Genomic DNA, 71,646 nt, shown 5'->3' with positions numbered 1-71,646 from the left:
CTTGTGTAGGTGACACTGCCAACCCATGGAAGCAAGGAGCATGCCTTCTTCATAACGCAAAGACCTTTACAAGTAAGTTAGAGACGTCTCCAAAAGCATCCCTGTATCCCCACTCAGGGGTAGTCTAACACACTCCCTCTATCTCAGTCCCACTAATGAATTTTTTGTGTCTGCACTAGTTTGTCCTGCACTACTTTCTCCATACCAGGGAAAAAAACAAAATCTTTGATGCTCCCAGAAACCCTACTTCAGTGCTCTTCTCTGCATAAACCAGGGTTGGAAGCTTGATGTATAATCCACACACCCACCCAGTCTAAGCTGGTTCTGAAGATGGCTTGACACCTGCACTTGCTCCCAGCTGCCTCCATACTCTTCAGCCCCACTCACCTCATCTTCTTTCCCTTGTTTCCAATCCAATTCCCTGTTCTTACTAACTACGCAGTCAGTCCTGCTCATCTCTTCCTACCCGCAGGCTTGGGAAGCTGAAACACCTCCATCAGGTAACACACTTAGTTAACTGTGTAATGCTGTACCTATGGGGCAATTCCATCCCAGCACCTGCAGGGATCCTGATTACACCCTAAAATATGATATTTCAATTTCATTATCTGATCGGGCATTAGCAACGAGCACCACTAATGAGTATATTAGTCAGTTCCTTTATTAAACTAGCGGCAGCATTTGATGCAATGACCTCCTGATGTAGCTCTTTGATGCCATGTGATTTGATTTTTTTTTTTTTTTTTTTTTTTTTTTTTTTTTTTTTTTTTTTTTTTTTTTAACTGAGAAGGATACAACAAGGCAGATGGAAAATGGTAAGGAGCAGAATTAACACATCGGCGGTGCAGGCAAATACATGTTCAGCAGGGAGAGTGAGTTTTATGGGAGCTGCAGAAAAGGCAAGTGGTGAGCTCTAGCTAGCTAGCTAACATTTGAATATACCCATTCATTATTCCTGCTATTATTATTATGAATTTGTTGTTGTTGCTATTCTATTACACAGCCAGTCCTGCGGACTGGTTTTGCCATCTATAACCTGGCGATCTTTCACCCTTCCCAATTGTTGTTTGGCCATATTACCACAGGACTCGTTGTGCAAGAGGCTGTGCAAGCACAAAACAAAAAGGGGATGCCAGCCCCAGGGCATTGGGGTAAGTGTAAGTGTCAATTGAGTGACAGCAGATGCAGATGGACAGGGGAGCATGAGAAAATGGAGACATGTGTGCTAATTCAAGACTGAAGATTTAGAGCACAGTTTCAGGCTTTGCCATCTACCCTTTCCCACCAGGACTGAATTTTCACAGACTCCATGTCAGGTCCAGTCCCAACTTGATAGTTAATCATGATGGTGTTCAGGACTCCGTCAGGTAATTAGTGGAGATACTGAGTTAACCGAAACTGAAATATTAGGTGCTTTGCATGCTTGCAAATGCCTTTCGTAAGTTTACCAAGGAAGCAGTGCACAGGCCATAGATTATTTGTGGTGCTGCTCTGACATGCTGACATGGAACATGCTCGTATGAGCCACTTGGCTTTGGGACTTTGAGACCTGCCCTCTCAGGCTGCTGGAAGTCAGATGCTAAATATATAGGAGATCTTAACAGATTTTTTTTTCTGCAGTTATTTTTCTCCAGGAGGCCATGAAGCACCAAACAAGATAGCTGTATTCGTGTAGTAGACATTGGAAGACCAAACCTGCCAGCTTGCTACACAACCTTGTACCCACAGTTTCAAATACTGCTGCCGTTGTGCTAAGAAGAAAATCTAAACTTGATAGTTATATGCCACTGAACTGTCTTCCTCTCCTCCACGACAATTAAAGCCCTCTGCTCCCTTCTGCCATAGGTATGTTTCCCACACTGGCCCAATTGAGTCACCTCAGCTGGGTGTGTGCTGAGTACAAAGGGTTGCTTCAGATTTCTTTTTGGGGAAAATAAGGCCCCATAATAAAGTCTAGGGTTGAAATCTTTCCAGGAACATCATCTCAGATAACTGCCATAGGATCCTGCAACTTCCTTTGACAACCAAGGCTGGAAACTGGAGGCTTTACCACTGCCTTCAGGTGTGATTTCTTTTAAGGGACATCTACAGAAGGTCAAATGGGAGCTGTGGCTCCCACCTCTCCATATGCTGGTGTCAGGCCCTGACCATTGTAGCATAGCTAAATTGACCCTTTTATGCTTTTTTTTTAACTGAAAATCACCCACTCGAGCTACCAATCTCCACATCCTCAGCAGCCCCCCAGAAGCCAAGCTGAACCCACGCATTTGGTCTCTAATGGACCTGCTTCTATCTGACTGCCCAGTTAACATCCTCCTGCTGCCTCCTTAATTATAATCCTTTTATTTTATCTAACCTCAATTGTAACTGTTGGTGAGTCACTGGGCTCCATAACAAGATGATCAGGACACATTTCATATTACGCTGCAGTTTTCATTCCAGGGCGTGGGCTGAAGGCGTTGTTTATTTATTTTAATTTGGTTCAGTTTGGGGTTTTCTCACATGTGATGGAGTACAGAGATTTAAGTAAGGGGTAGAAGGGTGGAAGGGGTAAAAAACAAAAACAACTTGAATCCATTTGGATCAATTAAATCTTGTTGAAAAGTCTTCAACCCCAGGGTTGTCTGAGGTAGGTCTAATAGTCACACTCTGGCATTTAATGAAAATGCTAATGATTTCTCCTTTGGAATATATTTCCACTTCTAGTTTGAACAAGATACATCTCTCCAATCAATTCCACAAGCTCTTTTTTTTCCTTCTCCCCATTTTAAGCGTGCTCCTCCAGGGCAAATTAAGAAATGATTGCCTCTATCCAAAAAGTAGCTGAAATGCACAGCCTTGTGCCTCACGTCACAGAGGCAGGGAGGAAAAATCTTTTCATGGGAGCAACAATCCCATTTGTTTCTGACTTGCGTAGGAAAAAATGGTGTCAAACTGTTCTTATCCTGGTTCACTAGGGAAAGCTGCAGGTACATGTCTCTGCTGATGAAAATCACCATCGAGCCAACACAGCTGAAGCTGAAGACCTCACCTGTGATATCCAGTCTTCTATTTCATAGCTCACTGTAGCAAGAATAAGAGTGAGAGAGATAAAGAGGGAAGAATAAATATAGGATAAAACTCAGTTCCCCCATCTTCTAAGGGATAGCGCTATTATTCATCCATACACAGTGAAAAGATAGATTCTCCCCATCCCAAATTAGGCACTGAACCCTCTGATGATTAAAGTACGATGGCTGAAATAAACGTAGCAAGTAGAATTGCCATGAGTGAAACCAAATTAGAATTTGCAAAGGAAATTCAAACAAATCACAAAAGTTTCTAGTAAAGGATGTTAATACTGAGCACAGGCTTAGAGGCACAAAGGCTAATGGGAAAGAGGAGATGGAAGTAACAAGTCTCCTTGAAATTGCTGTCTGCTCAAAGGAAAGCTACACAATCTCCCAACAGAGGTCTGAGAGAGAACAGACACACAGGATCATTAGTTTTGTGTATTGTGGTATATTAAAAAAGGGCTGGGACATATGAATGCCCCACTCTTAGCTTTGTCCCTAGCAAGTTTTCTCCTGTGGCACCTGGCAGTCTCACTGGCAAGCTGAGGCACGGTTCAGAAGACACAATGTGCCAGGCATCATTCCCAGAGCTACATGGGTACACTCTTTTCTGGTGAGGAGGTGGATTTGGGAGTTTCAGTGTACATTCTCAAGCCATGCTCTACCATTTGTCTTTAGAATCAGAGAGCGAGTCCTGGACCTTATTATTTATTTGTCTAAACTTAAGCACAAAGTCTAATTGAGAATACTGTTAAGAGGTCTATCAAGTCACAAGCTGAAGTAGTTGATCCAGAAAATGCGGGCTGGCATCAACAATAAGCTAGACTTTGGAACACCTTCAGCAGTAAAGAATAATTAAAGACATGGATGTAAATTAAAATTGCAGTAAAACACAGCATGTTTTCTGACAAAGATAGATCATTCTGAACTGACCTGATAGTTTGCTTTGATAAGATCACTGATTTTCTAATGAAAGGAAATGCAGTAGATCTAATCTCTCTGGACTTCTGAAAAGCATTTGTTATGGTACCTCATGGGAAATTATTAATGGCAAAGTATGGAGATTAGAAGCAGAATTTTATGATAGAAAAGGGAGTGACTACAAAGGAAATGACAACAGATGGGTGTTCAGAGAGAAAGTACTGAGATAGAAGGAAGTTATGCAGTTCTTCAGGAATCAGTTTAAGGACTGATTTTATTAAATATTATGTTAAATGTCACAAGAGCGGAAGAATGTTATCAAATTTTTCTGCTAACAGAAATTCAAAAGATACCTCTGTTAGTACATAGAACACCAAGTTATCACTGAAGTTGAAGACCATGTCTTTGAACACTGAAGTTCCAATACTGAAATGGCAACTTCCTTCCCTGTGAACCTTTTCCAGTTCATAGAAGAGATTAATAAAGAGAAAAGACCTGGAGGCTCAAGAGGTGCCCTCCGGTTTTATGAGTCAGTATGGGAGAAAGAACAAGTAAACTTTAAGAGGGAAAAGCCTGTTTGGTGTGCTGTACCAAGAACTGCATGGTTGTCCTTTAGCACCTGGTACTTCCTTTTTCTCACCAGACTGTTGGTGTTTTGCTTGTAACAATACTCCAATTGAACAGCATGTTGACAGATTTGCATGCCACAGTCCTCCTGCTTCTGATTTCTTTGTTGTGTTTGTGTAAAAATAAGGCCAGGAAAAAAAAAAAAAAAAAAAGAGAAAAAAGAAAAAAAGAAGAAGGAAAAGACAACAACAACTATCAAGTGAAACAAAACAAACACACACCACGCTTCCAAACTGGTCTTAAGAGCAAACAATAGTAGGAAGGAGTAACTACTACTCTTAGGGCTCAGATGATTAGATCAGTGAAGCAGAGGCAAGAAAGGGGATTTCAAGAAACAAGCGATAGTTGTGCCTCACATGGAAGCGTTGTGGTGAAAAGAAACAGATGCCATTCGCCTAGAATGGATGTCTTGTGTTGCTCGAAAGTGGCTGGTTCATCCTCAGTGTAAAAAAAAACCAAAACATCATTGTCTTAAGAATTCTGTATCAGTTTCCATCCCAAGGCCTAAGTTGTCAGGTTATATCATTTCTGATAGCAGTATCAGAAAATACTGCTATCAGGGTAACTGAAGTCCTTGATGCTACTGTGCAGACATCCATCGTGCCTGCACATCGCAGGAGAGTTGAAACTAGATGATCATTGCGGTCCCTTTCAACCCAGGCCATTCTATGATTCTATGATTCTGTGATTCTATGATTCTGTGATTCTATGATACTATGATTTCTGGGGGCTTGCACACCCTGGCAGGTCTGGATATGGCTGTCAAGATCTCAGAGAAGAGATGACAGTGGATTGACAAATAAAAGTCCCAAGTTTTCATGGGGTACCACATTAGCTCAAGGCTCTTGCTAGGATCCCTGATGTCCTGCTCCCTTTTCTCTATGAGTTGATCTTGGTCAAAGGGGAATAATGAAGTCACAGCATCCTTTTTATTTTCTTCACAGTCATCAGCAAGCCCCTGGGAATGTATAGAGCTGAACAAGATTTGGAAGATTGCTGATTATCAAAACACAGGTAAATATTTGCACTCTGAGTATTTTTATTATTTTTTTTTTAATGGGGGTCCATCATCATTCTCTCTCATCTCATGTGGTCTTGTTTATGCTTAAGCCAGCATTCTGAAACAGGCACTGCCAGGTTCTACATCATGACAGCTAGAGTTGACTCTTTCATTATGCACCCATTCCTAACTGAAAAAAAAAAAAAAAAAAAAAGGCATTTGCCCCAGGGAAGAAGGAGGTGAGCTACTGTCTGAGCTCTTCACTGTACCACCCTATACCTCACATGGCTTCAGAGCCAACATATACAAAATTTCCTTTGCCTTCCACCTACTTACCTGAAAACAGTCCCACTCCCAACTATTCCCTCTCTGCAGTTGTTTGCCTGCTTCTCAGAATTACATTTCAGCTGCATATGGCTTGGATCCAGTGGAGAAGAAAAATCTCCAGCACCATTGCAGTTACTTGTCATAGACCTGGATTTTCCCAGTACAGAAGCATTCACTTCCTAGATAGTCTGAGACTCACAGCTCAAAGTTATGAGATTTCCCTGGAATTAGAGCTGAGAATTATCCCAAAACCCTGCATTCAGACAGGATAACGTCAGGAGGATCTGGACCTAGAGCTGAGAATTATCCCAAAACCCTGCATTCAAACAGGATAACGTCAGGAGGATCTGGACCTCCTTTTGATCCTTATAGCATCAACCCCTCTCCAAACTCAAAGCAAGGCAGATCATAACTTGCTATCTTGGCCCACATGAACATCAAGATAGATGCTGTAGTCTTCTTTGTTCCTTGAATGTCAATTTTAAGTGTGAGTCATTGTAGCTTCAGTAAGCAGGGAACCTCTTAGACAAGGTCTTACTGAGAGAGATGGGAACTGATAGCTTATGCAGAAGATCCAGTTTTAAAGATACGGAGCTGGATTCTCAAGGACACTTGTCTTCCATTGATTCCTAAGTGCTTTATAAGATCCAGTCATAATGACTGAACCCGTAAATAATTAATTTCAATATTTGTTTTCTAATTTTGAGTGCTTTGTTCCACCTCATTACAGTGCTTAATAAAACAAAGTATCAATATATTTCCTAATTGATAGCTTGAAGGTCTGTTGCACTCATTATCTCCTGACAAGTGGTCGCTTTGCTTCACAACCAAGTCCACTAACTTGGGTTGCATGGTGTCATTCTCAGTTTCCCAGTACAGCTCTGTGCCTTTTTCTCATTAAGAGAATTGAATGGGATTTCTTACATGAGGGTGGAGTAACTTAACAATGAACAACTTGGCAAAATTGGGCTTTATGTAATTACTTGAGGATTTGGCCCAACATACTGGTACAACATGAGATGTATCTCATGATCTTTCACTTGCGTAACCTTCTTCCTCTTGTTGTTTATTGTCATCCCTTGCTGGGTTAGTTCCTTGGGGCAGAGACCTTTTATTTAATTAGTCTGGAAAAGGCCTGGCACACCTACAGAGCCATATTAATGAGAAAACGTACTAACCTACCCACGAGGAGATGTGAGCTTCCTTACAAGATATGCGACAGAGTACAACCACAGTGATCACTCAAGCACTGAACCAACAGGGCTCACCTGGGATTGTCTTTGGTGGGAAACGTATCCTCATATGTCCCTAGGCCTTTTTCCTCTTATGTTCAGAGTAATGTCATTATGACATTCTGATTAGATTTATCTCAAATAATAAGATAATAAGTGTTTCTTCCAATCTCTAGAACTCCAGGACATTGGAAGAGGGAAAAAAAAGCAAGAAAAGCAAGTGGACAGCAGGGCTCATGGAGCTTGTCTCCAAAATATTTTTGTTTCATGGTTGTTTGACTACTAATGAAAAAACACTAAGATCACAGAATTTCCACCAATATCAGTCATAAGTAAAAATAAACAAAATAAAGAAAAATAAGGAAAGAGAGAAGGTAAGAAGGTGAGGAAGAAAGCACACAAGAAAAGAAGCAAACAAGAAGGAAAGAGAGAGAGAGAGAAAGAGAAGAAAGAAAGAGAAGAAGAAAGAAAGAAAGATTGACTTAAGCATGTGTTTGTGGCTTTTAGAATGCCACAAAGAAAATTGAACCAGGCAGAGAATTCTGTGGTGTCTGATAGGGCATGAGCTGATTAAAGGTTTTCCTGCAGGTAGAGTATTCATAACATCATTGCTGTGTGGATTCTTTAATGTCTAATGAGGGCAGACCTCACACTGCAGTCTTTCTTTCAACAAAACCTCCAGATCCAGTCAGTTGCAGGCTTTCCTACAATTTAGAGGAGCTGCATATCTTTAAATCTTTAGCCCTGCTGTCAAATGTGATTGAATTTGGCTAATGGCTTTCAAAGCTACCACGTGGACAGACATACAGACGTGCACACCCATCTCAGCATAAAACATAATCCCATAAGCCAAATTTCCATCAAAAGGAAGCTTAACAAGAGCGACATGGCCAGCTCCATTTTACTCGCACCCAAGGTGTGAAGCACTGATCTGTACCCAGGTTGTACTTCACTCTTTGTGAAGAGCTCAGAAACCCTCATTTAGCTCATGTGTCATGCCTTGCCAAAAGCAGCATACTTTCCTTTGTCGCTGTTTAAGGAAGAGTCTAGCTTGAATGAAGAGTTGTCATTGACTTTCCCTTTTTGACCCATTTAGTAAAACCAGGATGGTAAAACAGAACTGGAAGAGCACACTACATGTGTGGCTTTCTGCTCCATATACTGCACAGTCTGAATTTCTGAGGCTACGTTTCAAAGGCTTTGTCTACTCTAAGTTAGGAGAAATATAGGCACCTCCAAAAGGCATTTCAGACATTACACGGGCTGAACACAGGCTTCTCCATCAGGGGCCCAGAGGGAGGATTGAATTTGGTTTAAGATGGACATAACATTTTTTTCTTTTATTTTTAAGAAAAAAAGGGCCCTAAAGTCATCAAACTTTACCATTTTCCTCAATTTGCCAGATTCTTTTGAGAGCTTTCAGGCAGTGGATGTCAGTTTTTATCAGAGACAAAAGACAATCTGAATGGCAACAAAACTACACTGGGAACAAAACCAAGCTCTATTAAAAAAAATACAGAAAGAGAAAAAAAAAAAAAAAAAACACAGCTCAACACACGCTAAAATATTCCATATGCTCTTCTGGTGGGTTGCCCTGGGCACATAGAGAAAGATTGTAACTAGGCACAATCTGATAAGGCAGAATGTGAATTGCTAGCTACTAGGCAACCAACAAAAGAGAAAAAAAAGGACAGAATCAGCATCCATACACACGAAAGAAAAAGGTAGAAGAAGGAGGTGAAGCTGAGTTTCTGCGCATAAAATATCGCTATTCACAGAGTAGCAGATGTTAATAAAACTTTGCAAGAGTTTCCAAGTGAGCCTGTAAATGACGCTGCAGTTTGGAGGCCTCACAAGGATGCCTGTTGTAGTCTAGCTGGTTTTCTTTCCCTTTTTGTTGTACGTAGTGAAGAAACACATGCTAACCACATAATCACAAGGCACCCTTGGCACCTCCTTCTCCCTGTCTTTGTAGGTCTTGTCCCATTGTCAAGCCTTGTCATTAATAGCAACCTTGATCCTGCAATGTGAAGCACACATGGAATGGATGGTTCTCACGCAGAGAGCACCTCTTCACATGGAAAGCAATTTTGCACCAGGATGCAAGAAAGGATGCAAAAATTTGTGCCAAGGCCTGCAGAGGTAGTTTTGTTCCCAACTTATGGCTTCCCAGTAAAACATGTAGATGTTAGCATTTAATTAGAAGTTAAACTTTGGTAGATTCAGGCCTGAGATCACCAAGAACAATTACTTTTTCCTGGCACAAGAACTCTGATTGCTGATTAGAAATCCGACGCAGTACTGCAATGAATATTAATGCTAATAATAATGTAGTAGACCTAAGCTTGCAGCTCTAGTTCAAGCAGATTTCCTATTGAAATTAGCCAGGCCTCCACACATCCTGAGAAAGTGCATCTTCTTACAAAATGGAAATGCGATCCTGCACTCCTAACCCACGGTAGCAGTCAAGTCGAGGAACGGTGCCAAACAGCTCAGCAAGATGAGCCTGTACCATTTTACATACAGCAGGAGAAATCATGGAAACACAGCTCTCTGAAGGGAGACCAAGCCCCTGAGTCAGAGAGCAGGACCCCCCTGTTGTAGTTTCTGTAGAAATGCAGAGTAACATGGGAACGTGGCCTCGTGTGAAGCGACAAAGGGCAAAATCCCTTATTCTGGGTTTTTCAGGCAAGCTCTTTCACACCAATCTGCTGTTTGGCTTTGAGCAAATCACTTTGCTTGTTTAAGTTTTGTTGTTTGTTTTGTTTTGTTGGGTTTTTTTTAATTAATACTGAAAATGGGTTTCAACACAATTTTCCTCATGGGGGTGTTAGGAGGTTGAGTTAATAACCCCTTGCCAAGCATTAGGAGATTCTCAGATGAATCTCACTTCCCCTGGATGTGTACCATGCTCATTGCAGCTGTGTCTGAATGCTTACACATGTATAATTAAGAAGGACCATGATAACCGAAAGTGCAAAGCGCTGCTCCTTTCTCACTGTGTAATCATGTCTTGGAGGTGGGTGGCCCAAGAGGAAAGCATTGCATCAGGTGCTACATGGCTTGCTGCTGGGGTATGTTGAGAACAGTCGTTTTTTGTCTTTCACTGAAGTAAGTCTAGGTATAACCTTTAGATTTTTCACAATATGCTAATTAAACCTTCCCTGGGCATTCAGCTATTCCCTCCAGCCCCTGCTTGCATTCTGTGCACAAACCCTCTACAAGCCTACACAAGCACCCACTGATTTTCATTATAATTTACCTTCAAAATCCACATGCTCCTGCTTTCATGTCAAAAAAAAAAAAAAAGAAAAAGAAAAAAAAAAAAAAGAAAAGAAGAAAAAAAGAAAAGAAAAAAAAGAAAAAAAAAGAAAAAGGGGGGAAAAAAAAGAAAAGAAAAAACCCTAAGATATAAAAAGTGTCATGAAAGCCAGAAAGCCAGTGGAATAATCTGTTGCCTACAAATCAGACCTGGGATGGTAGGAATTAGACCTCCCACATCACATTTGCTTGGAGGGCTCTTCCTTCCCCTTAGCCTGCAGTGGAATTCCCATTTCTACCACTGCGATGGAAGCCAGGCCTGGCCCAGTGTCTGCATACCATCCCTCTGTGCTGCAGAGTGTTTACTTCAGAATTTAAAAAATAGGGGGGGGAGGAGGGAAAGATCCTGCACTAACAGCCATCTCTTTGTTGTGTGTGGTATAGGCAGGGAAGGTGGAAGAATCCAGCCTTCATAGTATCATAGTCTCGTGTGGGTTGGAAGGGACCTTAGAGATCATCGAGTTGGAAGCCAGGCTGAATTGCCTCCCCAGCCTACTGTCACTGACATCTGGGTGATCTCAGGTAAGACACGATAGAAAGGAGGGAAAGACAGGTTGAGTTGAGCAGGTTAATGAGGTGGGATTTATCTATTCCCTAGTGTCTTGTCCAGTCTTAAATGATAAATATGATAAGAGTTCCAGCTTTTCTGTGACAAATAGTTCCCTACCCATAAGGTCTCACAGCATGGAAGGACCCTTCTGATATGCAGGTTCAACTTAAGCTCAACTTTTCTCCATCACTAGTTGTTGTGTTACGTAGTCATTACATTGTATTATCTCGTTGGTTGATTATGCTGTTGGTCCCATACTTTGCATCGCCAAAAATAACCCTACACCAGTGTAGCCTGCTCTAGATGGTTATCGTATCACTCTTACGAAGTGGAGATAGCTCCTAACCAAGTCATATGAATTAAGCCCACGGTCTCCTCTCAGAAATGTGGGCCTCGCTTGGCCCAACATCCATCCTAATTCTGTGAGGAACACTAGGTTGTTCTTGCCATGGAATAACAGAATCACAGAATTGCTTGGATTGGAAGAAACCTTAATGGTCATGCAGTTCCAACTCCCTACCATGGTCAGGGTTGCCACCCACAAGACTAGGTTGCCGATGGTTCCATGCAAGCAACACCCTTTCACAGAAGTCCCCCTTGCCCTGCTCATGTATTTTTCTGCAAGCCAGAACAAAAGCTCGATGGCTTCCATCAGTGTTCCATGTGCTCTTGTATCATCCTCCTTGATGAAGAGAGGAAGGAGGAGTAGGTGGACTATGAGCAGGTTCCAGGTTCCACCGTCTGCAAAACTGAGAGCTTGAAAGTACTGACTCAAGTCATTGGGTGCCAATTCACTGAAGCCTGTACCACACCCTCTCTTTCTGGCATACCTGCAGCAATCACCAGGGAACCTTCAAAATGAGGACTGTACAATCAGTATGATCTGCAAAATGGCTTGCAGGACTCTGCCAAACTAGGTGCCTCAGCTTGAGGAAAGCTGGAATCGGCAAGAGGTTTTCAGAAAAGGGCTGCACTGGGATGTAAGGGAATTGTTTCAATGAATCAGAATGACAAAAATGATGTCAGTGTCACATATTAAAGTCAATTAATGTGCCTTTTCCCATTGCCTCCAGCACACGTTCACATCATGATGAGGACAATATAACACCACTCTATCTGGAATTCAAACAAGTAAGTTCTCAGGCCACTCTGTATAAACAGGCCACTTCTTCAGAGCTCCTGAGCAGGTAGATGTAAAGAACCTGAATGAGCAGAAAGACACTTGTAGAAAAGAGAGACACTCATGCACTCTTTGTGGATGGGTTTATGACACAGAAGATGCCTGTTATCTTGTTTTGCATAGCTAATTAATTAGATAAATATGATAAAGTAGGGTCTAATGCAAGAGACATAGTACTGTTGCCAAGACAAAGTATTACACCTCTTCGTATAGAAGACCCAGGTCTTCACCCACATTCGAAGCCCATATCATATTGGCCTTCACCATAAATCCCACATGGCAGATGGCCAGAGGGCCGCCACTGCCTCCTGCAAAAGCAGCAAACCCAGCAACATAACTAGGGTCATGCACCCCTTGATTGCTGCATATTTTAACCTTGTGGTCTGCAGGATGAAGAGATAACTTCACAGCCATTCCCAGCTACAAAATGGTTGGCACTTCTCTGACAAGTTAAGAACCTCACTCGTGTTTCTCTCCTTTTGGTTATCCAAAAGTCAGATCACTATTTTCCATAATGGGTTACATCTATTTGCCTAAAGGGCAACTTGAGATCTCCTGGGCTTGCCGTATAACCTATAAGTAATTGGTGGTTTAGGGATACTATAATGTCTTATGTTTTTCCTAGGAAGACATAAGACAAGAGGAATTATTTTGAATGGTGAGTGTATTAATAACAGGAACAGAAGGTTTTAAGAACTACTGACAAGTATCAGCCCATAAGGAATATAGCTGAACCTGTCTTCAGATACCTCATGATAAGAGTAAGGGACTGACTTCCCTCACATTGAAATTCCTTCCCATATTATTTATTGTATTTTCTAATTTCATAGAAGAAGATTATATTTAACTCCATTCTGCTCTCCATCATCCTCTGCACCTCCTTCTGCAGACATTTGGATGCCTTTAAGTAGTGCTTGAAGGACCATGACCAATATCATGGTCACTTTGTTCATAGCTGTGTCAGCCAGAAGAAAGCAAGCTGAAGGCAGGTAGCAGTGGTGATAACCTTCAAGGAAGTCCATTTCCCCAGTTCAGCAGCGTGGGGACTCACATAACCTCCAGCTGAAAAAGATGCAGCATTTCTGAGCCACCCAGGACCTCCTCTATAGGGGTCAGTTTGCTGCAGTCTCTTGCCACCTAGCTGTACTGTTTAAAGACATAATCAAACAGATTCCTGAAAACAAGCCCTGACTGTAAAGTTTCACTGTAACTCCTCACACACCTGCTATGGCAGCAATTGCCTGGCTGTGTGCTATCAAAGGTGTAATAACACCACCGTATCCTGCTAAAGCTCCAGGGAAAGCTTGAACAGAAAAGCCTTCATAGTCTCAAGGCAAGGAAAATATTATTGCACTTCGACAAAGCAGCTTCCCTTCCTCCAGAACAACCACCTCAGGTCTTTCATCTCTGTGAGCTCTTGGCATTTATTATTTTAGAGCTTTTTCACATTGAGAAACGATTATTTTTGTTCTTGCTCTGAGATCACTTCTTATTGTTAATCAAATAAATCAAACTGGTGGAGAAAATAGCAAATGCTTAGCAAAAGTATATTCATCAAACTGTCTGATCCTGGGGATCCCAAGTCTTTATTCTACAAGGAAAACTACTCTGCTGGATTTATATATATATATCTATGTACATACACATGCATATAAATGTCATGGGTACGTGTACAAGCATATGCAATGGCTAATATCAAGTCTCTCTCTCTTTGCTGCTGGAGGTGATCATGTTTCTTCTTTCCAGACCTAAAGACTGTCTCTTTCATAGGTAACAAAGGCAAAAAGTCCCAGAGACCCACTGATTTCATCCCCCTTGGGAAAAAAGTTTTGTCTGCAAGTGGGGCAAACACTTCACTAGCAAGGGAGAGGAAATAAGATCATGTTCCCATCTGTTTCACTTGGTGCCTCAGTAGCAAAGCTTCTCTGCAATTTCTGAGAAGGCTGACACAGCTGGTAAACACTAAAAAAAAAGAACAATAATCCTAGATTTCCAGGCAACCTGGGGAATCCTGCAAACAACCCTGTATGTACCAGAGAATCAGAGAGTCATTACGGTTGGAAAGGACCACTAAGATTGTCCAATCCAACCACCAACTCATCTCCACCATCCCTACTAAGCCATGTCCCTCAGTGCCACATCTGTCCTTTTCCTGAACCCCTCTAGGGACAGTGACACCATCACATCCCTGGGCAGCCTGTGCCAGTGCATTAACACACTTTCTCAATTTAAATTATTCCTAACTTCCAGCCTTAACCTCCCCTAGCAGAAGTTCAAACCATTACCATCTTCTGATATATTTTCTGGAGCAAGCACTAGTGCCAGGTGGATCCCTGCTGCCTTTCAAATGTAAGGGCTGTGGTTTCATGGAGCAGATGAAAATTTGCTTTTTATTCACCCTTTGATCAAGACCAACTTCCAGCAGCAGCCAGTGGGTTCTGCCGGCTTCCGTTTTGGATCTGCCCCATTCTGGGTACTGGTTTCTGGAGTAACCATCCATGCATGCTTTAAGGCATGTTTTTGTTTCTCATCTATCTATTCACTTAACAAATTAGTTCAGTCTAGTCTCATGCAAATTGGAGGTTCGATTTCCTTGTATACTTTGAAATTCTTCCTCTGCTTTTACCAGCCAATGTGCAGCTCCTGTTATTTTCCTGCTAGGATGGGTTTTCATTGCTCGCTGCAGGCTGTAGAAGTTAATACATGTGAATACAATCCAAGTAAGCTGAGCATATGTTTTACTATATACAGAGAGTAAAACATGGGGACACCAGTACAGAGAGAGGAAGGAGGGAGAGGGGAAAGAGTCAGATTTGTTTCCTTTTGGATAACATGAAGCAAAAATAGAAAGAAAAAAAATATTCTGATCTACTCAGAGGAAGGAGTGCAACTAGTTACTGCACTGAGCCTGAATGCAAAATGGCAGCTTCCTCCTAGATGCTGAGGGAGAAAGGTGTAAGGTTTCTTCTCACCTGTGAGGACAGAGTACCTAGAGTTGCCACAAGGCCTATGGGTCAGTTAACAGGTAGAAGGAAAAAAAAAAAAAAAAAAGGAGAAAAAGAAAAAGCAGAACTTTGTTTATGATACCCACAGCAGGCTTGGATAGGGTAGAAGTGAAAACAAGCAGGAAAATTTTACGAGGGCAGAAGAGATTAGAAGGAGATGATCCTGCAGCAGACCGTAGCCTGGACCCTACAGCCACCGCTCCATGCTCCAACTATTGGAAAATAAAACCTGCCACTCAGCTGCTGTTTTATTTGACTTCAGTTGTATTAAGCTGGGGCCTGATTTGCACGCAACTGTTATTTTGTCAAGGGAATTGTAATGCATCCTTTGCCAGCACAGTCAAGACACTGTGATAGATGTTATTTTGATGACAGCCATCAAAATAAGCAGATAGATGAGCAGATAGATAGACAGAAAGAGTTTGAAATAAGGAAGATACATAGAGAGAGAAAGAGAGATGGATAGATAGATGAGCAGGAAGAGCTGGGAATATAAGAGATTATATAGATAGATAGACAGATCTTGGAATAAAGCACTCATATCAAGGTGCAGTTGGCAGCCCCGATTTAATGCATCATCCGTTCAAAGCTCTCATCTCCCTCCCTGTAAGTAAAACGAAGCTGTTTATGTGCTACAGAACAAATCTGTGTGTGGGCTCCCTTGGGGTCATAGGATTGCGTGAGGTGAAAGGCCTGATTCTGCCCAATCCCCAGCACTCATCCCTCACTGAAAGGCAGGGAGAAGGAAGGGTGCCCAGCATCAGCACCCAGAATGCCGAGCACCTTGGCAGCTGGAAGGACACAGGAGGAAGGAAGGAGGGTGGGTTATGACTTACCCTTATCATCTCATAACCTGCCTCAAGATGTATTTAAATTATAAATAAGTAGTAAGATTCTTTCTGTCAACACATTTCAATTTAGGACTTCTGGTTTGGCAAACAGTTTCACAAGAAAGCTCCTTACAATACCCAAGACGGTGTGAACACAGAAGACTCACGGCCACTCTTCTGCATCACAGAGCATTCTTTCCAATTTCTCCTGAGAAATACTTTGTATGATTTGTTTAAACTTTGAGTCTCCCAGAAAACTGCCTGTCTTTGATTTTCATTTAAAGCAACTATACCTTGTTTCAGCACTATGTTAAATATCAGTAGAAATACCTTTTTGTCAATCTAAAACCAAAGCCCAACATGACTTTTTAACACAGACAGCTTAATACAAAATTTGACACTTGGGAAAAGAAACAATGCAAACAAAAAACTGTAATTCTCCTATTAAGTAATCTTGATTTATTTTCTCTGACTCCTCCACTGCCAGTCCCTTTCAGCCATCCCATCTATGCTTTGTTTTAGGGTACTATGGTTAGACTGTGGTTGGACTTAATGATCTTCAAGGTCTTTTCCAACTTGGGTAATTCTATGATTCTATGATTCCAGGTAGGGGCAAAACTCACCCAAAGTTTTTCAGATCGTTTCAGCCTCATCTGTAAAATTAGTTTAGGAGTCAAGATTTTATTTTGTCCCATCTATATTAATAAGGATCATGTCACCCACTATGGAGATTCAAGTTTTAAATTTATGGCTACAAAGCTGAGTGAAGACTTCAACTCATGGAGAAGTTCCTCCTCCATTTCATCTCAAACAAGAGCTGCTCCACACTCTGCAGAAATGTGCTGGAACCTTAAACAGACCAGATGGCCCTTTGTGGTATCTCTGCCTCTCGTCCTACCTCAGAGGAGTGAAAAAAGTGAATATACTTTCCAAAACCTCAACATAGTTTTGGTGCAAGGGTGGGGAAGGCAAAGCTGTGGTTTTGTTTGCATTACGCATCCACAGAAATTTCAGTCTTCAGTGCTTGATTGCCCTTTGTGAAACATCCCAGGCAAAACACCACTGCAACATACCATTTATCCATGGAGAAAAAACAATCAGTTCTTAGCCCAGTTTGTGTAGTTGTTGCAGTGTCTGTGCTCTTGACCACTTCACCTGGACAGATAACTCCCATTGTCTACAGTATTTTGAGGAGGAAACCCTCCAAGAATCCCAGATTTTCTCTTTGCCTGGAAAACTTGTGGTCCCAACACCACAGGCCAGGTCACACTGTGTCTTGCACTCATTTTGCAGTAATAGCTCTTTCCCTCAGTACTGTGTGGCAATGCTTAATTAACAAATAGTCAGACCTGAGGAAAGACATGAAAGATTGGAGATGTTTGAGGTGTATCTCCAAAAGTATTTTCAAAGAGGTCACAAGTAGTGACTCACCTGAGTCACAGAGTGAATTACTGTATTTTCCAGTGGCGTGGCCAAGCATAATAAGCATGGAGAAAAAAAAAAGAAAAAAGAAAAAAAAAAGGAAAAAAAAAGGAAAAAATAATAGAGTCAAAATGAAGCAAAAAACAGTTTGAAGGTTTTCATTTGGATTTAGTGAAAAAAAAAAGGCAAAAAAATAAAATTTAGTCAACCCAAAACATTTCTTTTCAGCTGAAAATGTGATGCTGCATCAGTTAGAAGTCATTTTAAACTTCTCTCTCTTCTTATCTCCCTTTCTTTTCTTTCTAGTTAGTGCAACCCTTCAAAGAAAATACCACTAAAAATAAAAGGACTTGGTTTAAATTCTAATTCTCGTAAAGGAAAGATTTTACCCTGAAAATGTTTTCATTCCATAACTTTTAAACACTTTCCTAATTTATTTTACTCTCAAACTTATACAAAAAAAAGATTCAACCTAAGTTTTCATCCCTGATAAAAATGCATCAAGCCAGACCACAGCTAGAGAGGGTTTTTGTAGCCATTATCCCACAGAAAGGGCTCATAGAAGCGTAATGCCCACAGGCAGAAACCCAGAATCACCACTGAGCTTGCATGGGGCTACAGAACTCTTAGCACACTGAAAAGCTGGTCAAGTGTCAAGCAAAATCTGCAGTGTGTAACCCTCACATTTTTCCCTTGTGGTCTTCATGGCAGAAACTTCAGAAATGGAGCAGAAAAATCATGTTTCCCGCCAGACATTTCTCTTAAGATTAGCTGGCATTGAGATAGTGGGTGAAGGGAATTTTGTTATGGGTTTTTTTTCTCACTTTTTTCTTGAAATCTTGGGATCTCATTATATTTGTTCCACTTACAAATATCTACCTGGGAAAAAACAAAACAAAACAAAACAAAACAAAAAAAAGATTTTCTTAGTTGAAACATGCTGCACAAATGAAGATTTATTCTTACTATCAGCTTTGGAGTGCTTTTAGCTGAATGGCCCCACGTGTGTGTCATGTTGGATGCTGGATATTTTGCCCCAAGGGTAAGGGGCACAGCCCATGTGTTTATGCCTGTGCTGAAGCACAGTTACCCTGACCACCCTATCAGCCTATCTAGCTATCAGCCCCTCCATCTGCCTGTATATTTCATATCATCATTCCCTATTTATTTATATTGCCATGATATCTGAGATCTGCCTACACTCAGCTGCCAACATCTCCTGCTCTCGTGCAGCACGGGAGGGGAATGCAGGAGGAGCGGCTGCACAGCTCAGCCTGGCTGGACATGGTTGTATAATGAAGACAGGTTTGAAGCACCGTCTTGCCTCCACAAAGTGCAAAATAAAATGGTTTTGGCTGGGGATTGTTTTTCTGCAAGGTGAATATGCGGGGAGTTACAAAATGGTACTGAGCCTGCTCCCAGACAAGCTTGAATTCATTCAGCTACTGTTGTCAGCAATTCTTTATATATACACATATTTTTAAATTGATGTTTCTGGGGTTTTTTTTTCCTTTTGTTTTTTTCCACCTCTGACATTTGTTTTTCAAACATTCATTCCCCAGCCATGTGCTTTGCTGGTCTCCGGGTGTTATATACAGGTAGGTAACATCTAATTGTGGTTTTCCTGAGGGTGCTGAAACATTTAAAATGCATGCAGGCTCGAGGTCAGTGTCCTGGAAGTGTCAGCTTTCCCCCTTGGAGGAAGCCTGTGCAAGTGGTACCTCGTGAATCACTCTCCCAAGGCTGTATACCTGAGATTCTCAAATTCTGCCTGAAGGAGGGAAGAAACACAGCTCAAACACTATTTATCACCCCTGTCTTTCAACAGCGCTAGCGGAGTCATCCAATATCTGCAGCACCGCCGAGAGACTCCCGTCCACATCTCCAAGGAAGGTCATGCAGAGGTAACTGAGTGCTGCCTCAGTTAACCATTTCTCTTGGCCTGATGGGTTTTTTCACTTTAAATCAAGCTCTGGGCACAGGTTGGTCATTTTCCCAGGGGATCTTGGTGTTCCATTGAGTGATCAGTGGTGAGATGAGAAAATGATTTTATCAGGCCTTCTTCTGGGGTTCTCATGATGGGAACTCCCATTCCAGGTTGGTGAGGCCCCAGTTTGCACAAATCAAAATGAAATAGCAATGTCAGCACTGTTTTTATTATGACATATTTGATTCATGCTGTATCTCACTCATAAGACATAGATGGCCTTGCAAATATCAGTGAGCTTTGCTCTGTGTCAAGTAGGTGGAGTTATTATTAGCAGCAGATCAAACATAACTAATATATTCGGTTGGGATTTACACCAAGACATCCCTGCATTCCCAGATTACAGAAGAGCAGCTGGAGAGCTTGTGAAAATGCATAACTTCCACTTGTCTAAATTCACTTTTTTTTCACAGCCAGTACCCTGTGCTTTGGAAGTCAGTGTATCATGATGCCTTTGCAGCCTTCCAGAAATCAGTCCGAGGAGAGGAGAGGAGAGGAGAGGAGAGGAGAGGAGAGGAGAGGAGAGGAGGATAACCACTATTATTAATGTTCATCATTCTGCCTAGATAGAAATGTGCAATCGCAATTTATTGGTACTGGTCAATTTGTCACTCATAGTTTAAATGAAGCTTTCCTTACACTAAACATCTCTATAGGTTGTCTAGAGAGAACAGTAAAATGTCACAATGTCTCTGTTAATGATGGCATTTCTAAGGTCAGGACATGTTGGCCAGGCTTGATTATTGATCACAAACCAGACAAATCAAACTCAAGTATGATCTGGAAAAATTTTTGCCCTTTTCTATAAGCAATGAAGGGGTTCTGTTCAGAGACTAAATAAAAAATTAAGGAAACAAAAACACAGTTACAATAAAACTGAAACAGGATTTTTTAGTTTTGTGGTTAATTATTAATTGTTGGTCTAGGCAAAATATTTTGTTCAACTTGAACCTTTATTTTATTTGTTTAACATTAAATCATCTTTTTCTCTTTTTTATGCAAGTCAGGTTTTCATGAATGAAGTCATTTGAAAATCAGCAACTTCCTAATTTACATTTCCAGAAGAGAACAATGTTGAGAATGTTGATTTCGAGATCCGTTTTGTCACATATTCTACCACTTAGCTTCAAGCCCAGTTTTGGGCATGCTATTTTTATTATGTCTAACTTTATATATGTATATGTATATATACCCTGCTCCAGAGAGACTGTATTTGTTTGCTAAACCAGGAACACTGATATAATGTAATACCATCTTTTGTAGAATTACATCTCACATTATTTATCTTTAGAATTCTCAGATTGGCAACTGAAATAACCCACTGTTGTTGTTTGGGTATTTTTTTTGTACAGCCATGCTTTGTGGGTTGCCATGCTTTCAGACTAAGAAGAGCCTTCAAGACCTGACCTTCAGAAGACAGTATTTCTGAAACTGAGCATCACCTACTTCCTGCCATGGAAAAGAACTGTAATATTAAGTAAAAGTATGGCAAAAGGTGTTCTGGAAGTGTTAAGGTCTAATTGCGTCTGGTCTGGGTCTGTGCTGTCAGGCAGCCACCATATTCTGTGATTCTAACCTGGAAGCTGCTAACATCACACTCAGAAATGTATTGTTGTTCTTGCATAATGAAGGAGATACAATAGTTTGCATCTCAAGTGGTTTCACAATCTCTGATGACAGTAATTGACCTCATTTTTTCATATATACAAAAATATTAGGAACCTCACAATTTACAAAACTGGGCATGCACTGGATCCTAAACTTTTCTTCCACCATCCCAGATAGTCTTGAAATCTAATGGGAGCAAGAAAAAAAAAAAAAAAGAAGCAATATTTTTTAAAATGAATTTTATGACAGGGAAAATGCACAGGTTAAAATAGCACTCAGAAGTCTTGGCTGGAGTTCTGTCTTTCAGCCGTGCTGCAACAGTGAAGTAACACTCCCTCAAGATGGTTGGAATACTAAATTCTGTGTATCTGAGGATCTTGTTTATTTACTTATACAATGGTATTTCAAGCTCCTTTAACATCATTGTTGTACCTGGATGCCCTCCAATTATGAGCTCAGATGTTAGATAAGATAAATATTAAAATAATGTCTGTAATTATTTCTGATGATGCCAGAAGGCCTTCTGATACCATGACTACCACCGTGGTCTTTCAAAAAAGAAGTCAATTAGTTGATCATAACAGGACTGAGAGATAATCAAGTACAACCTCAACAGTGTTGTCAAAAATGAAGATGCTCGGATCTGAAAAGGTTTTGCTGGGATGCTATTTGAAGAGAGGAGTAATGTAAGATATTGCCCTACTATTGAGTAGTGTCAGATCTTCTTAATCAGGATATCTTATGCACAAAGGCTAAAGGCCATCAAAGTCATCCTTGCCTTGCACAGAGACAATTCCTGTAGATTTTAGGTTGTTTCCTGAGGTGGGACTTACCTCTCTCCCCACTCCAGTTACTGACAAAGCAGGTGTCTTCAGCAGAGTTACTCAGTGGAAAGAAGCGGGCACTTACAGGATGTGGTTTACTTCATCCTAAAATGACTGTATAAAGTGTCAAAAAAGACCAAAACATTAGAATGGCCTTTTTCTCTCCATTTACTGTTGAGGGAGTCCAGACATCTACCTATAAGAAAACCTCACCCTGTGGGGATTTAAAGTTGGTTGGGAAGAACCTCAAGCAGAGGTTCTCTACAGAGGATCTCTACAGAGATCTGAAAATTCTAAATATAAATAGAAACAGAAGAATTTTTTTTTCCTGAAAATTAACTACAAAGAATACTTAAAATCAAATACTGTTTCCTGTTTGACATGGCTTGAATGATGGGTATAACTGAGAACAGACCTTTGGTTTTATTCGAGACTTAGTTCTACAGCTCTACCACCACCACAATCAGTTACACTGATGCAATTGAGGGCAGAGATGACCATCTAAAAATGAAAAGCACCTAATCCAAATGCTCATCCCACCCCAGTATAAATAAGGTGTAGCTCCATACACCTTAGCTGTAAAGGAAGTATGGATATACCAGATACAGATACCAGATACTTCTCTGTTCCAGATAAGGGTTGGGCCAACTTCTTTCCACCTCTTTTTTCAATTCTTGAGGATCCGAGCACTGGGAACATTTTGAAGGAAGATCACGACCATCACAACCCATCCCCCCCACCCCTCACCCCCACTGAACATCCACTGAGTGTGGTCAAGATTACATCCTGGGCTTGAATCTCCTCTTGGTTGTTTCTTTTCTGAAAAGCCTCATGCTCCAGGGCAGGTAATGATATTTATTGATCACTTCTGACAGGTTGTCTGTTCCTTTCAGGGCAGAGAATAGCTGACAGTCCAGAAAATCCACCATCCAACTCTTTCTGAAGGTTGATCTAAAGCTGACAAACAAGGTGGGAGGCGTAATGTGACTAGTGTTTCTCTGGAGATGGACCCCTACAATAGAGAGGGGCTTTCAGGAACATCTTCCAGTAGATCTGAGTTGATTCAAATTTCTGTACCAATTGGATCAATCCTTCTGCACTTACTGGTACAAGCTGAACACAAAAAGCAGAGTCAGAAAGGCATTGCTTGGGCTAGCAGTCTTGGATTGGGTACATAAGACAAGGGAATGGACTCAAGAGTGAGAAGAAGGAATGAGAAGATAGTTGACTGTGAGTGCACTGGAAATGAGATTATGTATCTTTATACACATGAGAATTCTGGCTTTGATTTAATAGAGACAGTACTGCATATACTGTTTTACATGTCAGTCTGATTAGATGTGGGTGCTGTTTCTCCTGCAATATGCTTTGACATACCAAGATGTGCTAGGGCTCGTGTAGGGCTGCAGTTCTATCAGAGGTATCACTGTTCCTCATCCAGTACTACAGGTAGAATGGATGAAAATATATCTGCACATGAGCAGTGTACAGGGTAAATCTGTGTATTTTCCGGTTGCTCAGGCTTTGCATGGTAAAGCTTCAAGTCACTTTACCAGTGAGACAAGAAGGAGAAGTGTCTTTATCAGAATTTGCACCTGGATTTCACATCCTCAGATGCAAAAGGACAGCTTTGCAGAGTAGAAGAACAGCCATTCCTGTGTGACGTCTATGCAACAGGGCTAGACATACATCATCAGATCTCATAAGCTTTCACCTTTTCTCCCATGACCCTTCTGGAAAAGTCCAAGTAAATACAAACAGTGACGGTCCATATGCACATGTAATCGTTTTTATATGCATAGGATTTTATAGAAAAATCATCCTATGGAAATTTAATAAACAATATCCCCATGATGTATATACGTAGAGTACACACTGTATGAAAATTCTTATAAAAAGGTTATCAGTTTCTGACAAATTTAATCGGGCTTTCATAAATGAAAACATCCTGCCTGCTATTAATGGAAAGGCCCTGGGTGACTTCAGAAATCCATCATAGATTCAGTCTCTCCTTCCTCATTTTCGGCTTTCCCATGGGTCCCGTTCAACTCCTACTTGAGGATCCTCCTCTCCCCAAGCTCAGCATAATTCTACATCCCCCTCCACTTCCTGCCCCAAACTGGTACCTTAAAAAAAAAACGCCATCTATTATGAGGCAGCTGCAATCCAAGATCACAGTTCAGGACCTGTACCTATTCATTACTATTTCCTCAGAAACCCTAAATATAGTTTATAATTTATCACAGAATCTATAAATCTGCTCCAGCATGACTCTGCAGGAAGTAAATTCATCAGCAACCATTTTTGCATCCATGCAGAGAATGGGAGACCTTCTGCAACTGGCTTGTGGTTTTGCAAGACAACTTAAACTCTTGCATAGAGAGCTGCTTTGGCCTCCCTAGCCATGGGCAGTCAGTTTCAGAAGTAGTTAAGCAAACAGTTGCACTATAATATCGCAATACAGTATTAGCTGGGAACTACAACAGCTCGTGGTCTAAGTCTAAGTACACATCCAGAAGTTTGGCTAATTATCTGTTAATATGAATGCCAGCCTGAGAGACTCACAAACAAGCTTTCCCTCAGCATTTCAGTCACTTCTGCCTTACCAGAGGACAACTTTTCATGAATTATATCAGTGCCTCTGGAGCTGACAGTAACCCAGAGTGGAAATGTAAATGGACAGGTTGAATAACCAGGTGTTTATACCTTGAGAGAAAAAAGAAAAAAGAAAAAATGAGTTGAGCTGCAGGTCAAAGCCTTAATTTAAACTTATAGCAAGGGAAATACACTTCTAAGATAGAGTGATCCAACAGCCACCCGGGAGTCTGAATGGCCTCAGGGAGTGTGTGAAACAGGTATAAATTTGCTATACATTTGTGTTATGCCTTGGTTTCTGCAGAAGGGTAGCTTAGCCACACAGGTACAGGCAGAATGTTGAACAACCACTAAAGACTGATAGGTGTCAACAGGCCCTCAGTTCTCTGGGTCTAGATATACTTATGCATAGGCATAGCGCATAACACATTTCCTTTTCTGACTACATATGGAATCCATACAAACAATTAGCACCCACTATACTTACATACGGGGGGGGGCAGGGGGGGTTGTTTGTTTTTTGTTGATGTTTTTTTTAAGGATGAAGCAGCAACAACACAAAATAAGCATTCATAAAACAGTATGAAGATTAAAAAAATCAAACCCTGAAAATGATAGGAAACATAAGATTAAATTATCCACCCTCTCTCCATCTCCATTTTTCTTTTTGCTTATGGCACTGACACCCAAGACTTTTTTCCTTGACCTCATTCAAGTCACAGGGAAGAAAAACAGACAAGCAAAACAGACAATGGGTTTTTTACGGTGTTCACCAACTTGCTTCTAAACAATTCACAAGTGGTGGATTTCTCTTCACAACACATCTTTGTGGAGAGAATGAGTCTCATCTGTTCTCCTGATTTGGGGATGGAAGAACTGAAAGCCTGGATTTGCATTTCAGGTTGAGAAAAGAACTCCATTTTTAAAGAATTTGATATTATGCAGCATTCATCTAGGCACAAGATCCCCTGGCTCCAGGAACCACTGAGAGCACTGAACATTTCTGCAGAGCAGACCTCAAGGTGTGAAACTGGGCATCCCCCAAAGGGGGGGATCACCACACTATTGGCAGTTGTTCCCATGTGGGCAACTGAATTCAGTTTCCCAGTGCCACAGAGGACCTCTATAAAAGAGGTGTGAAAAAGTAGTCTTTTCAGGCATTTTTACATCTCTTTTTGATGGAAAAGTCTTCAGTTTTCTCATCTGAAACAATTCCCAGATGCTGCAAAACAAGACACCTTTGCCTTGGTCCATTCACCACCCACCCTAATTCTCTTTCAGACTACAACCAGTCCCAAGTGAATCAGAGATCTCAGTGACCAAAAGGGAGTATGTGAACATCCAGCTTAGGGCAATGTGTGCAGTGAAATAGGAATTAACTGGAGAGTGGAAACAATCCATGCTAAGGACACAAAACCTGTGATTTTTAGGGGTAGCTTCATGCTAGCTTGGTCTTGTGGCCTCTGCTTCCATTAGCATGTTAGGAAGGGATCATCTAAAAAGAAACAATATTGAGGGATCACGAATACAGGCCCACTGCCCTAGCCTGGGACTACTATGAAATAAAAGACCCACCTGATCTGAATGTCAATGCTGGTGTAGATGCACACTTTAACAAATCATATTTCAAATGCATAGCAGAAAAATAAAGGTTTTACAGATGGTATTGACAGCATTTTTTGCTTCTTCAACATCGAGGCAACCTTTGTAACCTTAAAAACATCCCCTAAGTATGTTGAGTGTTTGTGTGTGCACATGTGTACTGACATAGTACTGCTTCAGAGAAGTCGAGGCAATAAAACTGGGATTAATGTTTAGGCAGCCTGTTTGAACTCATTAAGGATCTTGAGTGAAATGTGGTTGCCACAGTCATGTCAGTACAGCAACCATTATACATGCATCCCAAAAGGTATTTTGCCTGCATAAAGACCAAAAGATTTGAGACACCCCCACACTAAGGACTTCCATGGTGTTTTCTACACAATATAGATTATCAAAGAATTGCTGTGACTCAGAGGGCTTTCCTGCTCCAAACTGTCCATCATCAGCTCTTCCTTGCAGTTTCAGAAATGAAGACAGAGTTTCACAAGATATTTGCCCAGGAGAAATAATTCTTGGCATATTCCATAAACTATTTCTGTGAGAAAGAAGGAAGGGAGCGAGCAAGGAATGGAAGGTACGGAGAAGAAGGAATGTAAGGAAGGGAAGGGAAGGGAAGGGAAGGGAAGGGAAGGGAAGGGAAGGGAAGGGAAGGGAAGGGAAGGGAAGGGAAGGGACTAAGAAACTGTTAGGCTACTTGTTTAATTTAGCATCTCAGGCAGTAACCATAATGGCTGCTTTGTGAGTTGTCCCATTCAATCCAGAACCCAGTATTAGAAATAACATCTGAAATAAGCAATTACTGGAAAAAAAAGAAATAAATATATATATATAATATACATATATATATATATTTCCTAAAGTGTATATAGAAAGAGTGTCTGCATTTATGTCTCAAAACACAAATAAGCATCTTTCAAGATGCTTACTCTCTGAGCTAGCCCCAGTCCTGCTTCCTCTCACTCAATAGCCTTAAAAACTATTAAGCAACAGCAGAGGGGAACTGCAAGAAGAAAGTGTTTCCAGGCTTTAAGAAAAAAAAGGTTAGAGTGAGCAACTCAGGAACCAGTTCCCTCAAAAGCAAATGGAAAGACATAGTAATACACAATTGCAAGATTCTGCTTGATTTACACCACTGGCGAGAATTGGGATCAGTATCTCAGTTCAACAGCAATCTGTTAATGAGCCAAAGGAGGGAAAGGTTGTAGCATCACAAATTAAAAAATAATAATCTCTCAAGCTTAATATCAGCAAAGATGATTATTTTCTTTGATTTGTCAGACTAATTGAAAATAGCTTTATAGTTCACGGATGATTAATTAGGAGCCAACAAGATCTCCATTTGCATCTCAGTAATTCTTCACTGTGCTTTATTTCAACATTTAGTCTTTATGTTTAAAATATTCCTTGAAAAAGCAGAAAGGTGATTAACACAAGATTTGAAATGTGTGCCATTTGTTCTGACTGTTTTTTACACATTTTTGTCAACAGAGTCAAAAGGAAAGAATATACAACATTACAAAACAATTACTGCCTGTTCCGCTTACATCTGCTAAATCCTCCTTTGTGGTAGAGGTATTTTAACTAGGTTCATTTTGAAACAGTGGAGAAAAAAAGACTAAATAAGGGTAAATTCCCTCCCATTCCTACAGCTCTCCCAAATCAAATGAATATTGGACCCCGTGTATAATCACCTTGAAAAGTTTCAAAGCTCCCCTTTCTCATGTGAAACAGCCTTACTCCTGCAAAGACGATCCCATGACACCAGTACCCTTAACAGACTCTGCCCCAAGAACAAAGGAGTTCCAAATAGCATCTGAAAGATATGACGTTATTTGCAAGTCACATATGTTGAGGTTTTTAATTTGGAGGAGTTGTTATTTTGTTGGGGCTTTCTTTTTGGTTTTGGCTTGTTGGTTGGTTTGTCCTGTTTTATCATTTTCTCACACTCTTGGCATCCTCTTATCACACCATCCTGAAATCTCCAGCAAAGGGATTGAGATGATAAGAAAGTTAACCCTTAATTTGTAAAGTAGATGGCTAGCTCTTATGATGTTTTCAAGAAGCTGGGTGAGTGAATACCAAAGATTAAAAGAAGAACTGACTCCTGAGGATTAAACCATCAGAAATCAAATTGAGACAAGCATTTCTATTAACAATAATAGTAATATGACCTGTATTATTATAAAGAAATCTTTCGCAGAAAGACTAGCTGGTGGCTTTTGAATTTTGGGAATTGTCCTCTGTCTACCATCAAATCCATCCTTTCATAACAAGTTCTTCTCATTCCGGCCAGTACAGGATTTGGTCTATCAAGATGTCATATCAAGAACTTGACTTCAGAACTATCATATTTTACCAGTGAGTACCCGGTGTCACCCTTCCAAAGTCTTGAGGCCTTTCCTAACACTACTCCAAAGGTAGCCAGCATCACAACTACCCCACCATTTCTTCATACTTTCTCCCAGTCCCAAACCAATCCTTGACACAGGGGTGTCACCATGGTGGCCGCAGTGAATTGAGACCAAAAGGGGCCCATTCCATAAGGGAAGCTGAAGACCAACGAGAGACGGTAGGATTAAACTGAAAGTCCATGTATCTGGAGGTGCTGATTTTTCCTTTGTCTTGATAGATTTTTAATATATTTTTTATTTGAGTTTCTGTTTCAGGGTGGTTATTTTTGTTGGCTTTTTTTGTTTGCTTACTTTTGTCAAGACACCATAAGCACTGAGTTAAAAGACAACCCCATACCCATGGAAACGATGCAAGACGTGCGATCCAAACAAATTCATAACATAAAATTAACAGAGAAAGAGAAACCTTCCCTTTCCCCCCCCCCCAAGCACAAAACACTTTTAAGTCAACAGAATTGAATCTAGTTTATTCTCAAAAAAAAAAAAAAAAAAAAAAAAAAAAGGAGGAAAAAATATGAAAACAAAAACAAAACAAAACAAAAAAAGCAGGTCTTATCACTAGCAGTAAATAAATTTGTACAACCATTCAGTCTGTATAATAGGATGAAATAAATCTACATCTTTTCTTATTTTGGTGCATTGAATTATACATACAAACAACAATTACAGGAACTTGTTCACAATGCATATAGACCTGGAGAATGGCTATCCAAAAACCCCTTGTTGGCAATGTCCGCATGTTAACACTGATTGCCTGACACCATTGGTACTTCCTATGTAAAGGGCCTGTGGCCCAAAATGAATGATCTCCCTACAGGTTTTATTTATTTAGTTATTTAGTTAGTTAGTTAGTTAATGCATCAAAACCGTTCTAGCCAGCCCCCTCCCCTCTCCCAGAAATGAAAAAAAGAAACGAAACAAAACAAAAGAAAATCAAAATAAAATAAAAGGAGAAGACATGACTGGCAGTTGGTCCATTTGTTCATTAAGACCGCGTTTCCTCTTGGTCTGCATTGTTTGTTTTTCAGGTTTTTAAATTGTCCTCCCGTCGTATCTTTATTTTTTTTCTTTTCCTTTTAAAAAAAAAAAAAATCTCTCAGAGTCCTTCATGCCTTTTTTCTTCGCAGCTCTCCAGATGCAATAAAGTCTTCCTCAAATGTACAGTATTTCTTACAATATAAGTTATATGCAATGTTCAGCAATTTTTATTTTTACTTTATTTTTTTTTTCACAGCACTAGAGATCCTGTCCAATAGGGAATGCAAGTTCTGAATGGCTTATTCACAAATGGTATCCAGATTCAGTGGGTAAGAATACATAGATGCCATAGTGAGTTCCTTTAAAAAGTGGCAAACATCACTTTTTTAAAACTTTTTTTTCTTTTTTCCTTTTTTTTCCTTTTTTTTTCCTTTTTTGTGCTTTTTGTAGTTTTTTTTTTCTTTTTTATATTATTTTTTTCGCTCTTACGCCTTCAAATAACATCTTTATTTTTATTCTTTTTGTTTCTTTTATTTTTTTTTTATTTTTCCCCCCCTCCCATTTGATTTGGGACATCAGACCCATAACCGCACGCCTGCAAAAATGCAAGTATATAAAGTAAATCTCATTTTGAGACCGTAAGCATTCAGCAGGGTAGTCTCTCACTAACCCATGGCAGTGACCATGCTGGAGGGATGGTGAGGTCCAAAGGAGAGGCTGGATGGAGGATGCATCGGTGTCGGTGTAGTCAGCATGTGGCTGGAGTGACTGAAGGGTGAAATGTGGCTGATAGAGGACATGTGTCTGGAGAGGGCGGCGGGGTTAAAGGAGCTGCTCTTGGGAAAGTCTTCAAGGTTGTCATGGACCTTTTTGCACTTTTTGGATTTGCTAGACATTTTTCGGTTTCTGGTCTGAATTCCTTCTTTCTTCATAGTCAGGGGTCTGTTAATCTAAACAAAAATCAATTATTTTTTTTTGAGCTTCCATCGCTTCTCCCCAGATCGCTGTGGGATTCATGCACCCTATATGCCCAAGTCCAGCTGAACATCCAACAGCCCCCTCCTCTCCCTGCATACTTCACACACCCCCAAAATTCAAATCAGGGCCAAACCCACCCCTGGGAACTGCAGAATATTCCAGGTTGGATTGAAATTTGTAAAGATGAGAAGACAGAAAACCACGGAGCCTCACAGGAGCAAAGCATACCCGAATAACTTGTAGCTGCTGAAAAATTTCAGCTATCTGCGCATAAGGTAATTGCAGCGTGTTTAGGAATGAGACCAATCATTATCACCTTGAAATATTCCCTGCAGACACCATCTCACCCCCAGGCTCCCTGACTGATCTAAAACCATTAGTGGCAGCAGCTGCTGGGATTTCAGTGCTACTGGGGGTCTCAAACTCTCCCAGGGGCATTAGGGTGCTGCTCAAACTCTTTGGAAGACTGACAGGTATTTGTATTACTCCTACTTTTTAAGAAAAGTTTTTGCAGCAGTTGGGAAGCATGCATAAAGACCCTTAAAAATCTGTGCTTGGGCAGTGACATGTGTCTCATAGTGGCTCTTCTGTAGAATCCCACCCAAGGCAGAAGGCACTGAGCACTGCTTCTTGCAATAAGTGTGGGTGCACAGCTGTGCTGATGGAGAAAAGGGATTAAAAATGGATTTGCTATCCACTGAGAACTAGAAGGGCAATGGAAGAAGGTTCCTGCAAGGATCCTGAGCAGATTTCCATTCGTAAGATCTTCAACCAGGGAACAAAACACTTCCTTCTTTGAGATCACAGAAGAGTTTAGCTTCTTTCTTATCGGTGCCTTTCCCCACAGTATGAGAACCATTCTGTGAGTTCTCTCCCCAGGGAGGCAGGGATACAATAGCTCCCTGTTATATTCAGGGACAGAGGCATGGGGAGAGGAAAGAGCATCCCAAAGTTCGTCATCTCTCTCTGAATTAGTGACCCCAGGCTCCCCACACCAGCAATGATGAGAAACTTCACCTCACTCTAAAAAATGGGCAATTGAAAGGCTGATTACCTCTGGATAAAGGCAGCCAGTGGGAGCAGCCCAGCTTGCTAGCAGCTGAAGGTAGGCAAGCCCATGTGCAGATCCCCAGCAGCCTTGGGGCAGCAGCAAGCCAAAACCTCAAATGTCATAGGCTTTAAATACAATATCACCCTTCTCCTTGACTTCCTGTCCTCATGGGACATGCACACAAGGGAGGCCCTTTGCTTCAGCCTGTGATGGGAAAACATTGCCTGCCTGTTTTCAGTCACCCAGCAGGGATTTCTTGCCCATGTTCAAAAGGTGAACCGCACTGGGGAGCAATGTGACAACAGATCTGGAGGCCCTGATCTCCAATAAGCCCAGCTCAGATGTGGGGAGACATACACAGATCACTGCCTCCCCAGCTCATAATGATGATCTGCATCACGATATGAAGTCTCAAAGGGCAACCAGACTGGATTTCCAGATGAAGCAGCAAACACAAGCTGAGGACCTGGTGGTGGCAAAACTGCACCAGCCTCATGCTGTGTTGGCTCTTGGAGTATCCTTCAGGACACTGATCACCTCCTTAAAGCAGCATCTTTCATGCTTTGTTCAAATGTGAAGAACAGACCAACACAGACTATGATGTGAGCCTTAAGGATGGAAATATGAGTTTTGCTCAGGATGCACTGAAACAGTTTGCCCAGAGAGGTGGAGGATTCTCCATCCTTGGTGACATTCAAGGTCAAGCTGTGTGAGGCTTTGAGCAAACAGATCTAGCAGATGTAGCTGTAGGTGCCCTTGCTCATTGCAGAGGAGTTGGAACAGATGACCTTTAAAGGTTCCTTCCAATTCAAACGATTCCATGATTCCATGATAAGCTGTAGCCAGCCCTGCAGCTGGGGTCAAGGTGCCATCCCAACTGATAGCATCGCCCGGTTGTACTTGGCCTCACCCTCTTGCCAGGTATTTGACCCAAACAGATAAGCACTCAGACAAATATAAAGAGGAGGGAGACTAGAACAGCCACAACAGCAAGCCAGAAACATTTCCCACTGACTTCTAAGATTAGACACAGCAAACTTAAAGGGGTCCCTGAAACATCAAAGGCATAAACCCATCTCTATCTCTGGAGGAGAGAAGTGAGAGACCTTGAGGGAAGACCTTCCGCATGAAAATTCATTGTGATAAAAATGACAAACACATGCTAAATTAAAATTAAACCAGCCCAAAGCATGTATATGAAATTCATTAATTTCAGATGGAGCCAATTAATTATGGGCAGGAATTATGTTCTTTGTTGTATCATATGCAAAATATTGACTGCTTTGCTCCTGGTACACTTCATTCTATCTTTGGATATTGTGTCACAAAGGTCTTTTTTGAGGGTTTTTGCCAAAATCAATGATTTCTTACTCATTTATGTGGGTGAAAACCAGTGTGCTGCATACCTCCAGCAAGGTACAAGCACTCCCACCTATCTCTGAAGTGAGCAAAGGTTGATCTCACTTTTAAGAAGGAGTGAAAGAGCAAGGACAAGAACCTCACATTCAACAGATCAAATCCAAGGGATAGTCATAGACATGATAGGTCTGATCTTGCTCTGGCTGAAGACAAAGGGATTTTGCCAATGACCTCAATAAGGTCCTGTCACTGAAGCGGATTTATCCTTTAGACATAGTCATTACAGTGTTGGGTTAATCTTCCAGACTGGCCATGTTTTAAAGAACACTCTGGGATGCCACAGGATGAAAGGCATCACATCAGTGTGAAATATTAGTCATTGTTAATACTGGTGTTAATGGAGCCTGCTCTTGTTGAAGTCAATTGGAGAAATGTCGGCAGCTCCACTAAATGTACCCCAAGACTATTATAATCACTGCTTATATCCTACTGACAGATTGTTCACTTCAGCTGTGGGAATCAACAGTAAAACAAACTGATGTAGCTCATTAAAAATAATAATAGTAAAAAGTGTGTTGGTATTATTTACTGCAGTCCTTCCTGATGTAGGCTTGAAATGCAGATGTTTTATCTTCAAATCAATCCATTAAAATACCCTAATGATCTGAAAGTCCTCAGAAAACTCAAATCCAAAGAAAAGACAAAAGGAGGAAAGGTAGGGGGAACAGCAGAGACTTTCCTACTGTGTAGCCTAAATCAGAATGAAAGCACCTTCTGAGCAGCCAAAAGACATCTGCAGTCATTGACACATCTGTGCAGACACTGCTACTCAAAAGGGAAATGCAAAGGTGAGCCTGTATACATTTCCAACACATTCCTGATGGAGAACCACCACAGTGACAAATACAAAAAAGGAGCAGTACCACCACCTACACAAATAGGTCTTGCACCTTAAAATACCAAACCAGTCACCATCAGCCAAGGAAACTTGTCCATGATCAAACAGAAAACTTCATCCCTCCTTTGAGTTGGCTAAAGGCAGTTAGAACAGCTCACCTCCCAGCAGCCAAAAACAGGAGGGAGCTTCACAGTGCTACCACTGCCTTATCACCAATAACAAAATAAATAAATAAATAAATAATAAAAAATAAAGTCACTCACAAATAATTTATAATGCAGAGTGTGGTGTTTGCAGCTACACATCCTGTAAGCCACGCTGGGCTGCAGAATAATGCCTCAGTACTGTGCCCTTGTAAAGCTTTAAAGATCAGGGTGGTATTTTCAAGGACAATCTACAGTGATGTTTCTCATTTCTCTCTGCAGTTACAATTAAGCATCATCCAGCAGAGCAAAAATTTAAATAAAAAAGAAAAAAAAACAGAAGAAAAATCTATCCACTCATAGCCAGATTTTGGTATCTTTGCCTAGTTCTATCATAGTACTTCAGGGTTTTCATTTAAGCAGGTCCCATCAATGGAGCTGCTCGTAAGGCAAGATAATACTTGACTTTGGTAAGTAGCTGCACTGAGTTTTTCAGAAGCCGACAGTGTTTTTAATGAGTTTGAAAACAGTTCTGCTCAAGGCCTGCCCCACGTCACAAATCTCACTAACATCCCTAAACAATGGATCAAGAGGTCGGTTCAGGCCAACTAGTTTCACAAAGTTAGCGTTAAAAAGCAAAGGAGAGAGGGAGCAGGTGCTTGTTCCTGGAGAGCTCCAGCGTTCAGCTGCCTTAAGGGGAATTCCTGCAGTCTGATAGCTACAATGCAGGTCCACATGAACTTAACATTCTGTCTCCATTTCTAGATATAGGGAGAAACTGTACAGTCTTCAGGGCTACAAATGATCTCATCCAAACACAGACATCTTCACCAGGTCCAACTAATGGTACCTGAGGAGGGACTATTTCTATTCAAGGGCTTTCCTGCAGCACAAAGGGAACAACTCAGGTAGAGGTATCCCTACTGCTTGTGTCTCTGCTACATGATTAAAATCATAGAATGCCTTAAGTTGGAAGACAACTTAAAGGTCATCCAGTTCCAACTCCCTGCCATGGGCTGGCTGCCACCCACCAGATCAGGCTGCCCAGGGCTCCAAGCCAACCTGGCCTTGAACACCTACAACTTCTCTGGGTAACCCAGTGTCTCATCACCATTTGAGCAAAGTCCTAACATCAGTAGCTACACTGGCACAATGACAACAGCACACAAGAATACATTCCTTCACTGAAGCTAGCTGACCTGGTTGCCTTCTTGCCATAGAAATAGCAAGCCGAGTATTTTCTTATGATACTCTGAGTTTTCAGTCCTCGTGCCTGTTCCAACCCTTCTGTTTGGGGTGATCACACAGAGAATTTGATGACAACCTCTGTTTGCTACAAAAAAATACAAAGGACTCAAAGGGTGCTAAGAAACCCATCCACTAAAGGGTAAACACATTTACTTTTTTTCCAAGAGAGAGATGCCACTCACAGAACAGGTGAAATATTAGCCTGGTTGGGTTTTTGATGTTGCTGTGTTGTTTTTTTTTCCTCCTATTTAATCCAAACTTGTTTACTCATCTCAAAAAACCAAAGAGCTTGAAATAACAACGGACTGAGACACCACCAGGTTTGGCTGCCCCATGAAACCCAATCCATCTTTGATGTGTTTGTGTGGGTGGACATCAGGGTAAAACATAGCCTGAGATTTCTAAGTCAAACATCAAGCAAACGACCACTAGGAAAAAAAAAAAAAATTATACAAAAGCACAGAAGTTGCAAGTCTTTTCCTTCTTCTGACATAATAATTATTCTAATGTCACATGTAGAATGAGAGTAACTGGAGTAGCCTTAAGACTCCTTTATTAGCAGTATTATTCGGTGGAAGACTTTTCACATCCCTTTAGCTCTTTCCCTGGAGCACATATCCCTGGTTCCTGCAAGCTGGCTTTGTATGGAGATGTTAGATTAAATCATCCAGCCATTTCATCTCATTACATTTTTCATCCCTTTCCGTGACAGAAGCCTTAAAATTCACATCACAGGTTTAGCACACTCCACAACCCACTAACTAAATCAAGTCCTTTTTTGTTTAGGAATCGCTTGCGTCAAATGGGGCAAACAAGAGACCTAAATAAATCACCTCTGGGGACCGGCAGAGGGACGGGACAAAGATAGCCACAAACCCGGGGAAGATCTAAATAGTTGCTGGCACATTTTGCTTTTTTGGCGGAGTTTGTATTTGCTGGAGGAACCAAGCTGTGCGTAGAAGGGGTATCAGTTTGCAGGATGGCGTGTTGTCTTTTCCAGCACGCTGAGCCCAATCCGCGGTGGATAACATGTCTCTCTGTTGATCCACCCCTCCTTCCTTGGCTCAGGCATGGGAAAGCTCTAACATTACCCACTGACAGTACTGTTTTATACCTTCCCAAGTCAGATCAACTACATTTAAGGGGACACCCGCTCACTGCTTCAAAACTTAAGGTTCCCAAAGGGATCCCCCAAAGAGATAGAGGAAGTCTCAGCACCACTCAAGAATGGATGTTGTAGAGTCATAGAATCGTTTGAGTTGGAAGGGACCTTTCAAGGTCACCTAGTCCAACTCACCTGCAATGAGCAGAGACACCTACAGCAAACGCTGAAGCCAAGGAAGAGCTCGAGCCACATGAGAGTGGAAATCCTCAAACCAAGGAAGACTTTGGACCACCCAAGAAATCCTCATACTAAGGAAGGCTTTGGGTCACCAAGCATGGAAAGGGAGGCCCCGCTACCGCGCGTTACCATCACACTTACATTGTGCAGCTTGTAGTAGAGCCCACAGGCATTACAGACAGGGTCGCCGTTGGCATTTCTCCTCCACAGGGTGGTGGTGGTGGTCTGACAGTTAGCACAGGATGTGCCCGCCCTCCTGGCTGCAGACTGCGGGAACGGGTGGGACGAGAAGAGGGAGAAAAAAAATAATAAGAAAAAAAAGCATTAAAAAGATGCCATCAGCAAAATGGCTGAGAACGAAAACATCAACCACACAAAACTGACGCACAGCAGCAGCGGCCTACAGAAACTGGCTTGTGAGAACAAATAATAATTCCAACAAAAAAAATCCCCGAGGTACTTTAATCCCAAATTATATATGAACTGAATCAGGTGCCAAAGGGCATCCTAAAAGTGAGTGCTAAACCTCTGATAGAACTCATCAAAATTAGCAATGCTGGCACAGCCCATTCCAGAGGGGAAAATATTATTTAAATACCAACATGTCTTTCCATCTTAATTCTCCCAGACCCCCCAGGGGTCTAATTCTGCAGTCAGGGCCTGAACCAGCAATTGCTGGAGTCAATGGCATGAGTCACGATGGCTTCAGCCAGTGCCGGATGAGACCTGCACCACGCTCGGTGGGCAGCTGCTTGCTGGGTCTGACAGCAAACACAGCCCCATCCCATAAGTTCAGCTCTGCTTCAAAGGATACAGGCTCCAGATCGGAAATAACACTGCGGCAAAGAGCGAGAATCCCAACTTTTTAATTACACCCTTCTGCAGCCTCAACCTTCATGTTTATTTAAGGACTGGTAATGAGGTTGAAAGAAGAATTTACCATTTCATAAAAGGGGAGGAACAAAAAAAAAGAGAAGTATATGTGTCAAGGTGTATAAAGAAGCTTTTTTGTTAGCTGTGATAATGATTTAGGAAAGCCAAATTTAGCTAAGTCGCTTCTCATTCACATGCATGAATTCCTGCTTATCATTTAAAAACTGTAACTTTGGCAAACAAATTGTCCTTCTGCCACTGAAGGAGGAAAAGGAGTTTGAAGACTTTTATATGAATGCGTATGCATGCGTGCGTGCAAGTGCCTACAGCTCCTAAAAAAGACCTTTAGATCCCACTCCTATCTCTTCTTCATCAACATGACACAGTCCCAGAGCTCTGATTTCATCCCGATGCACCGCTTTCAATGGGACTGCTCATGTGCTTAAAGTTAAAACATGTGCTTAAACGATTTGCCAGATCATAGCAATGCTTGGCACCTTGCAGAACTGAGCCTTTAATGCTCTCTTTTGTGCTCTTACTGTTTCAAATTTACCCCTCACCCCACACAGCCGCACACTGTAGCACATCCAACACTAAAAAACAACAAAAAAAAAAAGAATACCACATCTTTGGAGACTGTACAGCAAACCCAAAATGCAAACATGGACACTGGCACAGCATTAGCGTTAATACCAACTCTTGTTAGGTCATGTTGCAATTTTAATCATAATTGAATGCGGCGTAGGTGGAGAGAGGACGGGTTGGTTTTGTTTTAGATAGAGTAGGATTTTTTTTTTCTTTTTTAATTACAAAAAAAAAAAAAAAGACTATCTGGAAAAATAAATCATGCTGTGCCCACAAACATTAAGAAGAATTGCAGAATGCCCAGTCTGACAACAACAAGGGGCTCTTACCAGGCAGCACAGAAAGTGTTCTGCTTGCAACAGAAAACCATCAGAAGTTGAGGCACACCACCAGCAAAAGCAGAGCTCATCGGACAAGTTCGCACACAGAATCCTTATCCTGTCCTTCTCTGGACTCTCCCAAGGCCCCTGATTTGGTTCCCATCCAAATCACTGGGTTGATGGACATACCTGCTTGCAGAGCTGCACACCCGCTACAACCCAGGGGCCAAGCATGGATGGCTCGGAGGCTGGAATGATTCTCTCTGTGGCAGATTTGAATTTATCAGACCCAAAAATCAAGCCTAAGGAAATTTCTGAAAACCAGTGATATTTGACTCAGCCCACACAGGGGAAACATCTCCTTTGAAGACATTTGGGGTTTCGACACTGCGCTCACCATAATTTCTCAGATGGTAAATGCAAGGTATGCCTGGTCCCAGCGTTGCTACCTTTTCAAGATCTCAAGCAAATTCTCACCAGCTAATTTTAAATGCACCAATAAATCACTAAGTCCATTATCTTCCCTAAAACCTAATCCATCTGCCACATTTTCTCTACAAAACCTTGGCATTGTTATCTAAATATTTTAAGCCCCGCACTCTTTTCGTCCCAGACCGTAGCTTTCACGCTGTACCAACTTAGACCAGAGACAGCAACAGCGGGCAGGAAATAATGAATAATAGCACTATTTTCAAAGCTCCCAGCAATGGGACTGACACTCATCACCAACCCAAGTCATGTCCATGTCAGTAATGGGATGACTACAGTCACACAATCATCTACAGGACCAGAGCTGGTTGAGCAAAGACACAACTTCATGCTGGAAGTGCTGACAGTGATGGAAAGGTGGAACCAAGGAAGGTGCAGAAGGAGGAACTGCGTGCTGATAAACATGCTTGATTAAGGGCTGGTTTTGATTCCTACATTTATACAAAGTATCCAAAAAGCTGCAAGGGACAGCCTCCCAAAATCATATTGCATGTGCCAAATCCCTCTAAGCAACTAGCCATCATTCTTCCAAAACCAGTATGGACATAGAAGCAGAGAGCTCTGCATCCATGTGAGCAGTGAAGAAAGCTCAAATGAAGGCTTTGTCTCAGCTAAGGGTCATGAAGGAGCTACTACGGGCTTGGATGGGGGCACTCTCCAAGTGGGCCAACAACTCCAGATCCACAGCTTTTCCCCTAAAACAAAGTAGAGTTATTTGAAACTCCTCAGCCTGCAAAGCTCAGCCCGTCATTCCCCATAAAGTCAGCCCTACAAAGACTCCCATTGAATTTAATGATGCTTGGATTCTCGGCATCTAAGGCTTTATTTGACTTCTCTATCCAGCCCAACGGAGTCCTGTCATTAGCTTCAACACACTGGGATCAGAGCCTACAAAACCAGCCCAAGGTCACACAGGAAACTTGTGGCATAGCAAGAGGTGCACACCTCGGCTCCCAGCCCGCTCACCTCCCAAAGCCAGGAGGATCATTCAAACCACAGACATGCATGCTTCCACATCCCTGCACAAGGAGATGCAAATGCAGAAGGTCTTGATGCATTCTGATTTTTTTCTTTTTGAAAACAGTAGCAAGAAAAATAGAGGTAAATGGTGTTAAAAACATTTTCCTTTCTCAGACAGTGACTTTATATATATATATATTTTTTTTTTTAAAGGAGAATAAAAAAATCTGAAGTCCTCATTTTGCAAATGCTGCATGCAAAGAACAAGAACTTTTTGTAACTCAGACTTCAGCTAAAATACCCAAGATAAGAATGATTACAGGACACCAGGTCTTTCTTTACATTTTTCATTCTTTTTTTTTCTTCTTTTTATCCCCCCCAGGAGTGACCTTTCACAATGTATTTATTTATATACTCCATTTTACATGTGCCGAGCTCGGGGTAATTCAGGACATTCTTTCGTGGTTCCATCAGACACTCTGTGAAAGCTCTACCCCTTTCCAGCCGCTTTCCTATCCTGCCTCCCCCTCTGCTTGTTTGGATACGCTCAAGCTCCTGTGTGTTTGGGCTGGGGAAACAGAGCTGTTGTTTATGAGTTATCTCCAGGGCTCAGATATCCGGCAGCTTTTTCCTAGGAAGTTGACTTTACACATAAAGAGAGAACGAGGAAAAAAAAAAAAAAAAGAAAGAAAAAGAAAAAAACGAGGTGTGTGTGCTTAAGACAGAAGGGCCAGCAGGAAGGAGGAGAAGAGAACAAGAGAGCTGCCCAAAAAAAATTATGAATCTCAACGCGCACTTCCCTCCCTAGAAAGCCTTTCCTTTTTCCTAACGAGGCTGTGAAAGACGAGCCTGAGCCAAAGGAGACCAACATTTTCTTATAAGGGAAAAGCACTGAAAGTCAGTCCCCAAGCACTCATGGCAGAGCTCCACACCAGCACTGTCCCATTCAGTCCATCAACCCCAAAATGCCACGGGGAAGCACGAGTCACTTTTCCTCCACCTTCCATTTTTAATCCTAATGCGACCAAACGTGCCTCAGTTCAAAACATTCAATAACTTCCCAAGCATAGAACATATTTTTTCCCCACTTGATATATTTTTCCCCCTGTGGTTTGCCTGATTATTTGCCAAATAGACTTCAACGCATTTATTAGCCATGCCCACAGCTTCCAGACCTTTTTGTGGCTTCCAGGGAAATTCATAAATAGATCACTAGGGATGCTATAATGTATTGCCTGTATATATTATGGTCATGAGGCCCGAAACTATTATTTCACTATTATTCCAAACAGCTACCCATGCAATTCACTTTCCTCCAGCTTGTGGTGTTGTGGGTGCACACTCAGTTTTGCACCCTCACACACTTTGCCATGCCCTACATTGAGTTAGCAATGAGGTGGCAGTGGCAGTGCTCAGGAACAAACGACCCAGCTCAGGTCCCTCCCATAACACCACTGGCCAACAGGAATGGAAAGCACACAGAAAAAAAGAATTTAGGAGCCCAGGAGAAGTTCCATTCTCCTGTTATCTCTTTGGTCAATGGGAAATGTCTTCAGAAAGAGCTATCACCCTTGGGTCACCATCCACATGTGCTGTGCAGAGGCTGCCACCCTTTTGCAACCTGGGAGAAAACTCAGTCCTGTCTTACAGAAACCCCTAGATCTTGATATATATATATTTTAATAAAACTGCTTCATGTTTGCAATAGGAGCAGACAACTGAGGCCCACAGCATGTGGGTTCATCTCTCTGAGCATCCTCCATCCCAGCCCTCAGACACAGTGCAACCACATTTTGGGGCTCTCCACCCCAAGCTGCAAACAAGAAACAAAAGTGGCAGGAGAAAGTAAATTATATACAATAAAATAAAACCACTCACCAGCCTTCTCTTGGGTTTGATCAGGGGTCGGTTTTGCCCGTTCATTTTGTGATAGAGTCCGCAGGCGTTACACAGGTAGTGCCCGGTGCCGTCTCTTCTCCACAGAGGGGTTGAGGTAGCCCCACAATTTACACACTCCCTGCCTTCTGGAAACAAGAGAGCATATAGTTCACTTAGGGAAAACAGTGGTGAAAGAGGATGAAGAAAACTCCCCCTTGCCCCAGAATAACTCCAAAAAGCACTGTCTGTCCTCTCTGAGCTCAGGATGCCCAAGAACGCAAGGCCATGGTTAAGAGATAGAGGTAAGGGACTGTCAGTCCTGATGGGGTCTGATCTTGCCCCAACACCCCACGGGTCCCCTGTGTCCTGAAGGAAGAGGGAGGTGGTGGTGACAGTCCCCACCCAAACCCCTGGGCAGCTCAGATGCTCCCTGGAGCACGGGTCCTTCTTGGAGGGAGAAAGATGAGCAGCTGGTGGGTCTCTATCTCTCCTGGAGTTAGGAAAAAAAAAAGGGGGGGGGGGGGGGGCCTTTGACCCTCCTGAGATGGATGGATTCCAAATTTAAGGCCATGAACCCCTTCCTAATGCATATGGGAACCCTGGATTCACTCCTTCAGCATCACCCTGGCTCCCAGTGGGGTGCATAAGCCAACGGTGCTCTTCCTGTGGTCTCAGATCAAACCAAACCAAGTATCCTCAAAACAATCATGGCCCAAGCATCAGAACACCTCTCCAGCCCAGTCAATCCACAGTCACTGGGCCAATACCCACTACTGATTTGTTTGCAATTAACCTTTCACTGCTCAGCCATTGGGGCTGCACAAATCCTTCTGTCTTCCTCACTATACAAACAGCCCATGCCCAGCATTTGGGACCCTGAGCAGCTTATAGTCTGTTCCATCTTCTCCTCCTTTTCAGCACCCGTCTGTCTCAGTTATGAGGGGACTTCCCCAGCCCGTTTGCTCCCAGGATTTAGGGCACCCAGTACCTCCCAGCTACTGTCAGAGGGTTGGGTGGTTTCATGTTGTTACTTTATTTCTTGCACCTAAAGGCACTCCCAGCTCATCTGAGAGCTGCAGAAACACTCAGCTGGCCAGAGCAGAACTAACCCAGCTCAGCGGTGGGTTCGAGCAAGAGGCACCCGCGCCCTAACCACAAACAGCAGCCGTTTTTCCAGAGCCTTTGTGCTAGACCTCCCTCCCCAGCTCCAAAAAAATAATCGCAATAATGAAATGTTAATTTGTATCCTTCTCCCTCTTTCCGTCCTTCGCAAACACCCCCTCCCTTCTTTTCACTCGGACCCATCCCCCTTTGTCTGAGAGCTTCCCAGCTTGCTAAAATCGACTTTAAAAAAAAAGAATAAGAAAAAAAAAAAAGAAATAGGTGTTGCTCTTGGGGTTGGTTTATCGCAAACCGCAGATGTCTTTCTAGAAGGTAAAGTAACAGAAAGTGGCAAAAGGAAAACAAGAGGGAGGAAGAAGAAGGGTGCAAAACGGTTTGAAAATCCCGCGCAGCCGCTGCCCCGCTGTTCGGGGTGAGGATAAAGCGGAGCCGCAGCGGTCGGGTCGGGTCGGGACCGCTCCCGTAGCACCCGGGTGGGTTCACTCCGCTCTGGTTAAACGGGGCGGCCGCTCTGAGGCCGTTTGTGTCTCTGTCCCTCTCTTTTGTTTCACTCCATCTCTCTCTCTCTCCTGCTTTCATGTACAAAACACACAGGTCTGGGTTTTTTTGTCACTCTAACCGCATCCGGACTCTATTAAAGTTCCTGGCGCTGGATAAACAATGCAACTGTCGCGTGCAGCAGTCTGAAAATAATTGGATTAGCTCAAACATATCAGCTAAATAGAGACAGTCCCTGCTCAGACAGACAGAGTAAATGTCACCCTGGAAAAACCCTGAAAACTGATCTCATTCATGCCAGGCAACCCTGCAGCAGCCTCCACGGAAAGAAAAAAAAAAAAAAAAAAAAAAAAGAAAGAAAGAAAAAAAAAAGAGGGAAAAGAGTTTTGACTAATCGCCCTTTCTTCTGCTCACACAGCAGCACCCTTTGGCGCACCTAAAATCTCGACCATCCAGCACAGACTCCGGAGTCGCTCGGTGTGCGCAGTGCGCCGGGACCCCTCTTGGTGCCTTCCCCGGGGTTTGGGGTACGGTCCGGGGGCGGACACGGAGCTGGATAGGGCTGGGGGGTGAGCTCAGGGTAATTCTCTCCCCCCCTCGTCCCCCCCCCGTTTCCCAACCTCCCGGCGCCGCATGGGAAGAGGCCCTGGGCTGAACCGCGCTGGGAAGAGCGGGGCGGAGGGCAGGCGGGGGAAGTTGGCCGGGATTTAAGTACCATTATTAAAATACGGAGAGATACACTAATGCTGCGGTTCCCTCGGTTTCGCTTCCTCATTAAACGCCCGCAGCTGAGCACAGCAGAGGCGTTAGGGATCGCCCCCGGGGCTGGAGCCCGGCGGGAGGGAAAGGTTCGGGCACAAGGTTCGGGCACAGAGGGAGGTTCTTAGCCCTGGGTTAGCATCCCAGGACGGTTCACCTATGGGAAACATTCAATGTTTTTCCTCTCGTTTCCTCGGGAATCAGCCCCCGGGTACACAACCCACGCTCCATCCCATCTATTCCTCTCCCTTCCCCAGCAAACTGGGACAAAGCAGCCAAAAACCCTACCTGTGCTCGACCGCGCTTTTGGTCGTGATTTGCACCCGAACCCGGTAGGCGATCCTCCTAAGAGGCTGCTGGGGGGAAAAAGTCCAGAGCTATATTCGGGGACATAAGGTGGGTAAGTAGTGATGGGATGATGAGCGGAGGAGGTGGCTCCTCCTAACGAGGCCATGCTGCTCCGAGAGTGAGACGACTCCAGCTTCATGGTGTCAGCCAGGGACACCTGATATTTGATGCATTCCTTCTCATCCTGCCGGGTGGAGCCGGTGGAGCCAGGAGTGGAGATGGACGGATCCGGAGACACATCTTTAGGAGGGGTCGGTGGGAAGGTGAAAAGGTGCGGGCTGGAGTGACCGGCGGATAAAGTGGAGGAAGAAGCAGGCGGGTAAACGGAGAGCGGTCCCGGCGAGCTGTGATGGATGGAGGTCTTGGAAAAAGGGCTGAGGTTCCAAGGGGAAGCGCTATGGTGGCTGCTCAGCGCTTTGCTCCCGTCCAGCCACGGCAGCGAGCCATGCAACAGAGGGGGCCGGCACACCTGGCTGCCTGCTTGGAGAAAGCACAGCGAGAAAAAGCCGGTTACATTCCCTCTGCCTTCCCTACGACCCGCCGGGGGGTGAGGGCTGTGTTCCCGCTCCTTCCTCAAACGCTTAGCTGAACTCTGTGAGAGGGGAGCAGAGGAGAAACCCACCTGATGCGAACCCCTCGGTGTTATCCCTTTTAAAATGAAACCCTAAAAGCCGAGATCCTGCAGGAGTGGGACCCCTCAAGCGGGGATGTGCTGGGACACAGAGCCCCTCTGCCCTCTCCCTCCCAGACAACCCCAGGTGGATTTGGAAGCCAAGATCCTGTGTGAAATCACCCAGCCCTCGCTGCAGAAACCATTTCTCTGAGCTGAGAAATAATTTGTCAGACGCTTTCCGAAAGTAGCCATGGGCTACAAACTCTGGGTATATTGTGACCAAACGAAGAGAACCAGAAGATGCCCAAAAATGTGATTATAACTCTCTAAACTTCCCTACCGAGCTGATGAACTTTGCAAACTGTTGCAGTTTGTGCTTCTTTCCCCCCCTATCCTTGAGGCTGCACAAAAATGTTAGACAGCTTTTGGTGGCAGTATGGCATGCAGAGAGAGTAGCAACCTGGAAAGAACTCTCTCCATCCCCTTCTCATCACTGCAAACTCTTCACTGTGTGTTAAAATACAGACCTGGGCTTTGAGGGGGAAAGAAAACCACTGGGTTTATGCAACCGAGCCTTTCTTGCCTTTTGTCATAAAGGTTCTTGAGGGATCGTAACTCATCTTTTAGCCCTTTCTAAAATAAACATCCAGATAATCAAATCTACCCAAATCCACAGCAACTTCAGCAAATCACTAGAAGCTGAAAAACACAGTTATTCACTTGGCAGAGAGCAAGTTTGTGCCTACTATACAGCCCTGAAGCAAACTGACATCCAGAGAGCCTGAATCTCTCCAGCTATCATGGTACAGCGTGCTAAATATATGGCAGGAGAGATGCAAACACGAATCTGTAGAGCCACAGACAGCAAAAGAGCGAGTGCAGTGTGGACACACATGTCTATATGTGATCTCATGTGTGTCTTAGAAAATCTACAGGCTGATTTTCAGTGTACCAGACATTCGTGAACAATACTGAAAGTAACTGCTCGAAAGGAAGGGAAGGTGGGTTATACGAATAGAAAGGGTCAAGATTCATTATCTTCTCCAGGAAGTAGCATAGTAAATAATATTCAGGCTAGATCAGAGAGACCGCAGTTCCACTTTCTGCTGGTATATTGGGAAAAAAAATGTAAAGAGCCGAAAAGAAAGAAAGGACAAAGGCTGCTGATCCTTAGAAATAATTGTTTTAAAGGGACTAATGGCAGAACAAAGCAGTTACTGAGCGGACCTAATGCAGACTCGCACTCAACAAGTAGCTGAGGGCTGGGAGCAGCCCTGGGCTCAGCTCGGCTCCACTGCCACTCTCATCCCATCTTCTTTTCTCCTTGATTTTGGGGTGAGCCTCGGGCTTTTTAGATTCCAGCACTTCAGAGAGGTCACTCTCCGGCTGCAGAGCTCAGCGGCTGCTTGTTTCCCAGCTTTATTATTATTATTTCCTAACTTTTAACCATTGAGGCAACTCCAGCCACACACCCTGGGTCGCTCCGTTTCTTCTCTAAAAAGATGGCACCAAAACATCCATTCCTCCGCAGCCCCAGGCCCCATCAGCCACAGGTATTTCACCTCCTTCTCTAAAAGCATTGACCCAGGAGCAACATTCACGTCGTGGATCACCACTTTCCTGCTCTACTGCCTGATTTGGGGTCTTCCTTCTCTTTCTTGTTTTAGCACACGCCATGATGAGGCCCTGGGTGAAACTTTCAAATTGAGCCTAACAAGCTCCTGAAGTGCGAATGAAATATCCCAAGCGTGAGGACTGCGGGGTCATTCTCCCACTCCTGCCCTACAGCTTTACTTCTCAAGAGCAGCGGATGGTGCAAAAGCTAAACACCATGCGAAAACGCCGTTAAGCTAATTAGAGAGGAAAATAGCTAAGCGAAAGAGAAAGGGGAAAAAAAGGTAGATGAAAGAGAAAGAGGAAGACATAGGGAAAGAGGGGAGGGAAAGAAGGGAAAGAGAGGACAGAAAGAAGGGAAAGAGATTAAAAACAGAAGAAAGAAAAAAGAAAAGAAAAGAAAGCAAAACAATGGAAAGACAGAAAGAAAAGGACAGAAAAGAAAACGAAAAGTAGCCAGGATTCAGCCGTATTTCTAAAAGCCGGCCCCAAACCCCCCCCGTGACGTCGTTTCCCGGCCTCGCAGGATCGCTGCCGGGGTCTGCCCGGCAGCACCGGGGCTCGGGTCGGACACTCACCGTGATGGGCCGTGGGGTACCGCTGCACGGTGGCTCGCACGGAGTTGCCGTAATACGGAGGCACGGGGTTGCCTTGTCCGTCGATATTAAAAAGTACATCCACTTCCTCGGCGAGAGGATACTGCGTGGGGTCCATGTAGGTATGGCCAAGAGTGGGGTGGTGGGAGTCCGGATGCTGCCCATTGAGCACGGCCGGGTGGTGGTGGCTCACCCACCGCGGTTGGTCCGTGGAGACCTCCATCTTCCGCGCTCGCTGCTCTTCCTCCTCCTCCTCCTCAGCGAGGCGAGGGGGGACGGCTGTGCAGAGTCGGGGTGGGGAAAGAGCTTCGGCGAGGTTGGGGTTGGGTTGGTTTGTAATCGGAGGGAGGAGGGGGGGGGTTGGTGGTGAGAAATGATCGGTTCCAAAAATTAAAAAAGAAAAATAATAATAAAAAAAATAACAATAAAAAAGAAGGAGAATATAGTAAAGGGGGAAAAAGGGGGGAAACAAAATCAGGGGGGAAAAAAAAAATCTCTACGAAGTGAGATCCCCTCTGTATCTTCCGCTCTTTTTGCAGATGTTTCGCTTCTTTGATCACCTGTAACGAGAAAGAGGAAAAGGGGAAGGAGCAGAGAGAGAGAGAGAGAGGGGCAGAGAGAAACGTGCTTGAGAAGTTCTGAACTTTAGCACCTGACTTTTTAGGCAGGAGCAAACCCATCCCATCCCTGAGCCAGCCCTGGGAAGCGCCGCTCTGCCCTGGACCCACCTCTCTCCCCAGCGCCTCTTTCTCTTTCGCTCCCTCCCCGCCCGGCTCTCAGCGAAGCCCGTGCAGCCTCAGCTCCGACTCTCGCGTCGCTTTTTCTCCTCCTTTCCCACCCCCATCCGCCCGTTTTTTACTTTTCTTCTTTCATTTTCCCTCTTTCCCTTCCTCACCCCTCCCAATCCCTTTTTATTTTGCTTTAGTCGCCTCGTTTGTTTGTTTATTTATTTGCTCAATTTGCACCTGAGCAGCTCCGGTGCCTTAAGCCCGGTGAGAACTTGTGCCATTCGCAGCGCCGCAGCCTACGGCCGCTCTGATTGCTCATTAATTATTATGCAACCGGGAAAGAAAAAAAAAAAAAAAAAAAAAAAAAAAGGAGGAAGAGAGTGAAAAGAGAGGAAAGGAAAAAAAAGCAAAGAGGAGGGGGGAAAGCGATAGAGAAGAAGGTGGGGGTGCGAGGGCAAAAGGAGAAGGAAACGGGAGGAGAAAAAGAAACAAGTTGCAAAAGAAATTCCGCACAAACCTTGGTGTGGAGGAGCAGTGCGTGACCCAGGAGGGATGAAGCTCAAAAGTGCTTGATCGGATCGGATTGTGCTCGCTCGCTCTCCCTATTTTTTTCCCCCTTTTTTTTTTCTTTTTTTTTTTTTTCGCTTTCCTCTCCCTCTATTTTCTTTCTTTTTTTTTTTTTTCTCCTTTTTTTTTTTTTTTTACAGGGAAGGCATTCTTTCTGAAAGGAGCAGGATGGCGCCAGCCGGCTCAGTGCTTACAGACAGCTGTGGCGAGACGCAACTTAAGGAGGTTCCAGTGTCATAAGCACGGGGGAGGCGGAGCCTGGCCCAGGGTGAGGAGGGGACCGCCAGGGATCGGCCCGGGGCGCACCGTGCGCCTCCGCGCTGCCCCCGCTGCGCATCCGCGCAACTCCGCGGTGGGCGACGCAACTTCCAAAACTTTATGAGTTTTTTTTTTTCCTCTTTTATTCTTATTTTTTATTGCATTTCCCCCCATTGGCTATTTGTAGTCTATTTACTCCCTCCCTTTTTAATTTCCCCCCTTTTCTTTATTCTTTCTTCATGTTTTAGTCTTTATTTATTCACTTTCTATTTACTTTCTCTTCTCATTTATTTATTTCCTTTTTGCTCATTTTTTCTCCTCTTTTTTATTTTTTTTCATTTATATATATATATTTCCCCCCTCTTTTCTATTTCTATTCTTATTTTCAAAAGAAAATAACTTTTCCCACCAGCCACGATACTCTGGGAGCTGAGGGCAGCGCTGAGTGCCGCTCCGCTGCAGTGGGGTCGTTCCTCCCGCCTCCCCCCTACCCATCCCAATGGATGCGGAGCTTCAGGAGGGGCCGTAACCCCGGCAGGTGCAACATCACCGGGAAATAAAGCCGCATCTCCCCGTGTTTAGAACCTCTCCGACTCAGAAAAGATTCTTCATTAAGGACTTGAGCGTCGCGTTGGGAGATAACACAATTTGGGGACGCTCAGTGTTGATTTGTTAGTTTTGGAGGGTCTTTTTTGCTTTTTTTTTTTTTTTCTCCCTTTCAAGATTCCAGAGGAGATCTCGGTCTTACCGGAGATCTGTTACAGACAGGCAAGTTGTGCCCGGCAATGGGAAGGTCCCGGCGGACGGACCCCGCTGCCCCCAGGGCTCCGCGCCCCGCGGCGCCTCCCACCGCCCAGCGGGGGCCGCCGCCGCCGTTCTATCAGCCAATGGAGGGAAAGCAGGAACTGGGGAGCCGGCAGCGAGTTTCTCTTATTGGTTGCCCTCCCGCTCCCCGTCGGCCCGGCCGGGCCGCTGCCTTGAGCCAGGGCATCCCCTAGCGGCCCCGACGTAGCGCCGGCACGGCACCAGGCGTGGGGTAGGGGAAGGGACGGAGCGGGGATAGAGCTGGGGGTCTGAGGTGGATGTGGGGGGAGACGAGGAAGGGGGAAGAGAGGAGAGAGACTGTTGGAAGGGTTGGGGGGGGGGAGTGAGAAGGTAGGGGGCAAGGGGAGGAAGAGAGAAAGAGGAAAGAAGGGGAAAAAAAGAAAATGGAAAGGAAAAGGAAAGAAGGGAAATGGGAGGGAAAGGGGAGTGAGGGGGAGAAGAAAAGGGAAGAAAAAGGAAAAGAGGGGGGGAAAAAGGAAAAAGGAAAGAAAGGGAAAGGATAAGGAAGGGGAAGGGGAAAAAAACGAGGGGGAAGAAAGGGAAAGGAGAGGAAAAGAGGAGAAAAAGAAAAGGAAAAAGAAATGAAAAGGAAAGGGAAGAGAAAAGAAAGAAAGGAAAAATGTTTAGGAAAATAAAGAAAGAATGAAAGAAATAGAAGAAGTGACTTACAGGGCCGCTTTGTGCGCGCTGTCTCCCCGCGCAGCAGCACGCCAGACTCTACCCGGCTGCCGGAGGAAGCGCCTCTCAGCCCTTTCATACAGGGGGGGGCTCATTAAAAGCCGCGGTTCCGCAGCGCCTCCCGCGCACCCCCCCGCTCCGCGCTTTGCGCCGACGGAAATCGCTGCCCGCTCCCCGACCGGCGTAGCCTGTAGCAGATGCGCCGGGTCCTTGCGCCGATTTTCAAACGCGTTTTTTACACCCTCGCTGAGTGAGGAGCTGAGTCGACCCACTCAACTTTAGAGATAGTACACAGAAATATCGTTTTTCTTGGTTAGGGCGGCAAAAAATCTTATTTACGGTATATATTACTATAATTCGGGGCAGAAACAAATGCTTGGAAAAGGAACCAAGAGCGCAGTTCAGCCACGGGAAAAGATACCCCGTGGGGATAAGCGGGAGAGAGGGCATCTGGGGGATGTTTTATATCAAGTGGACGGGGGATGAACACCCCGGGCTGCGAGGACAAATCCCCATTTGCAGCCCGGCCGAGCAGACACCGCCGTGACCGAGCGGGGGGAGCCGGACAGCGTTCCCAGCAGCCCATTAGGACGGCAGGAGAGGAGCGTTAGAGTAGCGAGGGTGAAGGGGGGGAGAGAGGAACACCTTACTTGCTAATCATCTGTTAACACAAACTTTCCGCCTTCCCAGCTCTAAATGTGTTTTATGGACGTGGAAGTGCTCCCTTTTTTATCCCTGCTCCCTACGATTTCTCTGACCCTAAGCCATCCCCGTGGATGAGATTTGCTCTCCAGCACTTTGAAAAAGTCACTTTAAACAAATCCCTTTTAAAACACTGAACGGAGAATGTCTTAGTGCCGAGCTCGGGGCAGGTGAGTTGGAACACCCCCCTCACACACACACACACACACCTCACCCCTCCCCTGTTCTGCTGCCGTTGTTACAGCTCTGGGACCTACAGCGGTGGGAGCACAGGGGAGGGGAAATTCCCTCTCGAGGTCACAAAATTGCTGAAGAACAGAGAAAACGCGCCTCTGCCCCTATCCAGGGGTAGGGGAAGGACTGCGAAGTCGCCATCCTTCAGCTATTCGGAGGACGACGAATGCTTAAGGCAAAATAGAACGAGCAAAAAGCAACGGAGGAAAAAAAAATGGAATATTTTAAAATAGGATATAATTAAATGCAATTCAATCAAATAGCAATTAAATATTTATTTAAAAAGAAGGGAGGGGGGAGGGGAGGGAAAGTCCACCACTCGATGCGGTCAGTGGTGGGGAAAAGAAGGGAGCGGTGCTGAGGGCCCCGACGGGACGGACGTGGGGGTGGTACACCAAGAGCCTACGCATCGACACAGCCCCGATTTGGGGTGGACACCAACTTTAAATCAACTTTTCTCCATCTGCCCCTGTGTTTCTACTCCGAGTTTTTTTTTCTATACCTTTCTTAGCCGGGAGAGAGCAGTGGTGGGGAGGGCAAAAACAGCCCACCTTCAAAAATAAAGAATGAGAGCAAATTCATATTTCCCTCCCCCCCCTCGACCCCCCAACCCCCTGCCCTCCCTCCCCTCCTCTCCCCCCCCCAGACCCCTGTCGGGCTAATTCGCGATCCCCAGGGCTGATGGAAGCAGCGCTGGCCTTGACCGTCCTTTTCCCAGGCTGTGGTTGCAGATCCATCACCTCTCAAACCCCCCCTCCTCCTCCTGCAGCCCCCAGCAGGGTTTCCAGTGACAGCCCGGCGCTAATAGGAGCCCATTGTTGGAGCAATTAGCCCCACGATCGCCACCAGCCGCCAGATAAAGGCGCGGGGGTTAATTCTGCAGCGGCGGGGGGGGGGGGGCAGTGGGGAGGGGGGGGAGGGGGGGAGCTGCTGGCAGCATCATTTCAACTGGAAAGACAGAGGAGGGATGGGGGGAATGGGGCGAGTCCTGGAGCTGAGAGGTCAGAATGGGTTTAGTGGAAGCGTCTGAAAGTCCCCAAAATGAGAAAAGAAGAAAAAGAAGAAAAACTCAGAGACACGGGGAGACCCACTTTAACCTCTTCCCTGCAAGTGACCATCCAAAAGGCGTAATCAATCCCTCCATCTCTCCTTGGGGATCACCCCAAGCCCTACTGGTACAGTAGATATCGGGGCTGCGTTCTGGTTCTGGTGAGCCCATTGCCCACCATTGGCACTACCGTGGGTTCCACTGCCTCTGCTCAGGGCGGGGACAGGCAAAAAGCCCCCTCCTCCACCCCAACTCCCCCCGTCCCGAGCCCCCAGCCCCCTTTTAGACGACAATTGACTGAAAGCGGATTAAGTTACGTTCGCCGGGCTGGGGTTTTTACAGGGTACCAGAATAGTACAGGTAAAGCTGTACAAACAGCCGGGAGCTACGAATCGGAGGGTTACGGAGAGGACACGGCCCAGGGCAGAACTCCCAAAGATTTTTTGCCCGCTGTATAACAACTTGTGCTCTACCGAAGGCAAAAAGGGGACGGGGGAGGGAGCAGCGCTGCCCCCCATGTGCGCACCGACCCCTCCCGCGGTGCGGAGGGAACGCTGCGGTCTCCGGTGCGATAATCCCGGGTTGGACAAAGAAGGGAAGAGAAAGGGATATGTCTCTTTTTCTCCCTTCTTATTTGATGATGATGATGATGATTCCTTTTCACGAATCTCTTCCCCCAGTCCTCCCCAACTTCTTCACTCTCACTACGGGGGAAACCGAGGCGCAAGTCAGCAGAATGAATAAATAAAGCAGTAGTAATGATATTAGCAATAATAGAATGTCAGAGAACGGCGTTTCCACCTCCTTCCATTCAGCGCACCCCATTCCATGTCAGCCCATCCCTCCGCACTGAACCCAGCCCCGGGGGGTGGCTGCTCTGTCTCACTTCTGTTTAAAAATCGCGTTTATCTCCCTGTTTCCGTTCCCTTCTAATAATTCATTTATCTCCCTTTCGAGAAGATCGTGAGGGAAAGCACAAACACACGCGCACACACAAAGCAGCGCCGGGCAATGCAAATACAGCGTGAGCACAAATCAGCGCCTGGTGACACCGGGTGCGAATTTTTAATCCCTTCGTGCAACATTCAACCTCCTACACACATATAAGCCTTTTTTTCAGGAAAAAAAAAAAGGGGGGGGGGGGGGAAGAGAAAGAAATTGCTATTGGGGGGTGAGGGGGGGGGTGGAAGGGGAAAAACCGTGTTCTGCCAAAGAACAGAAATTCGAAGAATTAGAAGTGGGGAGGAGAGAGAGAGAGTGGACTTTTCTTTCGCCTCCTCCCCCCCCCCCACCCCCCTCTCTTCCCCTTCTTCGTATCTTTGAAGCTGAGAGGAGGGTGACTGCCCCGGGACACTGCAGGAGTTTAGGAAGAAAAAAAAAAAGAGATATGCTGAGAAAGATCAAAACCGGCTCCGCAAGTCCCAGCGGCGACCTCTACCCCCCCCACCACCACCACCCCCCCTTCCCAACACATTCCCCAAAGTGCTCGGCACTACGGCGGAGCCGGGCGGGGGGTGCGGGGTGTCCGCGTTCCCCCCCGGTTGGATGGGACCTAACGCCGCTCCCTTCTCTCCTTCCTCCTCTGTTCCTTTTTCCCGTAGCGCAGCCCCGGTTTCACACTCGGTAAGTCTATTTTCTCCCTTTTATTTCTCCCCCGTTCTGTCCTTTCTCGGAGGGCGGTGGTTAACAAGGTGTTCTCCTTCTTATTTCTTTCTTCCCCCACTCCTTTCCTTCTTTCTTTCTCCCTCTCCAAGCTTCGCGGAGAGGATCCGCACTGCGCAGACCCGTTCTCGGCCGCGGGCAGCGCTGCCACCCTCCCCGCTCTTCGGCTTCTGGCCGAGAAAAACACGAAAGATGGAGAAAGGAGGGGGGGAAAATAATAGGGTTAATTAAAAATCCCACCCCTCCCGCAAAAAAGAAGATATATGTATATCCGGTGAGTTTTAGGAAATACGTGTTAACAACCGAAAAATAATAATAATAGTAATAATAATAATAAAGGAGTAAATTTATTATTTCATTTCCCTACAATGGAGGTTTTAAAACAAATTATATCCCTACGATTATCATCGGCCCATTCAGTACCGAGAGCTGGAGGAAGCCGGGTTGGATGCATCACTGCACCGCCCGGTTCAGGCATTGGGAATGGACTTTCTCGGCTCTGCTTTATCACCCAGGACCGTTCTGAGCGATAGGGTTGTGTGGATAGAAGCAAAGGCAATGCACCCCTCGGGCTGCTTGTGGGAGCTTTAAGCACGAAGAGCACGATTTTCCTCGCTCTTCCTAGAAACGGTGAAGTTGCCGTTGGGTTTAATGATTTTTTTTTCTTGAAAATAATAATTAAAAAATAAAATAAAATGGAGGGCTTAAGGATAAAGCAGAGCTCAGAAAACGCCCGACGTGAGAAGCGACAGCTCAATTCCCAGCTGCTCCTTCCCGAAGAGCGGGGCCGTATCCCGACCCCCCCCCCCACACACACACACACACTTCCCCCCCTTGGTTTCAGCCCCAGCGATTCGCTCCGGGAGGGTCAGAGCTGCCGTGGGCTCCGAGATGTCCCCGCACCCCAAAACCAACCTCGCACCTTCACGGACCCCCCCGTGTAACATCGGCACTCTCTGTTCTGTGAATGAGAGCTTTGCTTTTACTGCCCCAAGCTCCCAAATTCAGATGTTGGGAGGGCAAAATCTGCTTCGATTTGCAAATTTGCCACATTATTATGACTTTTATTTTTCCCTGAAAAGGCGATTTGGTCCCCAGTCCCCTGAGATACAATCTCCCAAAGGTGTCCCCTCACCCTGTCCCCCATCCACCCTCGGCCTTTTTTCCCTTTGAAATAACCCCCACCCCCCCCTCCCCACCTCCACCACCTCCTTTGCTCCGTTATAAATAAACGTAAAAATAAAATAACATCCCCGAGGAGATGGAAGAGCTTCCCCCCAGCCTGGAGCAAAGCCCCGCAGGATGCTCTGCCCTCTCCTCACCCCCATCCTTGCTCTCCTCTCCCTCGGTCCTCGGGACCCTCAGTGCCCCCTCACCCCCCTCCCCGTCCGTGCCCCGGTGTCCGGGGAGCTCCACACCTGCGGCCCATAAATAACTGGGCAAACCAGCAGGGTCAGCAGTTATTAATTACCCGCTTGCACTAAAATCCGTCACCCAGAGCTCGCCGCACGTGAAGGTGACAGGAACTGAGATATGTACACATATATTTTTTTGGCTCCCTTTCTCTTTTGAAGGCTCTCAATGACACCTGACGCATTTTTTTGCTCAAGACGAGTATTTACCCGGGGCGAAAAATGGGGGAGGGATGAGCGGAGGTGAGGGGTGAGGGAGCGGAGCAGTGATTTGGGTGTACGAGGCGTAAAAATAGGGCTATAAACGGGGAGGCGGGGGAGCTCGCCCTAATTACATCCTATTAGACACATATGTTTCTTAGGTATTCTATCATATATTTTTTCCACATACTTGTATATAGCATTAAATATACTGCGTGTGTACTGTATGAACGCACAGTTTATATGATGTACTCCGTGCATGGATCGACACAGGGGCACATCGGTGAATACTGCGAGTGGGAACACAGCCGAAATGCTCTGTCTGCACACACAGCGCTACACGGCAATATCGGTTAGGCATATGCGTGTCTGCGTATATACCGATACATATGCACATACATACGAATCCAGGCCCCGTACGCATCTCTTTCCATCCCGAGATGGATATTTCGCAGCCAGAGCCTTGTCCCATTCAACCCGCATGATCCCATCCTCTCTCCTTCGCCCCTAAACCCATCAGCAAAGGAGGAAAGCAGCTCCTTCCCACCCTCTCCCCACATTTCGGGGATACATTTCCCCAAGGTCACCGCGAAAAGCCGGCTCCTCCGACCCAAAATAAGCAGTAAGTGTTTGGATGGGGAGGGGGAGGCGGGGGGGGGGGAGGTTGAGTTTGAGTCCACTGCTGCCCTTTGAGCCGAATACCCTCCACGTGGAAGAAGGAGTAAAAGGTGGAGGTGAGGATCCGAGGGTCTGGGGCGGTTGGGGAGAATGGGGGGGGTGGGGGAGTATTAGACGGGAGAAGGAATGAAAGAAGAAAGTGATGGAGGGGGACAAAAGGATCGTTCACTGACCTGGGGAGATGCTTTTTGTGGTGTCCCGCTCCGCTGGAGCTCTCAGCGCAGGAGTGCGGGCGGAGCGGGGCGGCTGCTGGCATGTCGCGAGCTGCCACCCAGGGGGAAAACCTGGGGGAGCCGCATCCTCCGAACGCCCACCGCCACCCTGCCCTCCCCCTCCTCCTCCTCCTCCTCCTCCTCCTTCGGGCTGGGCTGAAGATCAGAGCTCTTCCGGGTTGGGAAAGGGCAGAGAAAGAGGGAGAGAAAGATGATGGGCTATTTCTCTACACACCCATCCCAATAATCGCATGGGGCGGAGACGAGCCAGATCCCGGGGTTCGTAGCGTTGTGAGCGTGATGTAACCCGTCCCGGCAACGACTGTCACTGGCAGGAGAGACAGAGGGAAAAAAAAAACTAATAACCGAGCGTGTGATCGCGCACATAGCAGCGGGGCTCGCTCAGGTTGCATCAAAAGCTTTCGAGGAAAAGCGGTGACATTATAGCTGTGTGGGGTTGTGCCTTCTCACTGCCCCCCCCCCCCCCCCAGCAAAGTTTTGTCCAGGGCCAAAACGCAGGACAGGAGGACCCCTGTGTGGTGAACCCCCCCCTTCTCCCCCCTCCTCGGGAGGGATTTGTACGGGCCCTTTCTTTTCATGATTATTAATATTATGATTATTGCTGCTATTATTGTTGTTATTATTATATATATGTGAAAGGCTCTAAATCCCCGCAGGAAAAAAAAAAAAGAAAGAATGCGAATAATAAAATGAAATAACAGAAAAAAGAAGTCTAACCACATCCCCTAACATAGGGGATGTACGCAGGAGGTGTCAGTCCCCTCTCTGTCCTCTCACGGACCGAATTGCCACCAAAAAGCAGCATGGAGCTGCTCAAGGGTCGGGCCCCACCACCTCGTATTTCCACGCCGGGACAAAATGCCCCCCTCCCCATGAGAACGCATCGCTGGAGGATTCCGAGGGCCGCATCCCTACGTGGGGAGTCAATGGAGAAAGCAACACCCCCATTGCCGCTGTAGGGCCGTCAGCTCCGAGGGATGCCCCAAATTCTACACGATAAAGAGGAAGGGAATGGAACACGAGGGGACCACAAGACTGATTTTCCATGTTGATACCCACTCGTGTCTACCCAACCGAATTCTGCATCCCCAATGTGTCCCCCTTTTCTTCTCTGCATCTCTCGACTGATAAATATATACATATTTCCTCCCCTCTATTGCTCTAAAATAACGAGACGCGTTTGGGTGATGTTGGGTTTTGTTATTAAAATGGATTCTTGCTTCCGTGCCCCTCCTCGGGGCACCCACCCACTCGTGAAGGGCTGCGTGGAAGCACAGCCATCCGCTCCGGGCCGTATTCAGGCAGAGATCTGTTAAAAAAAGGTGGGAAAAAAAAAAGGAGTGAAAACTGATAGCACAGGGAAATATATATATATATATATGTATGTATATATATACAGGCTCTAAGTCCTGGATTTTTTTTCTGCTGACGCCGGGAGTTTGCTATCTCCGCTTCTAGAGTGACTCTATAAGGTGAAAGGTAACGCGATCGCCTCCCAATTCTATCTTTAGAAAACACATTCAATTAAGGTAATAACTTCGGGCTCATTAGAGCCGCGGATGGAGCCTTCCCGCAGCGAAACATGGATGGTAACAGCTCGGACACCCATCAACCCAAGTCCCCTCGCCCAGAAATGTGGCTTTGCTATGGAAAAGGGTAAAAAAAAAAATAATAAAAAATTGTGGGGGGTTTATTTATTTGTTTCTTTATTTTTTCTAGAGCCATGACGGTGTGTTTTGCGTTGAAACGATGGGGTGAGATTCGTAAAGAAAAGCACTTATAGGTGTGTATAGCTAGAAACACTCGGAGAGTTCGTTCCCCACAAGTGGGGGAGAGATTTGCTTGCCCCCTTATTGAGCTGCGAGAAGGAGATGATGTTGCCGGGTCCTTCCAAAAATGCCCAGAATTTAAAAAAAAAAAAAAAAGAAAAAAGAAAGAAAGAAAATAAAAGGATGGGAAGGCGTTATGTCTCGACTGTCTGAGCTCATCGTGGAACGAAAAAGAGAGGATCCTTTAGGAAAAAGAAACACACACACACGGGAAGCCCAGAGAAATGGAGTCCCGCTGCTATTGTCTCCCGAGTTCCCTTGGGTTGGTGGGGGAGCTGGGTGGGAATTTGGGCATAAGCGCAGCCACGTCTACACACCCACGTATATACACACCTACGTCTACACACCCACGTATACACACACGTATACGCAGGCAGACCCTTCACCCCCGCGCCTCCGAGTTCCTTTCCAGCTCTGCTCTCCGGCGATCCAGAGGTTAAACATAACTAATGAGGCTCTAAATAGCAGCCGGGGTTTATCATAAATATCGCAGCCTTTCCTCGATGCCTGCAGTTTAGCTCCGAATAGATACCAAAGCAATATATGGATAGCGAGCGGTCATTTAATAAATACATATACACAGAGAGAGATGTATTCCTCTTGTTTTCCAACCAAATGGAAGCTCTGATTCTTCGGGGCTGAGAACACCTCTACGTATATGCACCCAAATAAATACCTCCACACACGCACACGCACACACATCGATTTCGGCTCCGCCCGCATCGGGATTTGCAGTCGGACCTTCCATAAATCCAATCCACACGTTATTGTTACCGATAAGGGCAGCAGAAAAGAGCTCGGGGTGTTTTATTCGCTATAATTAAACTGCTCCGGAGGGAGAGCCCACCCTTCCGCACCCCCATCCCGGCGAAAAGTTGCCGATGTCCGATCATTCCCGTGGCGATCCCTCCCTCAACACCGGGCTGTTTTGTCACATCAAAGCCACCATCTTCGTTCCCGAAGGGGGAGAACTCCCCGAATGAGCCCCTTTGGCATCGATCCTGCGCTTTGTGTGCGCGGAATGTATTCGCTAAACGACGGTCCCCCCCCTCCCTGAACGCAGCCTCCGACGTTGGTAGCATCGCCCTCATCCCTTCGTGTGGGCGCGGGGAGGGGTCGGAACTACAAACAATTCCTCCCCCCCCCGACTCCCCACCCTCCCCCTCCGCCTTCACCTCCCGCTTACACGAAGCAGAGATCGGGGAACAAAGTCAAACCCGGCCAACAAATTCCTCTCAAGGTGCAAAACACACTTACAAAAATACATAAAGCACGTGGAAGTGGGGGCTTTTAATTAAATCTTACTGCGGCTCCAACAACATCGGAGTGATATTTCATTCGGAGCCGCCTCTCGCCTGTGTTTTATGGCGTTTTCTTGCCTCTGACTTTATTTAAAATATTAGACGAGGTGCAGAATTATAAATGACTCTTTCCTTATCTGTGCTGCTCACATATCCAGGATCAGAGGAGCTGATTAAGAAAGAAGTCAGAGGCAACGTTGGATTCATAATGATTCGGAATAATGAATCCTTATCTCTGCTTTCCAGATTATCACCCTTTCAGCTCCCAATGTTTTGTTACATGGGATAATTTATTGCATCTAATACATCACAATGAATCTGATGGCAGAAAGCGATGGGCAACGTTGGGGAAATATATGTATATATAAAATAAAATAAAATAAAGTAAAATAAAATAAAATAAAATAATAAGGGTCCCCCTCCCTTTTATTAAGCTGGTTTTAGGCTGGTTGTGTCCCGGGGGGAGGGGAGATGTTTTTATTCTGTATTTGTTTTAATGGGAAAAATATATGGTAGATCTGATAATAGCAGCAATAATAATTAAGAAAAAAATGGGGGGGCTTTAATTAGCGTGTCTGAAATTCGGAATATCGACCCGAGCTGCTGCGAGATCCCAATAATTTATTTCCCTTTATTTCGGGGGGAAATAACGCATCATATGCACTGAAGAGAGAGCGGAGCTGGGTCAAGACAACACACAATTTGAGTCTTTCTCTCTTTATATGTGTATATATACGTGTGTGTATGTGTGTGTGTGTGTATAAAGGAGGGCTGCCAATAATGCTCAATTTTCTCCCCGCCTCGCCGCCAAATAAATACGCGCATCGCGGAAAATCGATAAGGTTTCTGCTGGCAGCTTCTCCCCGCTCTCTTTCTGCCTCCTTTTATTATTATTACTGTTATTATCCCCCCCCCCCCCCTTCCCCTTTTTTAAAGCATTTCTCCTAAACTGGAGAAGAAACTCCGCGGGTCGCTTTGTATGCAAATAAAAGCTGAACCGCGTTTACGGCCGCGGGAATGGAATGGGGCGTCCTCCTTGAACTGCCGGATCGCTGCCGGGGTTGGACAGGGGGGAGATGTGCTGATATTTGGATTCATTCGTTTGACTCCTGGAAGGGAACGAGCCTTCCACGTCTCCCTCCCCACCCGCCGTTGTCTGCCACCGTTCACCCCCTTTTTGGGGGCGGGGGGATTCCCACCACATCCCAACAGTTCCCCTCGGTTGAACGCCGCCGCTTTGGTCAAGTGCCCAAATAACACCCCCAAAAAGGCTCCAGTCTCCCCCTCCCCCAGAACCTCTCGGAAGGGCCAGGGCTGCCCTCGAGTCCTCAGAGCATCCCTTCCTTTTCATTCCTTGGGGCGAGAAGATGATGCCCAGAACCCCATTCCCTCCTCCGCTTTTCATATCTTTTTAAACTGTAATTATTATTATCATTATCTCCTTTTTATTTATTTTTTAATTCCCCCACCTTCCCCCTTTTTCTTTCTTTTTTTTCCTATCTCCCTTACGCCATTCACTTCCGAAGCCGACATTCCCGAGCACAGGTGCTGCCCGCCCTTCCCTACCCGGTTTAACTTCTCTCCATCCCTTTCTTGGCTCTACGCAGGGACCGTGTTTAATCATTAACCGGGTCTAGCTCGTTCCCTTTACTTATTTATTTATCTTTTTCTTAATTTCCAGGCAGGGTGGGGACCCTTTCCGAAACCAGGTTGAAAACAATTTGTTTTCCCCTTTTTCTTATAGGGCCGGCTGCCGTCGGATGGTGGGAGGGGGATCGAGAAGGGGCAGCTGCCCCTCTCCCCGCTGTAGGTTCCTCCTTTCCTCTGCTGTGTGTCTCAAACCCCAGACGAACGACAGTCTCGGTTTCTCCACTGTTCCTCCACCTTCCTGCAATATTTGTCGAGGAATTTCAAGTATCAATTATAACCGCAATTTTTGATCCCCCCTCTACCCCCCTTCCCCCTCCCGCCCCTCCCAATTTGAAGCGCAGATGGTTCGATAGGAACATACACACATATAACACCGCTTCGCCCTCAGATGAATTTATTGGACCGCATCCCACCCTCAGCTGAACATTCAATATTCCGGCATTATCTCTGCACTTAAACTCGCTTTCTCCATTTCTGCGCCAAGATAAATTTGCATAATATTTGCAGTTGTAATTAGCTGATGAACATCTCTCAGCCTTCCCCTTTGTTTTCCGTGCGTTTGGTCTTCAATTGATGCCACTTTTGATCTTTAATATTACAGTATCCCGATAGAGCATTTTATATCTTATCTGCGGCGCATGAAAGTCGCAGAGAAAGAGAGCGAGAAAACGGGGGAGAAAGGAAAGGGAGGAAAAGGCACTGAGCGAAGCTGAACTAATCGGAGTTTCCAAAGGTTGCTTCAGATGCTGGATCTGCAGTTACGGGGCAAACGAGATAAATGCCGAATTAGAGCCATTTAAAATAATATAGGGCTTGGTCAGGTGAGGTACCGCCAGCATCACTGCATCCCACATGGGCAGCTAGGGGGAGGGGGGGTGGAATTAGGGATGGGGATAGGGGGAAGCGGGGATGGGGTTAGGGGGAATTGGGGATGGGGAATAGGGGAGCCGGGAATGGGGACAGTGAGGAGACAGGAATGGGGGGCAGGGACACGGGGGGCAACGTCCATCGTGTCTCCCCTTCCACAAGGGTGCCTGGGGACCCCGGTGCCACCAGATTGAGTTACCCAGTAGGCTTTATAGAACTGGATCTCCGAAGGTTTGGGTTTTGTGGGTTTTTTTTTGTCTTTCTTTCTTTCTTTCTTTGGGGGGGGGGGGGGTCCGGGGGAGTGAGGAGGAGGAAGATGCTTTCTTCACCTGGCAATTGCAGCCACAATCCTTTTCCCTCCCCCCCCCAACCCCTTCCCCGGAGCATCTCGAGTGAGCAGCCCCCCGCCCAGGGTCACCTCCGCTGGCAGAGCCGGGAGTAAAGGATGTTATCACGTCGGGAGGGTTATTAAACCGCTAATGAATGAGTGTCTGTGAGACTCTGGACGGGTTGGAGAGACTGCGGGAGGGGGGCGGGTGGGGAGAGGAGGCAGAAAGGCTCGATCTTCATGCCAATCTCTGGAACAAATAGCTAACATTTAACGTTTACACCCTGCTTGGCGACGAACTGGCGCTCCACGGACCCCTGATCCAGGCTAAAATGTCCAGAAAGCCTTTGGAGAGAACAAGTTCCTGGCTATCAGGTTCTTCTGATCTCTCTCCTCCTTTCATAGGGCTTTGGTTTCAGACTGGACTTGTCCAATGTCTGCTTTACCGCTGCGCACTCCTAAATGAGTGTCAAGGAGGCGAATATCAAATAGCAGTGAGGTCAAGGCGATTTGGTTAACCGTTGGCTGGGCTGATGGCTTTAAACTTGTGTGGGAGGCTGGGGATGTGCGGGGGGGGAGGGAAGGAGTGGAAGTGGAGGGGGAATAAATCTGGGAGAAGTGAAAACGAGGAAGGGTACAGGGTATGGGGAGAGGTGTGGAGCTTGGAGAGCCTCCAAGAAAAGCCTGGGACGGGGTGATGGGGAGGGGTGTTGGGTTTGTTGCTGGTCCTGGGGTGCCCCCATCCATTGGTGTTGGACTTTGGCTCCATCCCAAATGCTGGGTCCCAGATGGAAGGGTGCAGCTGTGGGTGCTGGAAATGTTGAGATAAGGTACAAGGTTGTGCATGGAGAGAGTAAGCAGGGTGAAAAATGCAAAGATGGGCACAAGGAGGTTGTGTGTGCTCTGGGAAAATATGTGTTAGGGCAGGGCTGGAGGAGAGAGTAAATGGGTGTGGGTTTGTGGTCCTGGGACAGGGCTGGAGGGAGAGGGGTTGGGGAAATGGCATCCAGAGCATGGTGGTGTTCAATGGGGCATGGCAGGATGGGGACAGCCTATGTAAGTATGGCTGGAATGGCTGGAAAATGGTGCATTTCCTCTATAACCACATCAGGAGCAATGCTCCCTATAGCCAAAGCTGTAGTATCGGCTGCAGGGTAAGCCATGCACGGGGTGTACAAGGATGGGATCATGCAAAAGGACATGGAACGAAGATGGGGTGCATGAAAGTGAGCAACCCACACCCCACAGTGGGCTCAGTGGTGATTTTGGGGGGCTCTTGCCCTTTCCTGGCTGGCTCAGCAGGCAGCAAAGGAGCCAATGAGGTATTTCACTTTCATCGTTCATAATCATGTGCTTAATAAATAAATAAATATAAAGAATTTCCTGGAAGAGAAACTTTTCTATTACAGAGGTGGCCAATGAACAGAACAAATAGTGAGGCCTTTTCGCCTCACACAGCGACAAACCTGCAGCAGCACCCTCCCTTCCTCCCCTACATCCCACCCCCCCTGTCCTCCTTTGCAGCAATCCCATTTTACTCCTGACATTAACAGAGAACTCACTCCCGTCCCAGGTAATGTAAAGCCCATCAGCTGAATCAAGGCAGACAATCGCCATAGGAAATGTGTGCACAGCCAGAGGCGGCCGAGCGGTGCCAGGGGCTGTACCTGCCAGGAAGGCCACAATATCAACAGCTCCGAGGTGGTCTGTCCTGGGTCTGCTGCTCATGTCCTTGACCTCCATGTTGGTGAGACCATGGGGTGAGATATTCAAGTGATGCCACCAAGGTCAAAAGCCATATCGCCCAGCTTTTGTATTTAGAGCCTCTTGCTAAGGAACTGCTTCCTCCTTATATTTTTTCTTTTTAATTTAAATGCTCCTTTTGCTCAGCACTGTATGGGCAAGCACTGGTGCTGGGATGCATAGCTTTAGAATGATGCTTTTTGAATGTGTTTTTGGCCACAACCCTACACACTCATGGGAAGGCAGCACGCAGTGCATGAGTCTGAGCACACCAATGCTTGCAGATGTCTCTCTGCACATGCCATGCAGCAACATATATATTCTGTAGGAGGATCAGAGCTCCACGTCTCTCCATCATGCCTGCATGCATCCACATACATACACCCACTAAGGTTGCGTTTCCGGAGACATTCTCAAATAGAGCAGTGTAATTTCTCCGCTGATTTTGATTGACATGCTGTCCCTGGGATCATGTGTTAATCCCTTCTTCACTCAAGCCTTTTCATAACTCATTTCTCTCTGCTAGATGGAGACTCTGATGGTTACCGAGGCAACGATGATAGCACTAAGCCATTTCCCTCTCTGCACGGAGACCATTATTCCGCATGCATAGGCCATTTGCAACAAAGGTCGCCACAAAGTCATCCACAACACAGCACACGTTTATTAAACTTTTATTCTTTCTTTCTTTTTTTTTTTCTCCCTCCCCCTAACAGAGGAACTGGCCAGCATGTGTGTTGCTGCTCTCTCTTTCTCTCCATCTGTCCCTTCCTTTTATATTTATTTATTTATGGAGGTCTTTGTAATATAGGTAATAATAACTATGGTAGATATTATTGTACCCAAACTATATATCATACAAATCAGGAGCTCAGGGTTCCTGGTCCAGAGAGATCACGCTTAGATGGTGAGGTTTTGCACCAATGATTCCTATTTGCCTTTTGTTCTCCTATCAAAGAGTAACTTTAATAGCAGCTGGAAAAAAACAGCCAACAGCAATGATATGAGAGCAGTGAGAGGTGAATTCCTGGTGTAAACCCACACAGAGGTTTGCCATGCAAAACCTCCCGAACACAAATATCTAAATAACAGGCAATGGGCTGCTTCTCTATGCAAGTTCTACTTCTTGGGCTTAAATTTCTTGGTGCCTTACCTGTGCTCTGGGTTTATGTTGCATGGGGTCCTTCTCATGGTGTTATGGTCTAAGGGTGGTAAAGTCACCCCTGGTACTGATGGGAAGGGCCCCGCTAACCTCGGATGCGTCCTCACCACCACTGAGTTCTTCCCCAGCTGGGGCCGTGCTGCTGGATTTGGTTTCAGGCGATCCCTTGCCTCCAGAGACAGAACGTGATGCTTCGCTTTGGGATGGCTTTTAGCAAGCAGCCCATTTCCCACTGAGACCAGAGTGGGGAAAGGCACTGATGTCAAGAGTGGCAACAAGTATTTCACCTTTTTTGTGTATGTTTTACCCCCTTTTTTGGGGGGGGGTGGGGGGGTGGAGCAGAGGTATAAGTGACTGCACCTCAGAAGACGGCATGGAGCTGTGTCAGAGGAGGGTCAGGGTGTGTAAAGAAAAGGTTCTGCAACCAGAGTGTGGTGGGCATGGAACTGGCTGCCTGGGGCACTGGGCACAGCCTGAAGTGCCAGAGGTGCTCAAAGAGTGTTCGGACAACACTCTCAGACATAGAGTTTGAATGCTGACTTGATGCTATTTATGCTATTGATGATTTCCAACTTGGGATATTCTATGATTCAGTGATTCTCTGTTTTTCAGTTAGCAAATAAAAGGAGAAAGAGGTAAAGCACCTTTAATCTTCATGAATAAGGGTGGAGAGGCACTGGCACATATTGCCCAGAGAGGTGGTGGATGCCCCACCCTTGCAGACACTCAAGGTCAAGCTGGATATGATTCCGAGCACCCTGATCTAGCCTTAGGTGTCCCTGTTCACTGGTGGGGAGTTGGACCAGATGACCTTTAAAGGTCTCTTCCAACTCAGATGATCCTGTTTCTATGATTTTTTGTATTTACCATCAAACCCATACAAACATCCAAATTCAGTTCATGCTGTACACCAGCTCCACTCCTCTCAGTGCCTTGGGCTGAAGGCATTGCCTCTTTCTATCTCTGTTTAAAGGCAGCTAACCATCTCTGGATGCCCACATTTCCAACCCCCCCCCCCTCCCCGCCAGGGGTTTTTGCAGCCACAGCACAGAGAAGGGTGAGGGATGGGCGCCTGCTCGGACACTACTGCAGCATCAGGGCTGCTGCGGATGTGAAAGAGGAGGAGAAGATGGCCCACGGTGATAAGCTCCCAGGAAATTTCTAAGGTGCCTCCTCCTCTTCTCTGTCCAGACAGCTCCAGCTACGGTTCAGGATCTTATCTCTCTGTATTGCTGCACTTCTCTGGCCTCCCTCCTACAGTGTCCTGTGCAAAACATGCTCCTAATTACACTGACCTGGCCCAAAGGTCTGATTCCATCTTCCTTCTCCTTCTGTCACTGGTTTCACTGGTTTTATCATCTATTTCATTTAAATTTTGTTGTTACCTCGTCGAAGCCAGGCAGAAGACATCTCAGCCCCGGATCCTCCCCTGTTTCTCCTTTTCATAGAACAGAATAGTAGAATCATTAAGATAGGAAAAGACCTCTGAGATCACTTAGCGTAACCACTGACCCACCACCACCACGCCCACTGGACTATATTTTGTTTTTAGTTTGATTTAGAAACTAAAGCAACTGACCTTAGGCACTCAGTTCTTTTCCTAGGATACTGGGGAACTCTGAAATGCTGGGGAAGGCTGTGTGTCCACATAAGCTCAATTTCTGCAGTTGCATAAAGCCCTGAGCTTGGAGATCCACTTAGAGGAAAATATCTCCCAGCATCAAACCATCACTTTGAGACAATTGCAGTTTCCAAACCAGACCACGTGCTTGTTTACAAAGCTCCCATTTTGCAAGATATTCAAATAATTGGAGACAAAATGGAGATGGGGTTAAGCCTCCCAATCTGGCATTTATCTGGAGAATCGCTTTCTCACTCTGGTTCAACCACTGTGGAGGAGGGTGAAGCGTCACTGGTCCAGTTAACATAGCTCAGCATGGTTTATGGCACAGGGAAAAGCAATTCCTCTGCTAAAATGGTAATTAAGCAGTTTCTTTGTCTTTTGTTGTTGTTGCTTTTTCTTTTTCTGGAGAAAGCAAAGCCGTGGACTCTCAGTGGTTGGTACTCATGATCTGATGTGTCCACTTCTCAAATCACCCATGGCTGAAGACTTGGTCTATCCATGGGACATTGCGGTGATGGGAGAACCCAAGAGAGACTGATCCTGCCACCAAGGTTGTGCTGCTCTGGAGATGCATCATCTCATGGCACTTCTCATTGTTTTCCCCCCAAACATCAAAGTTTTCTTAATCAAAACTCATTTCCTTTTTCCCCATCCTTTGCACCACCCAGCTTCCTGCTGCTGCTCTGGCACAGCTCCTTTCATGGAAATTCTCCATCTTGCCTTGCTTGATACTAAAAAAAATATTCATAGGGAAAAAAACAACCCAATAACTTCATATGATTTCTGCTCATATTAAGCTCTTTCAGCTCACAGAGGGGTGCCTGAAACAAGGAAACACACAGTGATATTCGCTTGCTGGGATGGTGCTGGGACTTTTGAGCAAAGAGTGGCAGGGTATTTCCGAGCCCCCTGCACTAATTAGACTGGGCTCTCTATTATTATTCATGCCAGATAAAGGAGGCTCTTGTGCAGTAAATGCTGATGTTAGAACATCCTGATAGTGTTTTGTTAAACAAGAAGATAACGGGAGAGCAAGATACGTTTGTTTAGCTGCCTATAGATAAACCCAATGGGGTCTTTGTTAAGTTTTCATGACTGATGGCAGGGTACTAAATACGATAAATAATACCCCAGATCCCTGATTGGAGCTAGGGTAGTGCAAATTATAACCAGTGCACTGACCTGTGAGGGGGGACAGAGGGGTCGAGGGCTACAGGAAGTATAAGAGCTGGGGTTATTTGGGTGCAGCTCCTGTTCCTGAAGAAATAGTGACCTGCTATGGCAGGCTGCAGTGTGGCACCTATCAGAAAAGTAAGGAAAGAAAAGAACATGGGCAATAACATGCTTGTGGAAGAGGAGAGTCATAGAAGTTGTAAAAACTCTGGGGAGAGGATGGCAATGCACACAGAATCATAGAATCACATAGGTTGGAACAGATCACTAAGATTATCTTAATTCTCAACCATCAATCCTCCCCACTGTGCGCCCATTAAAACACATTCCCTCAGTGTCACATTCTAGCAAACATTTCCTGAACACCTGCAGGGGTGGTGACTCCACTTTCCTTGGGTAGCCAGAGCCAATGCATAGCATATAAAATTGGCAGTGACCTCTTCTCCAGGGCTCCTCACCTGCTCAACCATTACAAGATGCCCCAGGACAAGGGAAAGGGTCTTCACCCGTGTAGGGGTGAGAAAAGCCATGCAAACATATCCAGTGGATGCTGAGAATCACCCTTCTTCTCCCTTCACCCCAGCAGAAGCTGAGTCAAGACAGCACACGCCTCCCTCCCCTGGTTCTCCTTCACCAGAGTGCTTATTAGCATTTCTCCCAAAACACGCCACTAATTGCAAGGTGGGTCGCTGTCAGCTCTCTTACATCAGCAAGACTTGTTATTGAGAGGCGACGTGGTCCCTGATTCACAGCAATGGGGAGGAGGAGAGGGGCACAACCTGCCACGCTTCCACTGATCGCACCAGGGGTGTCCTCACCAAAACACCAGCCAATGGCAAAGCCAAGGTAGATCTGAAGCTGATAACAATTAACCAGCAGGGGGAGAGATTCTCGGCACAACCAAAGCTAAGGAACCCAACAAGTTTTGGAATTGAGGCCATGGAACAACAAAACCCTCAGCTGCTGAAAGGGATTATAATTACAGCTCTATCTCCAGTACAATCTTCCCCCAGAAGTCGGTAATTTGCTCAGATTTTTGTTGTTGTTGTTGATTCATTCTTCTTGTCTCCTTTAGGAGAGGGATGGAGGAGACTGCAGGAACTGAACTGGGGTGATGCTAAATTCCAGCTTAGTGTTTTCTTGGTGCATTCCACCCAGAGAGGGGACAAGGAGGGCTTGAGCCCTGGCTAAAACCTCCTTGTACGTTGGGTGTCTCAGCTCTTTTGCCAATGGAGATGAGATCATCCCACCTTCAACCACATCATTCTTCCTGATGGTCGCGTGTTGGCTGGATGCATGCACGGACATGGAGTTCCTGATGAAAAGGGCAGCAGTGCTGTTGCAAGGCTCTGGCTGAGTAACCCAGCTCTCAGAATGTGATGGAGCTGTAAGAGATACTGAGAAAAGAAAGGGGATGAAGAACTTCTTTTTTTTACTTTTTCCTATTCTTTAGGGTTATTTTTTTCCTTCAATCATCAATAGCAACAGTATGAGTGTATGTGTTCCTATCTTTTGACCAGCTCACTTTTTGCAAGGGCACCTGTAAGATTTGGCAGAAGGTAAACCTACTCCTGGCATTCATACTCTAAGCCTGGAATATCAAAACCAGCTCCTTTCCAGCTGTGTGTTCTCCCCGAGCGGAAATATTAAGAGGAGGGAGAGCTTACATCCAAGTCTGGACTGGATGCAATTAAACATGCAGAGCTCAAAACCTTGTAGACAAAGCAGAAATTCTGCTCTATAACAGGTTGGGAAGATTTGCTTGGACGTGGAGTTTCCATTGCATGAGCCTCTGTGCCCCGGCATTAGAGCCGGCCAAGAGCGATGGAGGGATGCAAATGAAAAGCTAGTGGGTCTTCCTGAGAAATCTTTGAACACACATCCAAAAAATGAATGTGTTTTCTTCTAATTAGGAGCGTTCGTTATATCTCGTGGCAATCTACAAAACAAGCCACATGCCGGTTATTGTTGGTACAAGCACAACAATTCTGACTGTGGGAAAAAAATATTTCCAGGCACGTAGGACACAAAACGTACTAAAGGCATTTTAATGGCACTTTAATTAATCTCTAGGCATATGTTAAGCAGAGAATATCTAAAAAGGTGTGTATGTGTGTGGGGGGTAGTAACGAAAGCTAGGACTCAAATCAAAAGATGCTTTAGTACCTGCAAAAGCTATTAAATATAATTATATTCATTTAGAATATCCCCACGCATTACAAAAAAAAAAATGGTAAACTGGAATGAAGGTTGCAAGCAAATCTCACCAAATCAAGGCTTAAAAATATATATGTATTTCAAAAGAATGTAGTGATTAGCATACGAACAAAAACAAACCTTGAATGAATTTAGAGTTAAGGTGAGACATGAAAAAAGAAATCCAAAGATTAAGTGTGGAAAATTACACTGGAGGCAGCTGAACCATCCCCACTTGGTGGCACTGGGAGAGGAAAAATGAATGTGGATTTAGAAACAGGGGGCTGGAACCACAGAAATGGAAATGCCTTTTGCAGATGTGTGTTGGCTGATAGCACTTATCGCAACCGGATGGAGATCCTGATTTCCAGTTTGCTCACCATGCCATAGGTCTGACTAGACATAAACTCCATGACAAAGCAATCAGGGTTTCTACAGAGTCACTTGTTTTTGTTCGAGGGGAAATTAACCTGATTTTAACCAAAAAAGCAACACAGGTCCTGTCAGACACTTACAAGGGCTTTCCAGCGGTCACTTTGAATTGTATCCCAGTTGTTGTTGGAGGAGCATCAAGCACTCTTGAAGGAACCAATGTGCAAGTATTTCTCTGTGTTTTGCTTTGGAAGGACCTAGCAGAGGGACTGGACTCGATGATCTCTAGAGGTCCCTTACAACCCCTACAATTCTGTGATTCTGTGATCCTGAATTCTACGTGACTGTTATGTGGAGGTCTTGGCAGCTAACATTCACTTCTGCAATAAAAATTCAGTGTAAGCTGATGCCCCTGGTGATGGGTTCACATAAAGGTACCTGGAAAAGTACCTGGAGAACTACTCAAAGATGAACAAGGCCTGGAGTTGTACCTTGCAACAGATGTCACAATTAGAACAACGATTAGCTGTTAGAAGGGACCTGAAGGTTAGAAAGCAGAACAAAGTTTCTTCTTGTATTGCTCAGTGGTTCTTCCCCTGGTGCTGTTGGCTGGGAGCAGGCACTGGTGTCACTGGTGTCATCTGCCTCAAGCTGAGCAGAGCTGGGAACTTGGAAGCACTCATTTCTCACTCATCTTTACCCCTACCACGCTCTGTGACCTGGCACAAATCACTTTGCTGCCCTGCTTTGGTTTCACTATTTTCAATGCCAGCATAAAACAAATCCATCCTTGTTCTCAGCAAGCAATCAACTCCAGTCGACCTTTCTCCCAGCACATCTGATGGGAGCTACCACAGCTTTCAAGTCCTTCAGCCATTAAATTTATACCCATGCTGAATGGTTGTTTTTATTACTCTCAATTGGTGGCTGGTGGGACCATCCATACACCCGCCTCGCCCAAAACTCATGCAAGTGTAAGCATAACATGGTGGGACAAGTTGTGCTGTGATGGCAAAGTTTGACTAGAT

The 71,646-nt window shown here is 45.0% G+C and overlaps 1 protein-coding gene and 1 long non-coding RNA gene across 8 annotated transcripts; one reads left to right on the top strand and one right to left on the bottom strand.

Annotated features, from left to right (window-relative positions):
• Nucleotides 1-29,523: 29,523 nt before the first annotated feature.
• Nucleotides 29,524-56,433, bottom strand: GATA3 (GATA binding protein 3). 7 transcript variants are annotated; one of them, XM_015867175.2, is made up of 6 exons: nt 56,314-56,433; nt 47,130-47,707; nt 44,265-44,801; nt 41,598-41,743; nt 36,634-36,759; nt 29,524-30,423 (listed from the first exon to the last, which is right to left on the bottom strand). In XM_015867175.2, the coding sequence occupies exons 2-6, from the start codon at nt 47,368-47,370 to the stop codon at nt 30,139-30,141; spliced, it is 1,335 nt and encodes a 444-aa protein (XP_015722661.1). In that variant the 5' UTR covers nt 47,371-47,707; nt 56,314-56,433; the 3' UTR covers nt 29,524-30,138. The 7 variants fall into 7 exon arrangements, with proteins under 7 accessions (XP_015722661.1, XP_015722838.1, XP_015722904.1 ...); XM_015867352.2 differs by lacking the exon at nt 56,314-56,433 and adding an exon at nt 50,195-50,259; XM_015867418.2 differs by lacking the exon at nt 56,314-56,433 and adding an exon at nt 48,393-48,565 and having other exon boundaries at nt 41,598-41,740.
• Nucleotides 47,167-49,288, top strand: LOC107316278. Its single transcript, XR_001556268.1, has 3 exons — nt 47,167-47,265; nt 48,583-48,710; nt 49,113-49,288. It is a non-coding gene; the product is annotated as an uncharacterized LOC107316278 (long non-coding RNA).
• Nucleotides 56,434-71,646: the final 15,213 nt, after the last annotated feature.

The sequence above is a fragment of the Coturnix japonica genome, chromosome 1 (genome assembly GCF_001577835.2).
Source record: "Coturnix japonica isolate 7356 chromosome 1, Coturnix japonica 2.1, whole genome shotgun sequence".
NCBI classification, from domain to species: Eukaryota; Metazoa; Chordata; class Aves; order Galliformes; family Phasianidae; genus Coturnix; species Coturnix japonica.
This window is presented reverse-complemented; position numbering and strand designations above follow the sequence as displayed.

Excerpts from the sequence above, each read along its gene's own strand:
- GATA3 (XM_015867175.2), bottom strand. The coding sequence starts at position 47,370 with ATGGAGGTCTCCACGGACCAACCGCGGTGGGTGAGCCACCACCACCCG. Across the intron at positions 44,802-47,129 it reads GTACCCCACGGCCCATCACG|GCAGCCAGGTGTGCCGGCCC; the intron begins GTGAGTGTCCGA and ends TTCTCCAAGCAG. Across the intron at positions 30,424-36,633 it reads TCTACTACAAGCTGCACAAT|ATTAACAGACCCCTGACTAT; the intron begins GTAAGTGTGATG and ends ATTTTTGTTTAG.